General features: G+C 39.4%; 3 protein-coding genes across 4 annotated transcripts; 1 reads left to right on the forward strand and 2 right to left on the reverse strand.

Moving 5' to 3' along the window:
* The first annotated feature begins 1,190 nt into the window (after positions 1 to 1,190).
* On the forward strand, positions 1,191 to 54,609 carry Atet (ABC transporter expressed in trachea). Of its 2 annotated transcripts, none has more exons than XM_028180228.2 (8): positions 1,191 to 1,347; positions 22,673 to 22,851; positions 44,117 to 44,425; positions 47,366 to 47,940; positions 48,024 to 48,215; positions 48,662 to 49,057; positions 49,401 to 49,501; positions 49,919 to 54,609. In XM_028180228.2, the coding sequence occupies exons 2-8, from the start codon at positions 22,703 to 22,705 to the stop codon at positions 50,417 to 50,419; spliced, it is 2,223 nt and encodes a 740-aa protein (XP_028036029.1). In that variant the 5' UTR covers positions 1,191 to 1,347; positions 22,673 to 22,702; the 3' UTR covers positions 50,420 to 54,609. The 2 variants fall into 2 exon arrangements, with proteins under 2 accessions (XP_028036029.1, XP_089588267.1); XM_089732141.1 differs by lacking the exon at positions 1,191 to 1,347 and adding an exon at positions 1,400 to 1,613.
* On the reverse strand, positions 27,293 to 30,873 carry LOC149501855 (uncharacterized). The gene has a single exon (XM_089732144.1). It carries the CDS (start codon positions 30,521 to 30,523, stop codon positions 29,393 to 29,395), a length of 1,131 nt encoding a protein of 376 aa, XP_089588270.1. The 5' UTR covers positions 30,524 to 30,873; the 3' UTR covers positions 27,293 to 29,392.
* LOC149501856 (uncharacterized) lies at positions 36,774 to 38,438 on the reverse strand. Its single transcript, XM_089732142.1, has one exon. The coding sequence runs from the start codon at positions 38,436 to 38,438 to the stop codon at positions 36,774 to 36,776; it is 1,665 nt and encodes a 554-aa protein (XP_089588268.1).
* Positions 54,610 to 72,089: the final 17,480 nt, after the last annotated feature.

Genomic DNA, 72,089 nt, shown 5'->3' on the forward strand with positions numbered 1-72,089 from the left:
TTTAGCCCTTTTTGTTCTATTTCAATTGGTTTGATTGGTTATTTCTTTATTAAACATACAATTTTATTTTTTGAAAAAATACGGATCTATTTTTGTCATTTATGCCTTTTTATGTTTACTATTTGTTTAGCTATTTTGAAATTATAACCCAAAAATAATAGTTAGATAGGTTTTATTGTAAGTTTTTGTGTAACCTTATATTTGGGTATGTAATAAAATTATTACCGATACTTTTTCAAATTTACGGATCGAATTATTGAAGTACGGTATCGTTGCTAATGTTACGTCACTAGTTGGTTGTCAATCGATTGGGTGCGTCGGGTTCACAAACATTAAACAGCTGTAGCGCTTCGGGCGTCCCCGTCTTTGTTCGCCGCCAGTACATGTACACACAATGCGGAATCTATAGTGTTTCATTCACTCACATCGCTCTAAATGGTATAAATCGTACTCTAAGTTTTAAAGAGTCAAAGACAGTGTTAAAGTTTTAAGACGCCGTGGCCTATAATAAGAATAAATGCAAACTTGTGCGTCAGTTGAAGGGTTTGAAGAGTGGGAGAGCTGTCATACAAAATTGAGTCTTCGATCTCAGGTTTCAAGGTGGCCGGTGTCGTTTATGATATCTATGCACTGGTATTATCAACGGATAACCCATCTAGTGCAATATAAATAAAGGGTTCAAATTGACTTTTTCTGTTCAAAATTACGTTTATTAGTTTTATTTAATGAGTATCGTCGTTGTGAATCAATTTACAGTTTTTATTGTATAGATAATCTGATTGAATTCGGTCAGGGGTGCGGTAAACTAGCCCTTCTTTTAAAGTCAATGTATGCCATGCATTTTTTTGACTTTTAGAGCAAGGTCTAAGACCTACTTAGAATCTGATATATACATAATATAGTAAATTTACACAAATATACGCAATAAATCAGAAAGACGGACATATTATTATATGAAAAGAGCAGTCAAGCGAGCGAAACATACGGGCATAAATTAAAACTTTCCTTTATTCCGTTGGTATTAAAAATGTCTTTGCGATCATTAAAAAAAAGTAATAAATACATAATTAATTTCAAAGAAATATAGCACTATATAATAATTTTTTCGAGAGGTATACAAATGAAAAAGGTTATTAATAAAGCGAGATAAATGCATAATTGAAATACTAGCCTATAGATTATGGTCACAGTCTGAATCGAGTTCGTTGCCGCGTTTCGACTCAGTGCCTCGTGAGTGCTGCCAACAGGAGGTCTTGCCAATACCTCTACCGTAAATTATTGACAGAACAAGCGCGTGTGACATTCCCGTGACGGTGCGGTGACAGTAATGTGAGGACAGTTTGTTGGGTGAGTGAAGACAACGATTTTAGGGGAGATGTGAATTAAAAAAAAGAGTTTAATTCGTCGAATGTAGAGTTTACTTTTTTTTATATTTTATGTCTTGGAGTTTACAGATTGGAATCATAATATGAGTATTTTCGTTTTAATTTTTGTATTCGAACGAGTCGATAAGTGTTCGAAATTAGAATTTGACAATCGAATAGAGCCTTTTTTTTAGTAATACAATGTAAAGTGTTAACAAAGAGAGTTGACATTTTATGAAAATGAATTCAGTAAGTAGAACTTTAGTCACTGAGTTTTTTAATGTACTCTACATTTTTCTTGTTCATTTTGGCTAGATATTTGCTGTTTAGCTGTAAATAAAACATTACTAACGTAGACAACGCGGAAAGTCAAACAAAGAGAACTAAGCAAGTGCTCTATTTTTCTTATATCTAGAATTATTCTTGAAAATATAGCAGAAAAATATGTTTTAATGTAGAATTTGAAAAAAATAGAGTCAATATAGAGTCATTAATTAATGTAAATTATATTTAGTTACTACGAATTTAATAAATTGTTTTGTGGATGTATTTTTATTGATATGTGTGTGGTGTATACTCGTAGCTCTAGGATCTGAAGAATAATTGTACTTGTGAATAATCAATTAGATTCATTGTTCGTTGTCACTTGTAAAGTTGATGGGTTACTTTGTCATTACGTGAATAGTTTTTCTATTACCATTGTTACCACGACAGAGATGAAACAACAAGCAGTATGACTTATTTTTTTGACTTCAATTAATAAAAATGGAACTAAACCAGAATAATTGTGGGTTGTTCGAACATAAAATAGTTGTTGAGATATGAAATTTCATACATATTAATTTTAATAGAGTGATAGAGTACATTGTAGTTACATTGCGCTCAGAGTCAACACTTGAAAGTAAAGTCAATGTAGAAATATAGAGTTGATGAACTGCTTTTTTCAGTAAATCCGTACTGTTGCGCTCAATATAATAAAGAAACTAGAAATTTTTATTTAGCTTCATAATATGAAAACCTAAATCCAATAAGCTAAAATATATTTGTATCGTGACTAATGTACGTTCCGTTAATGAAAACAAACGCGACCTATTTAATTAACGTAATTTGGAAACGCTACGTAGTTTTTACAATTGTTTCTCGACTCTATATAGAGCTCAACTTATATTCATTAGTATTTTTAAAATTTCAAATAAAAATAACATTTAGATTATTCTAATACGGTTTATGATTTACATTTCATATATACAGCTCAGGAACGTGTTCAGAAAAATATTTTAGTACTTCATGTAGAGCAATTTGCTATAATAATATGAAGTTTAAAAAATTTAGTACTACATAGTTAGTATTTGTATGACTACTAGCCAGAACATGTGCGACTTCAGTTATCTGTTCTATGGCTATTTCCCCACCCTTTGACGTGTATATAATCAAAGTCCCCACCATCTGGACTTAGTATAATTCTTGTCGTTTTGCAACTTTATCCGTCTTGTAACTCCTGTACTGATGGGTCGATTCAAGACCTACCATTCTTAAGAGGAGCTAACATTGCCCCATCTTTACGTTGTTTTAAGAAACTTGAAGTCTAAAAGAAAACATGTAATTTATCTGAAATGTTGGGTATCGTAACCACCAATGGAACTACTCTCCATTAGATGAACTATACTCAAAGTTACTGTACCACGGAATTGCCGCTCAGTTTGTCAGATGCAAGACGTATTACGAGCTGGTATGGTAGGTATTCCCATCCCCGTCTATTTCTGCTCATTTAAGGGTCCGTTCACACAGACCGGATCGTATACGTTTGGAATTGGCCGGAGTGAAGCCGCCGTATCGTAAGGTTAATTTTTGATTGGCTGCCAACCGACAGTCGAACCATAAACCAACGAAGGCCTGGCGCTCTAACAGACATTACCGGGCTCCCTTACGACCCTTATTCCGTTCGCATAACGACGAGAGTTTTTAGTTCGGTTCGATTTTTAAATTTACTGTTAGTATCAACCCTGCATGCATGGCCCTCCATTCTGGTTATTTCTGTTAAAACATCCCAAGGTGAGTGGTAAACTAAATGTTATGTTGTTATAACGTGCAACGGTAAATTATGAAAACCGCGTGACCTTGGCCACTTTTGACCATAATATGTAAAAGATTTTCTCTTGAACATTTTCTTTTGTGTCTACTCTGGGTTATGGGATGCGGACGAGAAAATTTTATGACAACATTATGTTTTATCCGCATCAAGGATATGGCGGGATTATGAACGCTAATTTTCTCTCTTATAATATTATTACGTAATTCAGTAACGAGGAAGCTTCAATAGGAATGGAGCTTTTGAAACTATGAGACAGGGTGGAATATTACGGACAGAGCTTAAAGTTTTGCGTGTCATAATTTATCTTTATTTGTAAAGTTCAACGGCAAGCTTTATAATGAAAACCTATACGTTACACGATATCTTCGATAGGCAACAATATTACGCAGGGTTTTATTAGAAATAAGATAATATGGATTATGACGAAACTAATTAAGTGATTTAAAATAATCATGAGTATCTATCTACACGAAGAATGAAACACTGAAATGCTTTACTCTTTAAATTACTAAGCTCTACATATCGTATTGAAAGTATGCCATGTATACATATTTTGAAAATGTTTGTTTTTGGATGATTTCTGGCGAAAAGTGGCGAGAAAAGAATAACCGATTCAAAAGCACTACCTTTTGGTCAAATAGATGAGGCTGTTGTTATACCGTGCATGAAGCGAGCCATGCAAGTGCAGACAGACAACATGGACGGACAGCAAAAAATGGATTGATAGACCAGACCTAAACAGCAGACCGCAAAAAACCAGACGCTCCAACTAAATTGATCCACATTGCTCGAATATAAACCGATTAGATCCGGCAAACAACTTGTAATAGTTATACTCATTTATTACTTTGTTTTTTTTTAGCATAGATTAATGGACGAAATCGCTACTTAACCATCATTCAATGTGGTCACAGAAGCCCAATTAAACTCTTAACGCCCTTTCTGAAACATTAGTTGTAAATCTTATTATAATAATTTGTATATTCAAAATTTATTATAGGATATGTAATACAGTAATCCTTATCTTTAGTTTCAAGATTCAATCTAAAATAGAAACAGTAAAAATCACCATCTTTTGCTTAATTATCCAAACCGTCATAGTTCTATTTGAGCAAATTTAATGAATCAGTGGCATCTTGGTTTGATACATATGTGACTGCGTCCGAGACTGATTTATTTTGTTTTCTACAAATAAAATCCGGCCACGCTCCGCTTTGACTATCGGTATTTGTATGAGAAAAGAAAATTGTTAAATATGTTAAAATTAATCGCGCACCATCAGTCGAATATTGATGGTACTATAGCTGAAATATTTCCTAAAGGGCCAAGAAACAATCAACCTTCATCACAATCTGGTATATGGCTCAGAGAAGCAGGCATGAAATATTTCATTTTAATGACGGTTCGGATTGTTGTGCTCAATTGACAGTCCATAACTATAAGAACATGCGGTCAAATATTGATTTAAATTGCGATTGATTGGAAAGAAATTTTCATTCGTACTATGACGTCTTCGGGAACTACGCTGTTTGTTAGAGCTAGTTTATCTGCCAAGGTCTCCATAAGTCGTCAACACGATGAAAACAATTTTACGGTTTGATGTCTCCTATATTCAATCATTGTAAACGATTCGGAAATTTTAGAGTTTTCTATTAAGGTAATAAGTATTATAGTTATAATGTAATTTTGTTATATTTTTTAAATGCATTATTCAAATGTTCAAGTTTTTAATCTTTCATAAAGTTTTTCATCGTTTTTTAATAGCATGAAAGTTCGATGAGCTTATGGTCCGTGTGACGGTAGATAGTTATCGTAACGCATAGGGATCAGCAATACCACTGGCAAAGCCAAGCCACTGCTTAGGGCTGTGGTTTAGAGTATAGGTAATATTTTCTTATCTAACATATACCAAGCTGTAATAAATACAATAATTAAATCTCCGATTCGCGTGAGCGCGTACATTTTTGTATTTCATTAGAGAGTTTCTTTTTTCTATTCTACTAGTAATTATTGGGTACTTACTCTTTTATTCTCTAAATAGAATATAAAATAAATTCGCTGTGCGCCCCTTTCTATTTCTCTGCTCATTTCTTACAAATCACGCAACTAATTTCGATAAATGTGGTACGATAATGTTTGTAATTTGTAAATGTTTTTCACAAAATAGCTGTCATATAACGATATTATAACTTAAAAAAAACTATTTTCGTGCGCATACATGGCTATAGCTAATCAAATTTTGAAAGAACTTGCAAATAATAAGCAAAACCAATCAATAAAGCAAAACCAATAACCAATAAATTCGAGAGAATAAGCAAAACCAAACAATAACCGTCAATCCGGTACCACTGTAGGCTTTACACCGCCTCTTACAATATTGTGCTTTATTTACGGACGTGCCCTTCAATACCTTTATTGCTGCCCTAAGTAACGATCAATAGTAAGCAAACTTCAATACTACGTACAAATTGTTGAAAAAATATTATCTATACTAATATTATAAAGAGGAAAGATTTGTTTGTTTGTTTGTTTCGAATAGGCTTCGAAACTACTGGACCGATTTGAAAAATTCTTTTTCCATTAGAAGCCGACATTGTCCCTGATGAACATAGGCTATTTTTTTTTTTTTTTTTTTTTGTTTCTTGTTTCCGAAGCGAAGCGAGGACGGGTCGCTAGTACTTTAGAAAATCAAACACATAACATCGACAGTGGCAAACAGTTATCACCATATAAACCTTATTTAACGGATTTTTACAATTATTGTTATAATTTTATTTTTTTAATCTATAGATGGCTAAATGAGCTCACAGTCAATCTGGTGTTAAGTAGCTGTCGAAGTCCATAGACATCAACAGCGTAGATGCCATCACATACCTTGAGACACGAGTTAAGTCTAAGTTAGATAATACAATGGCTGCCTTACCCTTTAAACCAGAACACATTAGTGCTTCTTAGAGTGGTGATAGCTACTCGTATGGGGCCATAAGACGGCCTACCACTAGTAAAAAAGAGCTCTCCATATTTTCCTGCTCTTGCAAGCGCCATGAGTAGGAATAGATTGCCGACAGAATATTAGGATAAGATGACTCTGTGGTCGCAACATGTAATTATGATTAAATTTGGCCAACACTGACAAGATTACATTTATTAATTAAGAAAAATAATCGCAAAGCCATCTTATTAGTATGTTCACCAGTACTCACGTAGGCTTTTAGCTATTTCCTTTACTGAAGTGGCACCATAAATTTTGATGATGATTTAAAAATAAAACTTTAAGGGATGCCTTAAAAAAAAAATCATATGTTATAAGACCTCGTAAGGTCACTTCGTTCAACGAACTCGTGTTATCATTGAGAAGCTCAAAGCTTTAAGTTTTTCGATTCTTTTTCGTGAGATGCAGATTTTGAAAGTCGTATATATTTTAATGTGTTTGACCTACATATTGTTGACGAGAATTTAGTTTAGTCACGAGACCTAGTATGAGGTTTTTGCGATTACTTATTTTTGTGTTGTGAATAGGCGCCGCTTATGTTTGTTAACACGGTCACCGCGGTACGAGGTCATACTGAGCGAGCACTGCTGCCAAAGAATGGTAGTCATTTCAAATCTAGAGTATCTTGTGATACACTTGACATTGAATAAAAATGACCTAATGCAATAAAATAACCTATTGAAGTAAAACCTAATGCAATTACTGGTGGTAGGACGTCTTGTGAATACGCATGAGTAGGTACCACCACCCTGCCTATTTCTGCCGTGAAGCAGTAATGCGTTTCGGTTTGAAGGGCAGGGTAGCCATTGTACTGTTAAAAGTGAGAACTTACAACTGATGTCTCAAGGTGGGTGACGGCATTTACATTGTAGATGTCTCTTATAGACATCCACCATCCTCCGGTAACAACTTAACACCAGGTTTGGCTAAGTTTTCTACATGTCGAGGGTTGAAAGGCGAAAGGCTTAAGCGATATTTCGACTTAGTACTCTACATTTATCTTTGTAATTAAAGATGCGTTTTATTTCGTTTTAGCATGAGCATTCGATATTTTTAATTGAACTTCAATTATATTTATTCCATTCAAATAGCTAAATTTTTAACTTTGAATGGCTCTGCTGTAATGTTGCAAAAAATTCGCTGGAACCAAATGAATGCCTTTTACCGCTCCATATGTTTTACTATACATAGGTACTGCCCTGACTGAGTTTTTACAAAAATACGTGGCGTGTTCAAGAAAGCACTGTATCTTTTTGCCTTTTCACACACTGATCTCTGAGTATAGTAAATCGGATTGAAAAGACAAACGGTATTTTCGTAATGGCTTCCGACTGAATATCATTGTTTTTCTCACTGGGTCACAACAGCGTGGAAGCTTATTTGCAAATACTCACATTTTTTACTGGTGGTAGGACCTCTTGTGAGTCCGCACGGGTAGGTACCACCGCCCCGCCTATTTCTGCCGTGAAGCAGTAATGCGTTTCGGTTTGAAGGGTGGGGCAGCCGTTGTGACTATACTGAGACCTTAGAACTATATCTCAAGGTGTGTGGCGCATTTACGTTGTAGATGTCTATGGGCTCCAGTAACCACTTAACATCAGGTGGGCTGTGAGCTCGTCCAAACAACAAAGCAATAAAAAAAATTAAAAAAAAATACCCAACAATGTTTAAACAGTAAATTCCGAACGAGCGAGTAATGGAATACCAATGCGCTTGTTGGCAAGTCAATGACCTTTTTGTTTGCCTTTTTCGGAATAAACGAACAAATAAACTAAATGACCTGTAACGAAAACATCTTGAAGTCGTCGTGGCCTAAAGGATAAGACGTCGCGCATTCGTATCGAGCGTTCGAATCCCGCAGGCGGGTACCAATTTTTCTAATGAATTACGTACTTAATAAATGTTCCCGATTGACTTCTACGGTGAAGGAATAACATCGTGTAATAAAAATCAAACCCGCAAAATTATAGTTTGCGTAATTACTGGTGGTAGGACCTCTTGTAAGTCCGCACGGGTAGGTACCACCGCCTTGCCTATTTCTGCCGTGAAGCAGTAATGCGTTTCGGTTTGAAGGGTGGGGCCGTTGTGACTATACTGAGGCCTTAGAACTATATCTCAAGGTGTGTGGCGCATTTACGTCGTAGATGTCTATGGGCTCCAGTAACCACTTAACACCAGTCGGATATGAGCTCGTCCACACATCTAAGCAAAAAAATATATGTTTTTTTGCCACGTACCATCCGGCTTTGGAATGAGCTCCCTCCCCTCCACGGTGTTTCCCGAGCGCTATGACATGTTCTTCTTCAAACGAGGCTTGCGGAGAGTACTTAACGGTAGGCAGCGGCTTGGCTCTGACTCTGACATTGCTGAAGTTCATGGGCGACAGTAACCACTCACCATCAGGTGGGTCGTATGCTCGTCTGCCTTCAAGGGCAATAAAAAAAGATATTATAAAAGAAATAAGTGAACGGCGCTAACATATTAGTCCATATATAAAATTGTACAATTTCAATCATGATCACTCGTGAACACATATCGCGGTACCATTTTTGTTAGTGAATATCACTTAAGCTTTTGTTACTTTTGTTTTGCTAATATTATTCTTTGCTGAACACATTAAGTTAGTGAAATAACGCTAAATATCTCACTCTGTTCATAAAAATATGCGAAAAATTCACCTCCTAATAATGGAAGGCTAATCTTCATAGTCAGACCTAAGATTGGAACAAGACTTCGTCTAATGTTAGTTGGTTTCTTGACCGTTGAACACGCTTATTTATTACTATTTTGTTTTAATAAGTTCATGTTTTTTCTTACAACACAGTCATGCGTATGTGAAGTAATTTACGTCACATTATTTCACGTTGTAATCAATAATTAAATAATCTGCAAAATTATTAATACTGATACATACATTTTAGTCCGTGACCTCAGTGCAATCGCGGCTAAAATGTTATAGGTTATTTTACATTGTACATATGCGATGTGTGTGAGGTAAATGTAAATATGAGCTCTACTACGTATATTCTTTCTTGTTTTTTTTACTGTTTAGGTAGGGGGATGAGCTCACAGTCCACTTGGTGTTAAGTTGTTAGCGCAGCCCATAGACATCAACCACGTAAATCCTGCCACCCACCTCGAGACATGAGTTCTAGGTCTCAGTTTTATAGTACAAACGCTACCTCGTCCTTCAAATCGATACGCATTACTGCTTCACGGCAGAAATAGGCGGGGGTAGCAACTTCTCAGTGGGTCGCCTTTCCGATCCGGTGATGATAGATTCTGTGAAATACTGCTTTTGCTAGGGCTAATGTTAGCAACGTCCTCAGGTTAAAGCACCGTAGCTCACCTACTCGCTCAGTAAATCTAGTATGACCCCTCGAGGTCACTAGAGGTCACTATATTCTAATAGGTAGCGAAAAAAAGACAAGGTAGAGGTATTTAGCCGTGTGGGCTCACAAGATGCCTACCTCCAGTAAACAATATGTGTCAGAGGTCATGACGACTTTGGAATTGAACCAGGTCCACTTTTTTATGTTTCATTACTAAGTAGTGAGACATGGCCTTCATTAGTTGTGCTCTATCTAGTAATGTATTTATGAAAAGTATCCGTTAGTTAAACTATTCATGCGCCATCTGTAGTACGTTGATGGTACTATGACGAAAGTTAAGAAGCCTCGATAAAACTTATACAATTTTAATCCAGTGCAAGATGTGCAAACTGTATGTATGCGTACTGTATGTTCCCATACAGTCTAACACACAAACATTTATTTTCACATAATATTAGAATAGAGAAATATTAAAATGTTTTTCTTTTACTACACTTGTCACTGTCAACTTGCACATTCAGTTTTAAATTCGATTAACTTATTCACAACATTTTTTATGTTTCTATATTAATTAAAACTGTTTCACGATATAATCTCAGTGTTAATTAATTTTTCAATTATCGAGACTCGAGAATTTACTATATTTTGAATTTTTATTGTAATCATAAAAATGTGGGTCGAATTTTATTATTGACTGTACTAACGCAATTTGTTTCGCGATAAAAAGGACATTGACGTTTCAAGTATCAGTCATTCTTTTAGGATTTAAGTGTTTTATCACGGCCCAGATCATTGCTCGCTATCGTCGCGCGGTTTTTACGGAGATTTGTGACCGCGTGGTGTAAGACTGTCTGACGATCTTGAAAAATTTATGGTAACTGGTAAGGTTGCTGGCAAAAGATCTCGTGGTCGCAATCCAATGCGTTGTTCTGACCAAATCCACACTGGATACCCCCGTCTACGATGCCATACACACCGCCGAGAACAGAAGAAGATGGTAAAAGAGCAGAGAAGGATAGTGGGAGGAGATATGGCCGGAATAAGACCACGAGGTAGAGGCGCAACACGTTGGACTGACCATACCCGCACTACCTTCGACACCACAGTTCACAGTGCTCTACACTCGGCGGCAGATAGGAGCAAATGGCGTGGAATAAGCTCTTGTTGCGAGGAGGTCGGCATGACCCTCAGTATTGAGGGCACTGAAGTGAGAAGAAGAAGAAGAAGGTCATGACCCTTAGACATGAAGAATGGAGGAGGTGTAAGAATAAGTGAAGCTACGGGCTGGATAGGAACATCTCGCGGGAATAGAAGCTATCGATTACGAATATTTATTACGAAAGTATCACATTCTGTCAGTTACGTTTTCCCGCCGCAAACACTTATTTGATTCTGACGTAATTCAGCATGTAAATAGTTCGAACGCGAGAAAGTATGGTGTCGTTTTGGCGGAAAGATAGTTAAGAATAAATCCTTTTCATTTAAGCTAGTTTTTTTCGTAAATAAGCAAGGTAATCTCAGCGTGACGTTGACACTACGATTGATTGTGACACGGCTTAAACTCCGAAATATATTTAAAAGAGATAGTAGAAAATATCTTTTATTATTTGCAGTATTATTAATGTTGTCGTATAAGTAAAGGCTTTCTTAAATCAATTATATTATTAGGAAATGTATGGATGCCGCTATCTTGTGTACTTCAGACGCAAATAAGTTTTAGATCATCAACAATGTTAAGTTGGAGAGCTCGCGCGTTCTGTTCTTTCTAATTCATTTTTTGTATGTATAGAGAAATGTGACCACGGATGCTTACAGTTGACAGACAATACTTCATACTTAAGATAGTTCTTATATTAGAAACCCCCTAATTTAATAATAATATTACTAGAGAAAATCTTTCAGACATCTTTGATAAATATTTTAAAGAAACAATAGATAGCTTTTTTGTCTAGATGGGCAGCTGCCACGGCTCATTAGATGTTAAGCTATTGTAGAAACTTATTAACACCATCAGACAAATATCACCGCGCAAAATTTTTTTAACATGAAAGTACATTACAACCCAGAAATTAATTAGATAGATAGAAATCATAATTATTAGTATGTAGCAGATTAGGAGCAGATTTAGCTACTGTTGCCGTGTAGGGCAATGATAAGATATGATCCGGTATCGGTAAGCTAGGCGTTTGATTTCCACGACATACATTTGTATTAGTGCGACGTTTTTATTTCATACCGGACGTATTTTTGTATATAGGCTCTTTTATTAAGTGTAATGTTGGCGAGTGTGAGTGCAACATGGGTGCAGGTCGGTGTAATAACTATTTTCACACATAAACTTCATATTCGAATATTGCAATTAATATATTTCTTAACTTCGCGTAGCCTCAGACACCTCTGTTAACGAAAAGTAGATGATGACCGAGCTTTGCCCGTTTTTTTTTTGATAACGCCATCTTGTTGTGTCTTTAAAGCCGTTAGTTGCCCTCAATTAAGAAAAATAGTATTATTATTCGGCAATAGATGTCGGGAAGAGTTGATTATTGAAAACACGAATAAAAAAAGATTTTCTGAAAATAAATCGTAGCTAGATCGATTTATCGCCCCCGAAATCCCCTGTATACTAAATTTTATGAAAATCGTTGGAGCCGTTTCCGAGATTCAGATTATATATATAAATAGTCAGGCATAAGTATTGTCACACAGTAAAAACTTTTCTTTTAGAATGCTGGCCACAAAAAAGTTTATTGAATTCGAATTTCGAATTGTTCATGAAAATCAAAATGTATACTTTTAGAATTTTACTCATTTTTAAATATGGAGTGGACGCTTAAAGAAGACCGTGTTGCAGTTATTGCATTGCATCGTTGCGGTTACGCGCCAATTCAAATTTTTAACATACTGAAAAATTTGAATATAACCAAAAGATTCGTTTATCGTACCATCAAACGATACAATGAAGACTCTAGTGTAGATGACAGGTCAAGAAGTGGTCGCCCTCGGTCTGTTAGGACTCCAGCAGTGATAAAAGCTGTGAAGGCGCGAATTCAAAGAAATCCCAAACGTAAGCAGAAACTGTTGGCCCTTCAGATGGGGTTAAGCAGAACCACGGTGAAAAGGGTGTTAAATGAAGAAAAACATGGGCATATCGAAGAAAAACAGGACATCGTTTGAATGCTCGTCTAATGGACCTGAGACTGAAGAGATGCCGCGCTTTGTTGAAGCGGTACGTGGGAAAAAAATATCGGGAAATTCTTTTTTCGGATGAAAACATTTTTACCGTAGAAGAGAGCTACAACAAACAAAATGATAAGGTGTACGCACACAGTAGTGAAGAAGCGAGCAACCGTATTCCGCGTGTCCAACGAGGTCATTTTCCATCCTCGCTCATGGTATGGTTGGGAGTTTCTTATTGGGGCTTAACAGAGATACATTTTTGTGAGAAAGGTGTAAAAACGAATGCAGTTGTGTATCAAAATACAGTCCTGACGAACCTTGTGGAACCTGTTTCTCATACCATGTTCAATAACAGGCACTGGGTATTCCAACAAGATTCGGCGCCAGCTCATAGAGCGAAGAGCACACAAGACTGGCTGGCGGCGCGTGAAATCGACTTCATCCGGCACGAAGACTGGCCCTCCTCCAGTCCAGATTTGAATCCGTTAGATTACAAGATATGGCAACACTTGGAGGAAAAGGCGTGCTCAAAGCCTCATCCCAATTTGGAGTCACTCAAAACATCCTTGATTAAGGCAGCCGCCGATATTGACATGAACCTCGTTCGTGCTGCGATAGACGACTGGCCGCGCAGATTGAAGGCCTGTATTCAAAATCACGGAGGTCATTTTGAATAAACTTTAGTATCATAAAAATCTATGTTTTGTTAAGTTCATTTAGATATATGAATGGTTACATAATGAATAAACTTGTTTCAATTATTTTACATTAAACATGTGACAGAATTTATGACCTGACTAGGTATATACAAGAATTGCTCGTTTAAAGGTATAAGATAAAAGATTACGTCCATGATAATTAATTAGCATCTTTGTACCGGTTTCTATGTAGTCAGCTAAGTGCTAATTTTTTCTTATCAATTAAAACTGTATTGTAATTAAATTATCGATGTCTGAGCCGTAACGCCACACGTTCAAACGAAAACCATCTTTACAAATATATCTTTATTTGGCTAATGTTAAATTTTACGGGTTGAATTTTTACGAAGGTGTGGTTTAAAAATTAGTTTTGAGACATGATGAATATTGATTGATGTATGTTTTGCTTCGCGGTGGAAATGGGCTGGTTGAAGGGTTGCACCGTGCCAGCCCACAACACGCTACTCCGCCGTGATATCAAAACGCGTTCATCGACAGTGCGTTTCCAAAGATCTTTTCTGCCACGTACCATCCGGCTTTGGAATGAACTCCCCTCCACGGTGTTTTCCGAGCGCTATGACATGTCCTTCTTCAAACGAGGCTTGCGGGAGAGTACTTTATGGTAGGCAGCGGCTTGGCTCTGCCCCTGGCATTGCTGACGTCCATGAGCGACGGTGACCACTTACCATCAGGTGGGCCGTATGCTCGTCTGCCTACAATGGAAATAAAAAACAAAAAGTATTTTCTTCGGTCTTCGCGAGCAGTAGACAAAATTGAAGCCACTTTCACTGGTTAATCGTACGTTTTTTTTTAAATTATCATTGTATTATTTTCGAGGCGTCGAACAATTTCCAGTATCCTTGGTCACGGTTGACTGAGGCGCTATTTATCGACATTTGAATACTGTACCACACAATATTCCGTAACTGTAAAGGAAATTTACGAAATATAAAGTTTTAACAAGAAAGAAAACCGAATTCTTCAACAAAACGTAAATGTGAATGTCATCAATAGAATATTATATTCGAATTGAAGTAAATTTATTTATTTATTTATTAGGCTCACAGTACACGTCACGAGCTAAAAAGATACATAAAAACACAAGTAAAAAGAAACAAAATCTGGCTTGCAGCATAAGTTATGTGCGCACGACAAAACAACACATAGTGCTGAATTTGTACAACAACGCTCCTTACAATTAAATGACAAAACAACACGACAACGAAAACTAATCTAACTTATAATGTAAGGAAATAACTTTATTCACAATATACAATTAAACAACTACACTACTAACCTATTACTAACGTGGAGCATGCCCTTGAGCATTTTTATAAAATATGCATGACTAGAATAACTTAAAATTTACTGACCAGATCATAATAATATTTAAAGTGAATCACATGAGACTTACCAGCTTTCAAACAAAAAAAACCTACGATCGAATCACCTAGAAAAAAATGGTGCGTGTATACCTTGGTGTACGTAAAAGAAGTGAAACTTCTCTTGCAGTTGTAGTATTGTAGTTTTCTTCGTTTTTGATCTTTAAATCAAATTTCTCTTGTAATAGAGAATGCTGTGTATAAGAGAAACGACCTAGTTGGCTTTGTCTTTTTCCTCTCCACGGTCGAGTGGTTCGCGAGACCCTCTGTCTATTTTCTCATTCTCGCTCTTCCTAAATTGTATCTTTTCTCTCTAGCCGTAACGAAGCTGGCGCGAGTTAAATTTTATTCTTAAAGAGCCTAAAGAAGTTTCACTTCAAAAAGTCTAATTCAGAATTTCTTTTTTGGAGTCAGTTAAAACTGTAAATTGTTTGAGACATCTAAAATAATGTGTCAACACCAAAATCGTAAACTCGTAAAAGTAGTATTAATTACGTGTTGAAATAGTAAAGAAAGGCTCACCGAATTTTTCTTACTCTAATAGTCAAAGAACGTCAATTTTGCGGATGTTAAAAGTATTCGTCAGTTCCCTTTGTATTTAAAGTGTGTGCACGCACTGTGCTACCTCGCGTCAGGAAGTGATTGCATCACAATACATGTAGTATGTACGTGAATTGTAATCTTTGGTTCACTGTGAATCGAATTCGTGCACTGTTATCGATTAAAAGAGATAAAAAATAATCTACTTGAATTTTTATGCCGTAATCCTAATAATAATTGTAAGTCTAAATAAATCGTTGATTTGTAGATCGGTTACAAAATACAGGCGAGTGCGATAAGTTTATGTCGACTCTTATACCTTTTTGGAACCGGTGGTAGAGTTATCATGCTATGACTTGAAACAAATGTCTTAAAATGACATTTAAGTACTTATTTATTTTTAAATAATGTTTTATTTGAAAATCGAGGCTCCTGATTCATATTCAAGTTACAACTAATTTTTTTTCTTTCTACTTTGAATACAGCCAGAGGGATTAGGCATTTATTCACTTTCACCTACTTCGTAGATATTGGAATGATTGTTGCCATGGTTAGATATTTAAAAATTACGAATATTTCAATATGGGCAATAACCGTATTTTAGGTTTACCAGCGTAAAGGGTACCAAGGGAGACGCGATCTTCATTTTTCACAACGGTACTCCCAGATAAGTAATCGGCGGAACGTTTTCATTGACTATGAAATTGCCTGAACGCCATTTAAATTGATGTAACTAAACCATGAATAAAATATGAAGAATCGAAACGCGCAGACAACGTTTCCGTTGCAGACTCAAGATAAAATGTCAAAGTCAAATTTAACAGTGAAATAGTTTTTCCGGACTTATCGGACGGTCAATCACCTTGTGACGCAGTGCATTAGGAGTTATAACATGAGTACCGTCGCCAACCTTGAATGCTGGTATCTGAATAGCATTTAAGAACGGTTACTATTTGAATAAGAACAAATAAACTGCTTTGTGGCAGATCTAATAAAAAATAAACAAGTTTCAAAGTCTAATCTATACTAATATTGTAAAGCTGAAGAGTTTGTTTGTTTGTTTTGTTGAACGCGTTAATCTCAGGAACAACTGGTCCGATTTGAAAAAAAACTTTCATTGTTAGATAGCTCATTTATTGAGAAAGGCTATAGGCTATATAGCATCACGATGAGACATATACGAGTGGAACACTAATAAAGAATATCGAAATTGGGATTTTTTTCCTTATGATAGCTTCCGCTGCGTGCGCTGTAGAAACGGTTAAAGTTTCGCTAAAATAATGTATAACAGAATTGTTACCCTTTAAAAGTTCTACAAAAGAGTCCGCGATAGCATATGTCTATATTTTGAGGTTGGCTCACTATAACCTTTTTTATGCTAACCAAATTTGTTCTGAAATAAAGCATTATTTGTGAAGGTGTTTTTATAAAGATTATATTATGAATTCTTATCCAAATAAATGCATTATTTATTATAAGTGTTTAGTTTAAAAGAAACTTGCCCTTTTCATCATTTCATTTTAATCTATACTAATATTATAAAGCTGAAGAGTTTGTTTGTTTGGTTGAGCGCGCTAGTATAGAACAAGACGCTTAGCATGCTATTAATAATTTAAGCTTTGATAAAAAATGTCGTCCAGTACAAAAACCGCTGATCGAATTCCATGTAAAGTTAAATGAGAAATTGGTTTCAAGTAAATATTTGTGGAGCGGTGTTGTTGTGAGTCACCTTGTTCACCCGGAAGCTGACAAGGAGCAATAACTAGTTTTAGTTCGCCGCTCTTTGTGATGAAACGTGTTTTGCAGTTTTAGACGCATCAGCACCGCGGCTAGAAGCAAGTTGTAAATTTATTAAAATCCAACTATATCTATATCACTGGTGGTGGGACGTCTTGTGTGTCCGCACGGATAGGTACCATCCACCCTGCCTGTTGCCGTGAAGCAGTAATGCGTTTCCGTTTGAAGGGTGGGGCAGCCGTTGTAACTATACTGAGACCTTAGAACTTATATCTCAAGGTGGGTGGCGTATTTACGTTGTGGATGTCTATGGGCTCCAGTAACCACTTAACACCAGGTGGGCTGTGAGTTCGTCCACCCATCTAAGCAATAAAAAAAACAGTAAAAGTCAATACGTTATGTATTTTTTTTCCTACCTATGCTGATAGCCTTGAGAAGTTATTTCAGCTTCGCCCTAACATGTAGGTGAGCTCACGGGGCTCAAACTGGAATGTTGCTAACACTGGTTCTACCAAGAGCACTGCTTCGCAGAATCTGCCACCGGATCGGAAACGCGACCCACTGAGAAGATCCGGCGAGAAACTCAGTGGACATTACGTAGGTTTAGGACTAAGCTATATATGTATATATTACCGGTACTAAGATGCATTTTGCGTAGACGGGCATTCCGCCTATTTCTATCGCGAACCAGTCATGTCTCCTGGAAAGTTCATCCTCATATCTCAAGGTAGGTGGCATTGACGTCATAATCCTTAAAATGAAAGCAAATCAATTAAAAAAAATATTCAACATAAATGAAAGTACATACTTGTTGAACGTCAAAAAACTATCGCCAATTCACAAAAACTAGCCTCCGTCCTGAGAAGAACTGGCAAGAAACTCAGCGGGCAAAACCAGATGGACCTCAAACTAGTCTATTAACAGCAATTAAAAAAAACTAAAAGGTCAGCTGTCAGACAGTCGTCGTGGCCTAAAAGGATAAGACGTCCGGTGCATTCGTGTTGAAGCGATACCGGTGTTCAAATCCCGCAGGCGGGTACCAATTTTTCTAATGAAATACGTACTCAACAAATGTTCACTATTGACTTCCGCGGTGAAGGAATAACATCGTGTAATAAAAATGAAACCCGCAAAATTATAATTTGCGTAATTACTGGTGGTAGAACCTCTTGTGAGTCCGCGCGGGTGGGTACCACCACCCTGCCTATTTCTGCCGTGAAGCAGTAATGCGTTTCGGTTTGAAGGGTGGGGCACCCGTTGTAACTATACTGAGACCTTAGAACTTATATCTCAAGGTGGGTGGCGTATTTACGTTGTGGATGTCTATGGGCTCCAGTAACCACTTAACACCAGGTGGGCTGTGAGTTCGTCCACCCATCTAAGCAATAAAAAAAGAGCTGGTTAAATATAAAAAATATTTTTTTTATCAGATATATTACATACACCTTATATAATTATTAGTGGAAACTTATTTGACTATTGTTTACCTACCCTTAAAATACTACATGTATGGATGCATTGTACTGCTCGTTTCCTAAGTAAAGAATAAATAAATAGTAGAGAAGTTTAGGAATAAAAAGAAGTATAAGAGTAAATAAAAATAAGTTGAATGTTAGCAGCGGTTATGTTAATAGTTATCAAACTTGATATTGTTACACTGAATAAAAAAGTACAATTATGCTTAGAGGTCGAATTTTAAAATCATTCTTGTTCTATTATTTTTTATTTAGATATTAGATATCAGCGATGCAAGAGCGACTTTTGAAAGTGAATGGAAATTTTAAAAACCTAAATTAAAACTAGTTTTCAGTGTGATCGAAATCTTGCAAATTTGTTGCTAAAATATTATTTTAATTCAACGAGGCTATACTCACACTAAGTTTTTTGTGTGTTCCTAGCATATAGTACAAGTCAAAAGATGCATTAATAAAATTCAATTACCCTCAAAATCTTTTGCGTATGATATTAAGAAATCGTCATTCTGTTTAGCGTCGTAACGCACAAGACATTTTTCAGTTTACGCACAATTAAATGTAATGGATGATTAAATCGTAAATACATTTAGTATCGAATCGTAATGCGGTAGGATTATTTTGTTATCACTTTGACGCTTGAATCTCAAATCACATCCTGAACAAACAATAAGTCGTTTTTATTACGGACCGACATTAGGGGCTATGTTTATTAAAGCATTATTTTGATTTTAAAAAGTCGGACCTGCTTACGGGATTTGAATGTATAAATAACCTCTGCTATTACAAAAATGTATAATAAAAGTGTAACCTGCAAAAATTCTAATTTGCGTTAATATTCCTAATAGGGATAGAGTAATAAGAATAAGCATTCGTAATAAGGTAACCCCGTCCGGGTAAATTCCACCATTTTGCAGCGAAGCAGTCACGTGATCCGATTGGCACCCGATTTACTAAGCCTTGATTTGCTTGAAGATAGGTTGTGGCATTTACAATCTGTTTTCTATAGGGTCCGTAACCAATTACCAAAAGCCGTGAATTCGTTCATTAGTCTATGCAATAAAAAATATTTCGTAATTGTCCTAATGCCAATTTAGGTAAGATATTGACCTCTTATTTCAATTGGTACCCTGAATATTATTGTCTATGTGATCCGAGAACCACTTAATACTCGATGGACTGTTAACGAGTCCGCCCTCAAAATGCATTTTTTAAAATTCTTTTTATATTTCAACTAGCTGATCCGACAGACTTCGTACTGCCTCAATCGATAAATAAAAGACCCAAACTTTTGGGGGACACATCAAAGGAAAAACAAAATTGTTTGTTTTTATATAATTCCGAGCGTTTTCATATTTTTTCACCTTTTAAACCTTCTCTGGACTTCCACGAATAATTCAAGACCAAAATTAGCCAAATCGGTTCAGCCGTTCTCGAGTTTTAGCGAGACTAACGAAAAGCAATTCATGTTTATATATATAGATGAGTAATTTAATAAACTTTACATATTTCGAGTAAATGAAACGAACGCTGCAAAAAGATGTTAAGCCTTGATTGACTACAGAAACTGCAGAGATTCGAAACCTTGGATTTTTGGGTTTCGTTGACATTGGCAAGCGTATCTGGAAAGCACACAGCCAAAATGTATAGTTACCAGAGCTTATAGACATCTTGTCAACGCCACAGATTTCCTGAAGACGTGAGGTGAAATCGCCAACAGTTATACCGCCATTATAACCGGTATGATCTACGTCACCATCCTAACCCCACCGTCTACGAATTGTGATAAGACAACACTCGTCTTACAATCATATTACCAGTAAAACCACGACCGATAAGTGAAGTCCGCGAATCAGACAAGCACCTCATTTATATGCATGATACACAAAAACGTGGCATTATAAGGAATGTTTGTATAATTCATATCATATTCCTTGTTCTTAGTTAGAGGTCACACTGCATTATAGGTCATTGAGTTGTTGCTACATACACACACACTACACACACCTCACACAATCGCACACGAGTATGCTCTTCTACGGAACACATTTAATTGGCGTATCGTGAGATCAAAAGCCTTCTCCAGTTGTTCTTTTGATCCTCGCTTCCCCAAATATACGGGTCTTTCAGTATGACCACACAGAGAAAGACTCCGCATAATTTTCTTGATCATCTAATTATTTTCATACAGGCCTTGTGTGTGGATTTCACCATTTCTACCGCCAAAAATCCACGCAGCTTCCTCTGAAGTCTAGAATATTAATATTACCCATTAAGAAAATAAGATTTCCATCCTATATCTCAAATTGAACGTTAGCTATGTTGTGACCACTAATGACTAGTCAAACGTGAGCGCAGCTGACCATCTAAGCAAGATAAATCCATAAAATCTGCTTTAAATATAGACATGATTGTGGTAACAAGCGGTGCGAATTAAAAATTCCGCAAGTAACCTCTCCAGTCCAACCATCATCCAATTGCTGCATTTGAAATATGTATATCTGACATCGTAATTATACTTTATCATTATAAACAACAGACAATTAGGTCATTTACGATTGTGTTTATTTTCGTGTTCGACCGACATTTGGTTTATCGTTGACCAAAAAATTGCGGTTCCAAATTTTTATAGGAAACTATAAATGATTCTTTCGAGTGTATGGTATAACAGTATAATTGGATTATCTATCTATATATATATAATTGAATTGCTGTTCGTTAGTCTCGCTTAAACTCGAGAACGGCTGGACCGATTTGGCTAACTTTGGTCTTGAAAGGTAGATAAATACGAAAATGCTTGGAATTAAATAAAAATAACAATTTTGTTTTCACTTTGATTTGTCCTCCGTCGGAAGGATTCCTTTTGTTTGTTTTAAGTTTATTTTATGCAAAAGTTTAGGTCTTTTATTTATCGATTGAGGCACTACGAAGTCTGGCGGGTCGGTTAGTATTAAACAAACTTTTGGAGTTAGTGCAGCCGCTCAGATCTATACATGAGACTTGGAAGTCCGTCTCAAGGTCCAACGTTGATATCGTGATATGTATGGGCTTGATCACTTAACACCGGGTGGATCATTCGCAGCAGGAATAGACTGGTAGTAGGACCTCTTGTGAGTCCGCGCGAGTAGGTACCACCACCCTGCCTATTTCTGCCATGAAGCAGTAATGCGTTTCGGTTTGAAGGGTGGGGCAGCCGTTGTAACTATACTTGAGACCTTAGGACTTATATCTCAAGGTGGGTGGCGCATTTGCGTCGTAGATGTCTATGGGCTCCAGTAACCACTTAACATCAGGTTGGCTGTGAGCTCGTCCACCCATTTAAGCAATAAATAAAAATAAAAAGTATTATCAGCCCGTACTGTACTTTGCCATATATAGAGACCAGTATCAACTACTGCATTAATCATCATCATAATGGTTCCAAGCTGGCTTCGGGCACGGCGACCAAAATTTTATGTTCAATAACTTAAAAGCTAATGTCCGCGCCTCTCGTGTGCTTTAATATGGCTATGGTATCCTATCTTGTTCTTAAGCGTACGCAAATAGAAGCTACAAGTAAGAACTTCACTAATCATGAGTGATATTTTTTTTTTATTGCTTAGATGGGTGGACGAGCTCACAGCCCACGTGTTGTTAAGTGGTTACCGGAGCCCATAGACATCTACAACGTAATGCGCCACCCACCTTGAGATATAAGTTCTAAGATCTCAGTATAGTTACAACGGCTGCCCCGCCCTTCAAACCGTAACGCATTAGTGCTTCACGGCAGAAATAGGCAGGGCGGTGGTACCTACCCGCGCGGACTCACAAGAGGTCCTACCACCAAATCCGTTATGCAGTATAAATGCATTAAAAATGTATCTGACATCGAATTTCCTCTTTCCAGGGCATCAGGACACATGATGGTAATTGCGCGATGACGCCCGGCCTGAAAATGGAATCGAAAGGCACCCAGATACACTTACCGCTGATGGGGCGTGGGAGCAGAGGCGAGCTCAATGATAAAGTCACGTTCTCCCAGGGCAAAACCTTCACGGAGCAGCTCAATAATGGCCAAGTACTTGGGTGAGTATCAGCAACAATTACTTAATACTTTTTGATATTTTTTCTTTGGATATTATCCGTACTGGTTGGTGGGTTTATTCCTGCACTGGTGCTATGGTCAGAAGCATTCACAATAAAATCCGATGCTCATGTGCTCCTGTAGCCACTTAATATCGGATGAAAGGCGTGATGCAAATACAATATGAAAATTAGCATTTATTGAAGAAAACACAAATAAATATTGATACACTTATGTATAATTCAAACAGTATCTACATTTTTCAAAAGTCTATGCGTATATTTTACTGTAATGAATTTGAAGGGGCCAATGATGACTTCAGCGTGACCTTGAGGCATGAGGTTCCAGTTTCGACTAATGTGATACAATAGCCGAAATATACTAACCTAATGGTAGGCAGCGGCTTGGCTCTGCCCCTGGCATTGCTGAAGTCCATGGGCGACGGTAGCTACTTACCATCAGGTGGGCCGTATGCTCGTCCGCCCACAAGGGCAAAAAAAATATATATTATATTAAAGAAAAAAAATTCAGAGTATATAACTGAGCACTAGATATGCATGATTAGGTATGCATAGAACATGATTCAAACAAGCACGAAATTCCTCGCCAAAATTGATTTTGACCCACGTAAAAACAAATACATTACCTACCACAAAGGGCGAATCGCTGAATATCTATCTATCTATATATATATAAAAATGAATTGCTGTTCGTTAGTCTCGCTAAAACTCGAGAGCGGCTGGACTGATTTGGCTAATTTTGTCACGTCATTACGGATCCTCCTGATCCATTAACGGTGCTTTTAGGCACCACAAGCACCGGTCACCGTCCTCGTCGAACCCGCTGAGTTTCTCGCCGGATCTTCTCAGTGGGTCGCGTTTCCGATCCGGTGGTAGATTCTGCGAAGCACTGCTCTTGCTAGGGTCAGTGTTAGCAACTCTCCGGTTGAGCCCCGCGAGCTCACCTACAAATGTTAGGGCGAAGCTGAAATAGCCTCTCAAGGCTATCAGCATAGGTAGGGAAAAAAAAAAGGTAATTTTGGTCTTGAATGATTAGTGGAAGTCCAGGGAAGGTTTAAAAGGTAGATAGTTAAGAAAATACTTTGAAATAAATAAATGTAACAATTCCGTTTTTCCTTTGATGTGTCCCCCGTCGGACGGATTCCTTTTGTTTGTTTTAAGTTTATTTTATACAAAAGTTTAGAGGTCTATTATTTATCGATTGAGGCACTACGAAGTCTGCCGGGTCAGCTAAAACACCTCCAACTATTTAGTATTCTTAGAAGAAATTCAACCATAATATTTCATACTTAATAGGTTTGTGTTCTTAGAAAAAATCCGTTCACGCACCTAAGCTGGCCATTGTTATACATGAAGGAACAATCCCCAAAACAAACTAACATAATTCAATGGTGCTCGTTACATAAAAATGTCCTTCGGCACGCGATCGATGACACACAAACAAACTTGAGTTATACTTATATGTACTAGAGGTCCCGCAGTAGTCGAAATTCGACTATAATTAATTGGAGTTTGTACACTATTATGATTGTATTTTATACTTCTATAATCACAAATTTCGCCAAGGCTACACTATAAAAAATATTAATAAAGACAAACAATATTTAATCTATTCTCAATTTGACAACAGACTTCGAGAACAAAAGTTTGACAATAAATAGTAGGTATGCATGCGTGTGTGCGTCAAATACATGGTATGTAGTGTGTGTAACGTTTTCTTTATTGATTTAATGTATCTTTTATGCATTATTTTAAAAAAATATTAGCATTGTGCACTTCTTCTCTATATTCTCTATAACTGTGGAAAATTTTATACTCCTCCGTCCGCTCAATTTTCGTAAAAAGGGATACAAAGTTTTTGCTTCACGTATTAATATATAGATGTATTGGTGGTAGGACCTCTTGTGAGTCCGCACGGGTTGGTATCACCATGCCGCCTATTTCTACCGTGAAGCAGTAATGTGTTTCGGTTTGAAGGGTGGGGCAGCCGCTGTAACTATACTTGAGACCTTAGAACTTATATCTCAAGGTGGGTGGCGCATTTACGTCGTAAATGTCTATGGGCTCCAGTAACCACTTAACACCAGGTGGGCTGTGAGCTCGTGTACTCATCTAGCAAAATAAAAAAAATATGCGATTGGTGTATAAAATTGAATATTGTACTTATTTATTTATTTCTGGTTTATAGGGTGGGGAAACTGTCACTCCGACTCGTATCCACGTTATGTGGAAACTTGTTTGGTTCCATACTTTTCGACTCCAGATTCATAGAATCTTACGAATCTACCTATGAAATATTATTATGAATTATTTAATTATTATTATGAATCTATAAATAATTCTAATGAATCATGAAAGTTTTCCACTTGGGATAATTTGAGATGTTTTTCAGTAAAGCCATAGATCAAATTTAAGGCACGTCGGCGGTTAGGTATCTTAAAGAGATTGTTTATTTCGCATTGTTATGTTTATATTCGTCCGACACCGCTTTCTAAGAATAAATAAATAAATAAATATTTACTAACAATCACGCCACGTTAACTGGTCCCGTGATAAGTTCGTAAAGAACTTGTGTTACAGGTACCAGATAACGGAAATAAATGTAAGATTTTTATTATACACATACATTATATATTTAATATACATCCATAACCCTGGAAAAGACATTTTTTTAATATTTATCATATAAATATCTTCCCTTGGCGGGATTCGAACCCGCAACCCCCCTGTGTAGTGACCATGTCACTTACCACTACACCAGACGGCCGTTAAGTAAAGTTAAGAAAACTAGTGGTCCCGCAGTAGTCGAAATTCGACTTCAATTAATTGAAATTATAAGTTTGAACATTATTATGGTTTTGTTCTCAAAGACTATTATAATTCTATAATCACAGATTTCGCCAAGACTACACCATAGACAAATAATATTAAAGATAAACAATATTAACCTAGTCTCAATTTGACCACAGACTTTAAGCAATAACAAAAGCTTGACAATAAACAAAGAGTATATATTATATTATGTGGTGGGTGTCAAATACATGGTAGTGTGTGTAATGTTTTTTTTATTGATTTAATGTATATAATGGTATTTACGGTGTTTAAATAAGAAAAGACGAAATTGCGTTTCTTCTAAACAACAAGAAACAACATTTAATGCCCTTTCTTCAATAATTCTATAACACACATTTCACAACGTCCATTAACCGAAAAATTATTTAAACAACTATCAATTGTCATATGACAGATTGACATTCAATCATTCATTACATCTCCCCCGCTGAAAAGACAATTGTAAGAGGCAGTGAATGGTTTTACAATTGTTTATCATATCAGATAGACACTGGAGACAACTTTGTTATATGGTAGAGGTTTGATTCTGCTTTTTTGTGTCCGGTGTCAACTTCATAGATCGATTCTGAAATCTTCTTTAGTATTTTGTATGGCCCTATTCTCAATTCATCCATTTTTTTCCTGTTTAGTTTATTTCCATTCTCCACATAAACACTATCTCCTTCTTCCAATTTATACCCTTCTCTGTACTGGTCAAATATATTTTTATTATAATTGTGAGATTTTATTGTGTTTTCTAAGGCTAATTTTCTATCTCTTCTCAAATCTTCTGTTGTACAACTTGTTTTCAAATGTAGTGGTAGAATACTCACATTTTCACCCTCTAGAAGGTACCTGGGAGCAAACTTTGTAACTGTGTGTTCTGTTTCATTATATTTTTCTACGCATTCTTGTGCAATTGTTGTCCAAGATGTCTTCTTATCGCTTTCGTTTATTTTACATCTTATCTTATTTGTTAGTGTTTGATTTAATCTTTCGTTAAGCCCATTCGAAAAAGGCGCATCAACAGCTGTGAAAACTATTTTGATATTATTATTCTTTAGAAATTCTTTAAATTCTTTTGAATTTATGCCAGGGTATTGGTCTGATAATACCATATTAACGTCATAATTTTTTGTTACCTTTTGCATTAGCTTAATGAAATCATTGGAGCCTTGAGTTTTTGATGTACAAATATAGGCATACCGTGTGAAATGATCCACTAGAAGATGCAAATACCTTTTGGTTGATCGGGATCCTCCAAAGCCCCCAATAGTATCGATGGATACAATTTCAAACGGGTGTGTGGCTGGTCCCAAATGTGACATTAAACCATATTTCGACTTCCTCCTGGACTTGTTTTTAATGCAGGTTTCACACGCATCACACATTTTATTAATGTTTGCTGTAATATTTTTGGCTGAAAAGAATGGTGTTATTTTATTTGTCATTTGGGTTCTTCCAATGTGGCAGTACGTGTCATGGACTTTTTTTATTAGAGCTTTGCTAAGTTTTTCTGACAGTATAATCTTATTTCTTCTTTTATTTTCTTGTAATAAACTTTATTCTCTAATATGTGCTTATTCTTTTCTTTTTGTAGGTCTGGATTTGTTAGCTGGTCATTCTTTATTTCTTGTAGGTCGATTAAATTTACGACCTTTAAAAAATCGTCGTTATTATCATTTGCTTCTAAGACTGGATTTCGGCTTAAGCAGTCCGCTTCTTGATTTGATTTTCCTGGGTTGTATTTAATTTCAAAATTATATTGTGATAGATAATATGTTAAATCACCTAGTTCCTCATCAGTTCGAGCTTTAATGTTCATATTTTCCAGGGGTTTATGATCTGTGTATACCATAAATTCTTTTCCCATAAGCCAATGTTGCCAGTATTTGACTGCTTCTTTTATCGCCAGACATTCTAAGTATATTGCCTTCTTCTTTTTCTGTGCTTCTGTTAATTTCTTCGAAAAATAAGCAACCGGTTTACTCACGCCGTTTTCATCGTCTTGTTTCAACACTGCTCCAACTCCTTTGATACTAGCATCTGTGTAAATTCTTATCGGTGAATCTGGGTCAAATATTTTTAGGATTGGTTCTGAGCAAAGCAATGCTCTAATTTTATCAAATGCTTCCTGGCATTCTGCCGTCCATACAAATTTCACATCTTTCCTTAATAAGTTATGTAATGGATCGAGGATAATTGCACTATGTGGTACAAACTTATGATGAAAATTTACTTTTCCCAAAAACTGCCGTATATTTTTCCTTGTTTCTGGAATTGGGAAGCTTTTGACAGCAGTTAAATAATCTTTTAGAGGTCTAACTGAATTGTCTTCTATTATATGACCCAAGTATTTAGCATGGTGACTTGCAAATGTACATTTTGAAAACTTCAGTCTAAACCCTTCCTTTTGTATTGCTTCCAGTAGTCTCGATATGTGTTGTATATGTTCCTCAAAAGTTTTAGAAAAAATTAAGATGTCGTCAATAAAGTTTACTGCAAAGTTAGATAGTCTGTGTTTTCTTATAATATTGCTCAATATTCTTTGGAAAATCGCTGGTGCAGTCTTTAACCCAAATGGGAGACAAGTCCATTGAAATCCATCCTTCTTGTGTCACAAAAGCAGTCTTATGTCTATCTTGAATTTTCAATGGGATCGACCAAAATGCTGAGTTTATGTCTAATGTAGAATAATACTTACAGTTTACTGTTTTGGTCATTAAGTCCTCTATAAGTGGGAAAGGTTGTGATTGTGGAACTACTATTTTGTTTAAATCTCTGAAATCTATGCATAATCTTGTTTTTTTATCATCTTCTTTCTTATATGCTAGAGTTACAGGAGCAGCAAACGGGCTGTAAGATTCCTCTATCAAATTTTTCTGTAGTAGCTTCGATATTTGACTTTCAATTTCTGTTCTGTCTTCAATTGTGCATCTGTACGGACGCTTATAGCAGTATTTATCTACCATCAAGTCTATATGGGCTTCATAATCCTGCACAGAGCCAACATCATATTTGTCCTTAGCAAAAACAGATTTGTATTTATCTACTAACTTCTCAATTTTTGATTGCTGATATAAATCTAGATGATTTACAGACATTTGAAATTCATCAATGTTTACATGTTCATTGAAATTAATTTCACACAATTTGTTGGTATTTATAGTAGTACCCTTTTTTACTATCTCAGAGTATAGTTCCATCTCTATCTTCTCTTTCTCTTCTATTCTCTCTTTAAATGTTTGTTCTTTATTTTTGTCACCTAGTACATCAGGAATTCCGACATTTGTTACATTATTCTCATTAAAACAACGTTCATTTGAGATTATGCTTTTCTTTTCGGGATATTGTATGATGTTAAGTTCTTCATTTTGTATTAATTTGAATTTTTTTATACAATCCAAACCAATTAAGAAGTCATAGTTAAAATTTTCATTATCCACCACAAAAATATCCATATTTCTTTCAATATTGTAGATTTTTATTTTTAGCGTTACCATACCTTTCGTTTTTTTCTCACCATTAATAGTTTTTAAGTTTACAACTTGCATATCATTTGTCTTCTGTTTCTCTTGTATTTTCAATAATCTTGCATTAATTAAAGAAACATTAGATCCAGAGTCATAGATTCCAGAAACCTTCAAAGTGTCATTTATTTGTAAACTTATTTTTATTAATGGTGGTATTTCTAGTTTTTTGGATTTTTCTCATTCAGTTCTATTTCCAATTCTGAATTATTTACTGTTTTTACCACAGCTTTTTTATTTTTTTCTTTGAACCAACAGCTGTCTTCTGGGTGGGACCGTTTCCCTTTTTTTTCATTTAAACAGATTGAGCATGGTTTCTTTTCGTCAATCTTTTTCCCTTTATTATCTAAAATATATGAGCTGTTCCTTTTTTCATATTTATTTTTCATCACCAGATGTTCCAATTTTCTTATCTCATTGTAAAGGTCTTCCGTTCTTTGTAATGTTTCTTTGTCAATCTTGTCCGCCACATAATTGGGTAAACCAAATGCTATGAGATCAATAATTGTTCCGGTATCCACTGTCTTCCTGACTTCCAACAATAATTTCTCCTTCTTTAAAGCATACTCAAGTAAGGATCCCGATTGATATTTAAAGGCAAGAGCATATCTAGTGGAGGACCAACCTTTGTTCGCAAATGTCTCACAAAAATTTTTCTCCCATTTGCTCCATTCTGATTGTACTGTAAGCTTCATCAGCATACAACTGTACCAATCTACACTAGCATTTTCTAAGAAGTTCTTCAAAATTTCAATTTTTTGTTTATCCTCGTTTATTTGAAAACGTTCACATTCTTTATTAAAATCTTTGATCCACTGTAATGCATTTGAATTACGGCCGTTGAATTTTTCTATAATAAAATCCTTTGCAATTTTCCCTAAATTTTGTTTTTCTGGTTTCTGCTGTTTTTGTTCTTGTAGTTTTTCTAACAGTTTTTCAAGCATGTGATTAGAATCACTAGATGTCGATTCATAACTAACAGGTTGTTCTGAAATCTCTTCCAAATAACAATCATTGAATTGCAAATTTTGTTCTTCATCCAAATATGTTTTTGAAATTTCCTCCGTCACAGTTATCCATATTTTCCTCGTTTGATGCCTTTTTACTAAAGAGTTTTTTACTCTGGTGTAGTTAGGAGTAGTTGTGATCACCTTATGAAGATTTACGGGTTGATATTCGACTGGAATTCCAAAAACTTGTCCACTTGGTGTAGCAATGGAAGTTATGCATATGACGTTTGTTTTTCCATCCGCCATTGATTTCATTGTAAAATCAAATCTTAATTTCTCCATTTTCTCAATATATTAGCAAAAATGTTGTTTTATAATGGTATTTACGGTGTTTAAATAAGAAAAGACGAAATTGCGTTTCTTCTAAACAACAAGAAACAACATTTAATGCCCTTTCTTCAATAATTCTATAACACACATTTCACAACGTCCATTAACCGAAAAATTATTTAAACAACTATCAATTGTCATATGACAGATTGACATTCAATCATTCATTACATGTATATATTAATGCATAATTTAAATAAAATATTAGCATTCTGCACCCCTTCTCTATATTCTCTATAAGTGTGGGAAATTTCATACTCCTGCGTCTGCGCAATTTTCGTAAAAAGGGGTACAAAGTTTTTGCTTCACGTATTACCTAATATATAAGATAATGAAAAAAATAACAAATAATTTTACTTTTCAAATGAGCTAATATTTTCTTTTCTTTTTCATTACTTATGTGGATGGACGAGCTCACGGCCCACCTGGTATTAAGTGGTTACCGGAGCCCATAGACATCTATAACGTAAATGCCGCCACCTACCTTAACATATAAATTCTAGGGTTTCAGTATATGTAGTTACAAGTGAAAATACCGATTTTTTGTACCGAATGTTCCATGGGGAGTGCTCTGAGGAATTGTTCGAGATGATACCGGCATCTCGTTTTTACCATCGCACCGCCCGCCACCGGAGTAGAGTTCATCCATACTACCTGGAGCCACTGCGGTCATCGACAGTGCGTTTCCAGAGGTCTTTTCTGCCACGTACCATCCGGCTATGGAATGAGCTCCCCTCCACGGTGTTTCCCGAGCGCTATGACATGTCCTTCTTTAAAAGAGGCTTGTGGAGAGTATTAAGCGATAGGCAGCGGCTTGGCTCTGCCCCTGGCATTGCTGAAGTCCATGGGCGACGGTAACCACTCACCATCAGGTGGGCCGTATGCTCGTCTGCCTACAAGGGCAATAAAAAAAAAAAAAAAAAAAAATTAGTTCCGGAAAGAAATGCTGGGCTGTGTATCAAATTCAAGCACATTCGGCCTGTGGTCGTGGCATGGTCAAGCGATTGTGTATTAGAGAAAAAAAAATGGTAATGGTCCGCAAGTGTGTAATGCTTTGAATTACTATTATTAGAGGATTGAGTAAGAAGCAGCTTAGTTATGTCTCCGACATTGCTAACGTTCATGGTCATCATCGACTACTCCCCATGTAGTGGATCCTATGTAGTGACAGTATAAAGTTTTACATAACTAATTAAACATGTTATTATGCTATTGAGGTCCTAAAAAAACATTCACATAAACTTAATTTCTCAACGAGAATTTTTTCATTAAAGCTACCAACACAATACGTAGCAATTCATAAAGAAATGCGAACAAGAACTGTTATTTTTCCATGAAAACCTGTTTCAGAGTGCACACTAAAATGAGCCTTAAAACGAAGTTAGATAAAGGCTAGTCTCGCGTGCTGTCAGTCTTGGATCAATTTAGCAGTGCGCTGTAACTTCAGTTTGGCTCTGTGCCAACGCTCTGTCGTTCTGAATAGGTGATGCGACGTAGATTTTTGTTAGAATATGCAACGAATTTTGATGTAATTGGTGGTTTAAATTTTTTTTACGGCCTGATAGATTACATGGAGTGTCATAATAATGTAGATCGATCTCGTTACAAAGAGTTTATACATATACTAGTGACCTGCCCTCGCTTTGCTTCGGAAACTGTAATTTATTGTTGATTTCTCCACTATTTAATGGATGTTATTAAACATAACATAAACCTTCCTCTTCAATCAGTCTATCTATTAAAAAAACCGCATCAAAATCCGTTGCGTAGTTTTAAAGATTTAAGTATACATAGACAGACAGATATAGGGACAGAGAAAGCGACTTTGTTTTAAACTATGTAGTGATGCTAATGTAAACTAAATTCTGTTTGTCTGGCGTGGATTTTGAAAGAAATTCAATTACATTATATGTTCGATTCGAACCCAGCGACCTCGTGGCAGCCTAGGGCTACGGAAACCAGCACGAGGTGCGCGTCGAACATGTGCCGCGATTCGCGGCGCCGTATGTACTATTTTAACAAAATATCATGCAATCACTCACCGGAACCGATGCCTTCGTCTTCTCACGCCGTATCACTTAGGGAGAAGGGTATGGGGCAGGAATGGATAAGGATTAGCGATGATACACAACTTTAGCGTAGACCGTCAATATACAGGTACCGTCCCGTTCGAGAAGCAAGACAAAGTGACAGATGTCAAATCGCGACGGCACCGTCAAATCGCGACCCGTGTTGCCGTGGTAAGAATTCAAAAACTAACGGATTGGTTTCGAACAGTCACCCGCCCGGACAGGTCCCCTACCTGTCCCTAATCAACTGGCAGCCGGGACAACGTTGTGACCGCTCGTTTGAGAACCGAGTCCCCGACCAGAACCTCTGCAGACCGAGGGGTCCCATCCTTACCGGGAAACAGATTAACAATGCGCCCCCTACGCCAACGCAGTGGCGGCAGGTTAGCATCCTTAACCAACACAAGGTCACCGACGTGAGGGGGACTGGTTCTATCCGTCCACTTAAAGCGCTGCTGGAGCAGATGTAAATACTCAAGGGACCAACGTTTCCAGAAATCTTGGGACATCTGCTGCAACATCTGGTATCGCCTCAACCGTCCAGGCTTGATATCCGAGAGGGGATACTCCGGCAACGCATTGAGTGGCTGTCCTATCAAGAAATGGCCTGGAGTTAACGACTCCAAGTCATTCGGGTCTGAACTGAGCGGGCACAACGGCCGTGAATTAAGTACCGCTTCAATTTTACAAAATACCGTAGTTAACTCCTCAAAGGTGAGCGAGGTTTGCCCTATCACGCGCATCAAGTGAGTCTTAGCCGATTTTACTACTGCCTCGAAAATTCCACCCCAGTGGGGGCATCCTGGAGGACTGAAGGTCCACCGAATACCGCGACGAGAGAGGGCCGTTTCAATATCCACCTGGTTATTGTTCAAGAAATTTACTACATCCCGCAAGTAACGGTCCGCACCTACAAAATTCGTGCCGTTATCGGAGCGTATCAATTCGGGTAAGCCTCGACGGGACACAAATCTATCCAAGCTCGCAATAAAGGCTTCAGTTGTAAGGTCGGCAACAACTTCAAGATGTACAGCTTTGGTTGAAAGGCAGACAAAGACGCACAGATAAGCCTTAATTAACCTAACATTCCGCAAACGTGAAGCCTTGATCATGAAAGGCCCAGCGAAGTCCGTACCAACTCCAGAAAACGGCCTCATCTTCTTCACTCTGTCTGGAGGCAGATCTCCCATCTGAGGCTGCATCGTAGACGCCTTAAGCCGATAACAGGGTAAACACCGGAAAAGGACGCTCCGAACCGTACGACGCCCTGACAGAATCCAAAATTCCCTCTGGAGGGATGCCAACAACGCATTGCAACCGGAATGCGAATTTGCGATGTGGCGATCCATCACCAACAGGTCAACTAACTGGCTCTTCTTGGGAAGTAAAAGAGGATGGCGCGCCGAATAAGGTAAATTTGAGTTACTTAATCTACCTCCCACTCGAATCAACCCCTGGCCGTCTACAAAGGGGCTAAGACGAGCGATAGCTCCACGAAGCTTAGGGCGCTCAGTCCTTAGCGCCTTCAATTCTGAATGAAAGCTGGTGGCTTGCACAACTTCAATTAATTTCAGCAGCGCCTTCTTCCGCTCGATGGGACACACAACAGGTGTCATATTGCGTTGAGACACCGACAAACGACAATTCCGAATAAACCTCAAAATCCAGGCGGTAACCTTAACCAGCTTGTCCAAGGAGCTATAACGGTTGATGAGCAGATCCAAATCCAACCCCTGAATCACTCCTCGATCCTCGAACTGCGCCGGTGCAGCCACGAGACCTGGAGGAACTTCTATGCGAGAGGGAGGCCACTGAGAAGCCTTCATGGTGAGCCACTGGGGACCCCACCATAACTGATGATCAACTATTTCCGATGCTAAGCATCCCCGAGAAGCGCAGTCCGCCGGATTGAGCTCACCAGGCACGTGTCTCCAGGTTAGAGGGACCTCAGAACCTTGAATCTGGGAGACACGGTTGGCCACGAAAACTTCAAGTGTATGAACCGAAGCCTTCAACCAGCACAACACTATCTGGCTGTCTGTCCAAGCATACACAGTGTTTTCTAAATCAATAACCGACCGTAAACTAGTAGCTGTATGGTTTAACAACCTAGTCAACAGAGCGGCACCAGACAACTCGAGCTTCGGAATCGTCATGCGTGTCCGAAGCGGAGCGACCTTACTCTTCGCTAACACCAACCGTATATCAACCCTTCCAGTTGAAGAAACCGTTCGCAAGTATACCGCAGCTGCGAATCCACGTTCCGAGGCATCCGAAAACCCGTGCAGAGACGCCTTGTATTTGCCCGCAGGAACCAGCTTCCGAGGTATTGACACGTGGTTAATATCAGGAAGAGACGAGAAAAAGTTCAACCAATCCTTCAATAGGTCACCAGCAATCCCCTCGTCCCATGACAGGTTAGCAGACCACAGTCGCTGCATGAAGCACTTCAAGAGAAAAGTGACAGGAGCGATCCAACCGTTTGGATCGAAGGTTCGAGCAATTGTGGAAAGCACCGTTCGCTTAGACCATACCTTTGGATTTTCCAACTCCACCCGATAGGTAAATTCGTCTTGAATCGGACGATATTGTATCCCTAGGACCGACAGCATGTTAGGGTTATCGACATTCTCGAAAAGATGGGGATCCTGTTGAAACTCCGTTGGCAAACCAGTCAACAACTCAGGACAGTTAGACAGCCATTTTCTCAACTCGTACCCGCCCCTGCTCAAAAGGCGGATCAGTTCATCCTTGCGTGATAAGGCCTCTTCGACACTGTCGGCGCCCGTACATACGTCATCGACATATAGGTCCCGTTCCAAAATGTCCGCAGCACGAGGGTAGTGCAACCGTTCCCTCACTGCCAGCTCCCGCAAAGAACGAACCGCCAAATATGGACTCGACCGCAACCCGTAAGTGTTCGTGTTCAGTTCATAAATTTTTATGGGCTCATCTGAGCTTTCACGCCAGAGAATGAGTTGATACCGCCTATCCTCCGGATGAATCACCGTTTGCCTGAACATCATACGGATGTCTGCCACGAAAACGATCTGGTGCCGGCGGAAGCTCGTCAGTATGTCTGAAATGTCCCGGTTCAGCTTTGGACCCGAATGGAGACACTGATTTAACGAGACGCCGGAGGAGGTCGTGACCGAACCGTCAAACACGACCCTAATTTTCCCGTTAGGAGTTTTCAAAACCGCATGATGAGGCAGGAAACAGTGCTCTGTAGCACTCCAATCTACCTTGGAAACCGACATGTGACCTAAGGATTCATACTCCCGCATAAACTCTACATATTTCTGCCGGAACACCGCGTCGCGCCTCATGCGTCTCTCCATTGACAAAAGTCTAGTCTCTGCTGCCTTCCTCGAACTGCCTAGCAGTGGGCGATTCGCCCGAAAAGGAAGTCTTAACAAGAACCGGCCCGAATAGAGACGACCCGTATTATTCTGGTAAAACAGCTCACATTCCTCCTCATCCGGGTTAACTCGATAAGCTGTAGGAGGTTCTTCTAGTTCCCAAAACCGTTGGACTACTTCCGAAAGCGTAGACCCGACCAGAAAATTGTCCGACCTCCTCGCAGCGACCGGCCGGAACGCAGGACCCAACAATACATGCCCCAATTTTGCGTCCATTGCAACCAAACCCTCCGCATGAAGAACGCGCTTCCCAGTCAGGAGCAGCTTCCCTAGTACATCCGCCCCAAGTAGTACGTCTACTGGCCCCGGGGTGTCAAACTTGGGGTCCGCTAGCCGTAAGTCTGAAGTCAATGACCGTATGTAACTGTTTACCTTCACCGGAGGGTGACGACCTATCACCTCAGGCATCACCAAAGCTGAGACTCTAAACTGTAAGCGAGGGTTGGGATTCGATGAGAAAATAAATGAAGTGTGACCGATCACGTCCGAAATTCTAACATTGCCCACTCCACGAATAGAATAAGAAGACTTGTAAATAGGATTGCCCAACCGTACTGCAAGGTTGCTCGACATAATACTGCCCTGTGCGCCGGAATCCAACAGAGCTCGAGCAAACACAGTGTTGCCATCCGAATCCAACACCCGAACAGAAGCGGTAGGAAGTAAAACAGCTTCTGGGGCTGGGGCAACACTGCAGTGAGCGGCAATTTCCTAGCGGGGGCCCGGGTCCCCGCTATCCCGGTCGGCGCGCGACGGAAGGTCGTAGCGTGCCAGCGGATCCCACGCTCCCACATAAGGCCCTCGTTTCCCGTCTCGCCTCATATACCTCCGTGTACGATGGCCAAACGGGCCAAACACTGGAGGGAGTCGCTCCAGCGTCGGCCGCTCCCTCAGCGGAGGGGAAAACCGTACTTCTGAGGGAAGGGGAGACAAGTGAGCAGGGCTACTCGATCCAGCAGGCGAACACGGCCCCGCACGGGGGGACAACGTGGCCACCCCGGCGTAGCTAGTGGGCATCCGCTGGCACCCGCCCGCAGTACCTAACCCGGCTCCTCCCTGCGAAGCTTCTTCCCGAGGGTCCACGCCGCCGAATTGGCGAGGGCTACGACCGGTGCGCTCACCGGTCGGCGAGGCTGGATGACTGCGTCCGGATGACCTCGGAGTGGCGGCAGACTCCAGACACAGGAGGGCATGGTGCCGACCGTCGCAATTAGGGCACAATTGTGGCTGTGGACAGACGCTCGCCGTGTGCGGCCCAAAACAAAAAAAGCACCATCGCCGCTGGGCAACGATGTTGCGTCTACCCCTGATGCGCGTCGACCGGAACCTCGGACAGGCGGCTACGTCGTGCCCGCTCTCATGACAGAAGGCACACCGTGGGCCTCCCACCGCTGCCATGAGCGCAGTCAGTCGTTGAGACGGCCCCCTCTTATCCCCTCCCCCTCCCCTCTGAGCAACCGAAACGGCGTGGCCGGAAGCCGGCACACGCGACCCAGAGGAGGAGGGTGGTGGCATAATCTCGTGTCTGCGACTTTCGGCTTCTAAAAATGCCAGCAGATTGGCCAGGGTAGGCAGTTCGTCCCTACCTGCGTTGTCCTGCTGCTCGAAGCGAGTGAGCACCTCAACCGGCAGCCTACCTGCAACAATATAAAAGAGCAGATATGACCATTGGTCTACTGGTAGACCCAGATTGCCCAAGGCCTTAGTGGCCACCGTAACTGGATTCAGTACCTCGGTTCTGATATCGGACGCCCGAGAAAGTTTGGGTATCGCAAACAGCCTGGCCAGCTGAGCGTCTACCAACCGTCGTTGATTTTGATATCGGTCGAATAGGATCTGGCGTGCGACCGCATAATTGTCGTTGGTGATAGGCAAGTGTGCCACCAATTCACCAGGTTCACCTCGCAGAGCACCCCGAAGCTGAGCCATCTTATAAGAGGCAGTCAAGTCCGACCGACCATGGACCAGGCTGTCAAACAAATTTATAAAGCCGACCCACTCGTTCAGATCACCGTGGAAGATCGGCAGGTCGATGGAGGGGAGGCGTGATATGACGCCTGACGAAGTTCCCGAACCTCCATTACCACCGGAAGGCGACTGCTTCTTAATATCGGCCACCCGTTGCAGAATGGCATCAGCGTACTCCTGACACTGGTCCACGTCAAGACCGATGGCATGGATCACCTCCTTCTCCACTTCGGACCCCAAAGCAACGAGGTCAGACAACCGATCGTACACTACCTCCAACCGTTCGTGCACCTGAGACGCCCTATCGAGCAATGCCGCATCCCTATCCGTTCTGTCAACCAAAGCATGAGCTGATGCGAACCATCGGAGCTCACTAGTCACCTTCCCGCGAATGTAGGACACCGACATGTTACTTGCAGTTTACAACCAGAACAAAAAAAAATCAAAAAAAAATTCAAAAAAAAATCAAAAAAAAAAATCAAAAAAAAATCAAAATAAAAATTCAAAACAAAAACAAAGGAATTATTTAAAGGAGTGTACGAGTGAGCCCACCAAAATATTCCTACTCCTAAGTATTTAGGTAACCTAGACCTCACCACTGTACCAAGGACACCCCAACAATAAGAACAAACTTAAAATTAAAAGTTATAAGATAGAAAATTGCTGATACCAGGTTTTGAGTTGTAACTAAACTCAAGCGCACCTGGCCTCTAGACTATAACTAGAAGCTAGTCACCAAACAGGACCCAATCAACAATTTACTATCACAAAGTATTCACACCGTTCAACGGGTAAGTCAAATAACAAAATTAAAATTAAAAATTAATTATATGATAGCAAATTGCTGATAAAAATTTGTGAATTAATTTTCAAACACTGATGGCCTCAGGACTATACCAAAGCCAGTCACCAAGCAGGGCCCACAGTCAGCAATCCACTACCACAAATTCAAACAAGTAATTTAAATTTAGAACAAATTAAAACAAATAACAAAAAATATATATAATAGCAAATTGCTGGTATAAGTTTTGAAATGACACTCATACACCGTTGGCCTCTGGACTATAACTAAGCTAGTCTCCAAACAGGGCCCAACCAGCAATCTACTACTACAAGTTCAACAAGTACTCCAGTTATATTCAATTACAAATGTGTTGCAGCTCAATTATACTAAAATATAAGTAGGAAGTGAGCTACAATCATACACAAATTAATAATAAATTATAAACCCAAACTGTAATAACATTCAGATTGTTACACACAATTATGCTTAAATAGATGTGGTAATCTACTGCTATGATGAGCAGAATTAACATAAATCTGTAGTAATAGTATGAAAATAGCTGACCACTGTAGCAGCTGTGTGCTAGGTCATAAACTCAGCCAGCACAGCTGTCCAACTCACGTACAATTAGTCAGCTATGCGCAGTGGAAGCTAATAAATCAGTCTTACTATTACTAACTATTACTACTCACTAATTTTCTTAACCAGGTGGATAGAAACACACTAAACGACCTGACCTAGGTCAGCAGAATGATAGTTTAAACAGAACCGAACCCTATGCCTACACTACTTCTGCTGACTAGTAACAAAATTAAGTGAGGTTAGACGTAAAAATTTTTACAATTCGTGGTAATTACTATAGATTTCACAAATCTAACCACGCTCTGCTACCAGAAATTGTTCGATTCGAACCCAGCGACCTCGTGGCAGCCTAGGGCTACGGAAACCAGCACGAGGTGCGCGTCGAACATGTGCCGCGATTCGCGGCGCCGTATGTACTATTTTAACAAAATATCATGCAATCACTCACCGGAACCGATGCCTTCGTCTTCTCACGCCGTATCACTTAGGGAGAAGGGTATGGGGCAGGAATGGATAAGGATTAGCGATGATACACAACTTTAGCGTAGACCGTCAATATACAGGTACCGTCCCGTTCGAGAAGCAAGACAAAGTGACAGATGTCAAATCGCGACGGCACCGTCAAATCGCGACCCGTGTTGCCGTGGTAAGAATTCAAAAACTAACGGATTGGTTTCGAACATTATAAACAAAATTATTATATAACAGGCTTCTACCACAATATTTACCTTTTACTATTGCAAGCGCCATGATCACTTGTGGACTGAAAACTACCTTTTTTTTTTTTTCCTACCTAAGCTGAGAGCCTTGAGAGGCTATGTCAGCGTAACCCTAACTTTTGTAGGTGAGCTCACGGGGCTCAAACCTGATGACGTTGCTAACACGAACCCTAGCAAGAGTCGTGCTTCGCAGAATCTACCACCGGATCGGAAACGCGACCCACTGAGAAGATCCGGCGAGAAACTCAGTGGGCTGTGTCTGAGAGTTAATTTACTCGTCGAGCCCTTCGTCGCAAGCGACGGGTTCGACGAGAACGGTGACCGGTGCTTGAATTACCTAAAAGCACCGTTAGTGGATCGGGCGGATCCGAGATGACGTGTTTTGGGCGACGTCGACTGCTTTCCATTCTGTCCGCAGGATCGGGAATGTAGTTACCGGCGGCCACGATGAGAGGGTTCTCGTGTCGTGCCGCTTTATCGAAGTGGCGCATGGACGCCGACTGCAGATACTTACTGATGGACTCTAAGTCCAGGTCGTCATGGAGGTCGACGTTCCTGACGAACCACGGGGCTCCGACGGCTATCCTGCAAAAACGGGATTGAATAATTTGGAATGACTTTAAGTGAGTGCGGGCCGCGTGAGCGAACACTACACTTGCATAGGTCATGACGGGGCGTATGCAAGTTTTGTAGAGTGTCACCTTATTTCTAAGGGACATTTTACTTCGCCTACATATCATCGGGTAGAGACGTCCTAGAATGAAGGCGGCACGATCGCGTACCGTCTTGGTGTGGGGGCGGAATGTCATCCTACTGTCGAGGGTGACGCCTAAATATTTGACCTTCGGGGCCCACGGTATGGGCTGGTCGAACATCGTGATCGGGCGAACGGCGGGGGCGGGGGTATTGACGCGCCTAGTCGGGAGGGGGATGCTCAGCGTGGTGTTCGGAGGGCGACCCCTTTTGAAGAGCACCGCTGTGCTTTTCGTGGGGTTAATGTCGATGCGCCACTTCCGGAACCACTGTCCCATGGTGGTAGCTGCGGTCTGAAGTCGTCGATGAAGCAACGCCTTCTTCCTACACGAGTAGTAGATGGCGGTGTCATCGGCGAAGAGCGCCAGATGGGTCTCCGGAGACCGGGGTATATCGTTGATATACAAACTGAATAGTAACGGGGAGAGGGCGGAGCCTTGCGGGACTCCGGCTGCGACGTGACGGGGCCGGGAACGCGTTCCCTCGACTCGATATCGGAACGAACGGTTCGACAAGTAGTCTCGTATGATGAGCACGAGTCTGTCTGGCACTCCCATGTTATACAGTTTGAATATCAAACCGTTGTGCCAGACTTTGTCGAACGCCTTCGCTATATCGAAGAAGAGGGCTCCTGTCGGAATGGGTTTCCGCCTGTTCAGCCCTAGTAAGATGTGCTCCGTGAGGCGGTGCACTTGATGGACGCACGAGTGTCTGGCGCGGAATCCAAACTGCTCGTCTATAAGAATTTTATTCGCGGATACGAAATCCCAGAGGCGTTTACGAAGGAGCCGTTCGTATAATTTGCCTATCGCCGGGAGGAGACTGATGGGGCGGTAACTCGCGGTTTCGTTATTCGGTTTGCCCGGCTTGTGTATGCCGATAACGTCCGCTTCTTTCCACGCCGCGGGAAAGATGCAGTTCGTCATAGCAGCATTTAATATCGTGGCCAACATCGTTATCAGTTGGGCTGGTAACAGTTTTAGCGCGCGGTTGCGGATGCCGTCGGAGCCGGGAGCTTTCCGTGGTTGTAGGCTATCGATCGCCTCCTTAACCTCGGAAGTGGTAATGGGGGGTAACGCGTCCGAGGGCGGCAGGGAAGCTCTGCGCTCGACCTCCCTGTCGACGAACTCGGTGTGTTCGGGGTCCGCGTGTTGAGTGCTGGTGGTGCACTGTTCTTGCAGTGCATCGGCCAGCAACTCTGCCTTGTCATCGTCATCGTAAGTCGGTGGTTGGCCTGAGGGGCGTACGAGAGGCGGCATAGTGACGATAGTTTCGGACTTGAGGGTCCTAGCTAGTCGCCAGTATGCTTGGTGAGTGGGCGCGAGTTCTTTTAAATAACTATCCCAGTTTTCGTTTCGGGCGTCGCTCAAGCGGGATTTGACCTCCCGCTGTAAGCGACGCATCCGAGTCCGGTTTGAATCCGTGGGATATCGATCGTAGGCCCGGATTGCCGCGTTCCTAACTCTAACGAGGTCCCTAAGATCGGGGGAAAGTCTGATGCGGTGGAAGCTATCCTCCACATCGACTTGCTTGGAAGATCTTGTGATCGCCGTCGAGACGTGATCAGTGAAGATGTTTATGGATTCGACGGTATCCTCGGGGGATGGAGTTGAATCCGGGCCGCAAGGGAGGATTGGTGGAGCGGTGTCAGCTAAGCACGTGCCCAGCTTCTTCCAATCCACCATGGTCCTCGTATCTGGTTCGCGGTTGAGTGGGCGACCGAGCTGCATGACGACAGGTCGGTGGTCTGAGTCGAGTTCTGACATTGCCTCGATGGAGCGTAAGCGCAGAGTTACGTTCCTCAGCAGTGCCAGATCTATTGTGCTCGGACGACGCGCGGCGTTGTACGGATAGCACGTGGGGGTCGGGGGGTTGAATATTTCGAATGTGAGGTCGTCTATGAACGCGTCGAGACGCCTACCGTTCACATTCGTGCGATGGCAGTTCCACCTAGTGTGGTGGCAATTTAAATCGCCTGCCAGGATGACCGCGTCCCCCATACCGAGCAGTGTCTCGAGGTCACTGCTCAGGAGGGGTTTGTCAGGAGGGAGATATACGGATGCGATGACGATCGGCTGGTGTCCCGTCAGCGCGATGCGGCACGAAAACTACCCGTAGAGTGTTAGGATGTTGTCTATCATTTTTAAATGGTGGAGGCTATCGTCGAATCGATTTCTCATCAATAATTCTAACCATGATTATCCAGACCATAAGATTATCTAGGCCGTTATCCCCGAATATTGTCAAATGAACCCATCCAAACAGATGAACATGCAGAGAAAAATGACTAAAAACATCCTTAAATATTTAAATTTTGCGCAAATAATTATCCAATTCCTGAAACTTTAAAATAAGTAATTTAGAACCCTTGCTAGGTTAGCAGGATATTTAGTATAAATCCTTGAAGACTTCAATAGGTTACTGTGGGTTTTGGACTTTACATAATTTCTCGATTTTTTATCCTTCTTAGTCGTGATAACTTTCTCTTGTGACGTCATCCATTGGTGACGTAAGAAGCCTGAAGCCAACAACCAGGTGTAGCGTGGGCGAGGATAAATTGTTAATGCTCTATCCGAAAATAGCCTTAGTCGGCACTGTCTTCACGAATACTCCAGTTATTTTCGAGTCGTTAAGCTAATGTCGACATTTAGTTAGGGATACGAAATAATTGTTGGTCGTATAATCTAATACTGCTGCATTACGTATTATTAGAGGTTTTTTTGAATTTATTTTTTTAAATTTGGAATTTAGACTTATCTACTTAATCAGATAAAGCGTTTTTGAGTTTTCAAACATTAGTGCCCTCACTACAACAATCTTAAGACAACTAATATTTATTTGGTAAAAAAAATCTATATGTACCTATAATACATATTTAAAATTTTTATATTCTAAAGATAAAACAATTGGGAACACGAAGGAATAATTAAAAATAATGTGTTAAAGCCTTAATAGAAATATGTATATGTAGTGTATTTTAAGTGTATTTTCTACATCGACATATTATGTACTACGTACGTCGTAATCTCGATGATTTTCTATGATTATACCGATCACAGCTACAAAGACAAGGTTAACTTTTTTTATGATTCTACCAGCTTTTGTATTTTAGGATAAGATTTGATAAATGGATATAGGACAACATTTAGCAATGTTTTGCCACACTTTTACCAAGGCCAAAATGTATGGCAACCAGTTTAAGCTCTACATATAATATATTTAATTATTCCGTATCTGAATTGTTTTAGTGGCTCCCAAATGAACCTATGCAATGGCGCTGCGGGTGCAGCAGGAATCACAACTCTCGTTCCCAAGATCCCAAATGGCTATGGAGATCAGAAAAAACCAATGGCGACTCTCACACACCTGCCAAAAAGACCTCCAGTGGACATAGAGTTCTCTGATTTATCCTATTCAGTCAGCGAGGGCAGGAAGAGAGGTTACAAGTCCTTGCTTAAATGCATCAATGGTACCTTTCGATCTGGGGAGCTGACAGCCATTATGGGGCCTTCGGGGGCAGGGAAGAGCACACTCATGAACATTCTAGCCGGATATAAGTAAGTGGGTTTTATGTTATCAAAATAGATTAAAGTGTATAGTGATTAGCAGTGTTATGTTATTTGCCACTAAATTTTAATTATTAGCACTATAAATTGGATAGTACAACACCTTTTTTTTTTTTTTTTTAACGCTGGGGAATCCATTTACGGATACCCGGTCCGGGGGGGTAACGAACCGGGTTATGTCGGACTCCGGCGCCTCCTGAGAGGAAGGTCCTCCACCTCCCCGAATTCCTCGCAAGAGACTACGCCTTGAAAAAGGCGCGCGAAGCACTTGCCCCGCAGAACGACTACCGACTAAACCCCATCGAGCTCCACCACACCGGCTACACCAGACATACGGTACCGCAGTGCGCGCCGAAAGTCTGCCTTCGCCGGTACCCGTCCTCATGATAAGACGGGATTTCATCTCCGGGAAAATCCCGAAGGACGTCATTTCGGGAGATACACCGTGGGCGGCGCACAGGAGCCACCTTGCACCGCCCCACCACTGGACCGACAGTCGAGTACCGGGCGCCCCCGCACCCGCCACCTGATAGTCCCTACGGGGACTGAGCGGGAGCTTCACGCCCGCGCCGGCCATCCCGCCTTCTGCGCTGAGGTGCTGAAGAGGGATCCCACTCCCTTTCACGCTCCTCAGCCTCACGGGACGCCATTACCAGGTCACAAAACCTGGCCATGGCCTCCCACGAGCCCTGATCCTCTAACATGCGGGCGACGACAGCCCGCAGGGAGAGGTTTCTCCCCAGCACCGCGACGAGATCTCGCCGCGAGTGCTCCCAACGCGGGCACGTTTCGAGCGCGTGCTGCGCGTCATCGTCCGGGTGCCCGCACTGGTGGCAGCCCGGGTGTGGCTCTCTCCTGCAGACCTTCCACAGGTACCTCCCGAAACAGCCATGTCCCGAGAGGACCTGCGCAAGGTGAAAGGAGAGTACGCCGTGACGCCGATCCGACCATGCCTCCAGCACGGGCACCAGGGCCCCGAGGGTGCGCCGGCGGGTGGCCGAAGTTTGGCCAAGTTCTTTCAGCAATCGCTCTCTCCACTTAGCGTATGCTACATGACGCGCAGCACGCTTCCACCGACCGACAGCCGACGGGCCGGGCGACCGCCCCCGACTCAAGGCCTGCGCCTTACGCCGATATACCGCAGCCAAGATTTCGGCCTCGAGGTCCCAGGGTAGGGATCCGGCGAGAGCGCAGGCTACATCTTGAGAGATGGTGCGGTACCCCCTGATGACCCTCACCGCAAGCGCCCGCTGAGCTCTATGCAGCAGAGCCGCGTTTCTCGCGGAGAGTGCGGGCGACCACACGGGAGCACCGTACAGGGCCATACTGCGCACCACCCCAAGGTACAGTCGCCGAGTACCGGCGCTGCATCCTCCGACGTTGGGAAGAAGACGGGTCAGCGCACCTGCCGCCCCCATGAGCCTCGGAACCAGCGCCTTAAAATGGTGGTCGAATCTCCATTTGCCGTCCAGCACGAGGCCCAAATACTTGAGCTTCGGCTGGACAGCAATGGTGACACCCCCGACTACGAGATTCGCGCCTTGAGGTGGCCCTTTCCGAGCTGAATGGAAGCACACTGCTTCGGATTTTTGGAGGGCCACCTCGAGGCCGAGTCTCTTTATTCGTCTTACCACAGTTGCCACTGCAGCCACAACCAGGACGGCTGCTGACCGGTAGTCGTCTCCGCGAGCCGTCACCAGCGTGTCGTCAGCGTAGCAAACCACTTCGACGCCAGGCAGGTTAGCCCCGCGGAGGACCCAGTCAAAGCCTATATTCCAAAGGAGTGGACCCAGTACCGACCCTTGTGGAACCCCACGCGACACTGTTTTTCGTCCCCACCCACTCCGCTCGGGGAAGATCACCGCCCGCCCTGAGAGATAATCCTCAATCAAATTACGGAGACCGGTGGGGACGCGGTGAAACCGTAATGACTCCACGATCGTGCTCCAGGGGATCGTGTTGAAAGCGTTGGCAATATCAATCGATACAGCCAACAGTACACCTCCCCCAGAGCACGCCTGGTCGGAAAGATCGCGGACCCGTAAGACCGCGTCCACGGTCGACCGACCTCTCCGGAAGCCATATTGGTTGGACGCGAGATCCGGCCCAATGTTCTCCAGGTGCTGAACAAGACGCCCGGCAACCACACGCTCAAGGAGCTTACCGGCCTCGTCCAACACTACTATCGGGCGATACCCGGAGGGCTCGTCTCTAGGGCGACCGTCCTTCGGGATAAGCACCAGCCGGCCCGTGCGCCACGGCTCCGGGAAAGGATAGTACAACACCTGGAGTTTACTAAGTAGTTAATTAATTTTTTTATGGGCTTAAACATTCTTTTATAATAATTTTTTTTCGAATATTATCGATATTGTTGTTCGTTCACTTTGTTTATTTTCATCTCATCCACATCCATTATTATTTCAAATAATAATAATATAATTTATGTTGATGTTAAATCACATAATCTCAAAATATTCTAAAATATGTCTAGCGTACGAAAATAAGTTTTCATTTTGGTCTCGACACAAACTACATTTGAGTCTGCAGCCATGACCCGAAGACAGAAATAGAATTATAGTTTGTGGATGTTCAGTTAGAGGTCCGAAATAATCTGCTTTAGGTATACAGTTCTTTCAGTCGCCGATCCAAATCACTTCATTAGTCACTGAAATGCTTACAAATATTAATTATTTATTTTTGTGGTCTTAAAATCTACATTCTAGACATCTAGATTGTTGAAGTTTAATTAGGTCATAAAAATGGGTATGTGGGGCTAGCTGACAGTGATTAGGTATTGTTTCTGCAATTTTTCGTGTAAAAATATCACACACTATATCGTTTAAAATATAAACGGAAATAAAACTATAATTGGCTGAACGCCAGGTTAACTTGAATATATTAAAGGCTATTTCAATTTTTGAATCCTTTCAGAACATCAAACGTCAGCGGATCAATCCTGATAAACGGAAAAGAAAGAAATTTGAGAAGATTCAGAAAACTATCCTGTTATATAATGCAGGATGACTGCCTTCTACCTCATTTGACGGTCCGGGAGGCGATGTATGTATCAGCTAACCTGAAACTAGGGAAGGACATGACAGCTACAACAAAGAAGATAGTCATCGATGAAATATTAGAAATGCTCGGTCTTATCGAGGCCGGTGATACTAGGACCATAAATCTATCAGGAGGACAGAAAAAAAGACTATCAATAGCCTTGGAGCTAGTTAACAATCCACCGGTGATGTTCTTTGATGAACCAACTTCTGGATTGGATAGTTCCTCGTGTTTCCAATGCATATCATTATTAAAATCTTTGGCTAGAGGCGGCAGGACGATAATCTGTACTATCCATCAACCGTCTGCCCGATTATTTGAGATGTTTGACTTTTTATACACTTTGACTGATGGGCAGTGTATCTACCAAGGCAAGGTCACGGGTCTCGTGCCATTTTTGTCGTCAATGGGGCTCCACTGTCCAAGCTACCATAACCCTGCTGATTATTGTAAGTTATGTTGTTTTTTTTATGTATACTTATTTCAGGGTTGTATGTTAGTCGATGCTAAACGTATTAATTTCTTATTCCAGTAATGGAGGTAGCAAGTGGTGAACACGGTGAGTGGGTTCACAAGCTAGTAAGAGCCGTGAATAAAGGAAACTGCGGACGGGGACAGTCTTCTTCCACATCATCATCATCGTCGTCCGTGCCTCAGAATGTAAATTACAATAATCAACCGAATAAGAATAATACTCAGAAAGAAGCTCTTTCTATAGTTGTTGGTGAGTATTTACATAAATATGCTTCTACTAGGTGAAGGCCAGACGATGTTTGTTATTTTGGGGTTTTGTGGAATTTACGCCTCGATTACTGAAGAATGAGTGGTCTATCCCTAGTACTATTTTTACTGCTAATAAGTCAATTACTCGTGTCAGTTTAAGAGGGATATTCCTAGGATAGGTCAATATTGACAACTTATTATCGAAGATATCTCAACTTAACGACGTTTATCAGTGTTTGTTTACCTACTTGAAATTCCAGTTTTAATGCTCCTAAGATTCTATCTATCATCAACTTTTTATCATCGCTATCTTTATCACTTTAACCAAGTCTACAGCGCAATGTAAAAAAGTTTAAAAAGAGTTTTTAGATGTGTGTGTCCATTATTATTTAGTTTAATTAATAATTTAATTCTTAATTAATTTATCTTACAAACAATCATTTACAGACAAACCAACGTGTACTGTGATAGACATGTCAGAACCGGTTCTCAATACCGAAAAGCAGAACATTCCAAACTCTACGAACCTCGCTCCTGTAACCTGCACCACTTCGCTATTAGACTCCAGCGAGAGTTTCACAAAGAAGCCAGTTAAAACCGGTTTCCCGACGTCAGGGTGGAAGCAATTTTGGATTTTATTGAAGCGAACCTTCCGAAGTATTCTTAGAGACCAGACATTGACGCATTTAAGACTATGTTCACATACGATCGTGGGATTGTTGATTGGTTTCCTCTATTACGATATAGGGAACGATGCCGCCAAAGTGATGAGCAATGCTGGATGCATTTTTTTTACCGTTATGTTCACCATGTTTACTGCCATGATGCCTACCATACTCACATGTGAGTTCCTTATTTTAATTACAATAGATTCTAATATGAATAATTGGTGACCACATACTCTGACATGCTGTAGAAAAGACGGTCTATACACAGCGCAGCGAGAATCCCAGCTCATTACCAACATCAGATATTAAGTCGAAGTCTCAAACGCAAAGCAACGATGAATACAACATCTTCATGATGATAATGGTAACTGGTGAATTTGGACAAGATTGTGGTAAAGTTTTTTTGGGAAACCTTTAATGGGTTTTGAAAATTACGACACTAAGGCTCTGTATACCCAACCGCCCTTTTGGATGGCTTTGTTTAACAATAACAGCTTAATATGTTTTTATTTTTTCAGTCCCGACAGAGATGAGCGTATTCGTGAGAGAGCATTTAAATTACTGGTATTCGTTGAAGGCTTTCTATTTCGCAAAAACAATGGCAGATCTACCATTTCAGGTAATTTTATTTGTAGATTAACTAGGGTATTCCACAATATTTTCTACTATTCTTTCAATCCGGTAGTAAAAACAAAATTCTTTAAAAGTATAAATTTGTATTAAAGTGTAATTTGTAACCAGTGAACTTACAAGAGCTGATGTTACCATCATGTCTTTATCATCATTTACTTTAAATTCTCCTGTGAAACCCTTGGTCGCTTCTTACAACCCGCACGGTAATAAATGGGAATGCTGCTATAATAAGGTACCTCCCAATTTAAAAATAAAATCAAATTGCGATAATATGTCCTCCACTAACCATTTCAAACTGAGTAAGACAAGAGCTTGAGCGTCGATGTGGAACAAAGTTAATGGTTAGCCTTCTCCATGTGTCACGTTGACTTCTTTAAAATATTTTTTCCATGTCCATTTCCAGATAATATTCAGTGGCGTCTACGTGATCATAGTGTACTTCATGACGGGCCAGCCGATGCAGACCGATCGAGTGCTGATGTTCACGACCATCAACATACTCACGGCGCTAGTCTCCCAGTCTCTAGGACTTCTCATCGGTGCCGCCATGAAGATCGAGACTGGGGTGTACCTGGGACCGGTCACGACAATACCGGTCGTCTTATTCTCCGGTTTCTTCGTAAACTTCAACGCAATACCAAACTACCTTCGATGGCTGACGTACTTAAGCTATGTTAGATATGGCTTCGAAGGAGCCATGCTGTCGGTTTACGGGTTCGGAAGGGAGAAGCTGTATTGTTCGGAAGCATACTGCCATTTCCGGAACCCAGATCTCTTCTTGAAGGAAATGACGATGGATAAATCGAACTTTTGGATCGACGTTGGAGCTTTAAGCGCTCTGTTCGTCTTCATAAGAGTAATCTCATATTTAGTTCTAAGGTTTAAATTGAAGATGATGCAATAGTGAATCGGTTGAAGTTTTTCGTTTCAATCGAGTTTACCAGATCTCGTTTGGAATCGGGATATCCGGTCTCGTTGAAAGGTCATTTACGCTCAAACGCTAGCTTTCCGATAGTGTTTTCGTTAGGAAAGGTCACGATAAATCGCGAGATAAACTAGATAGCTAGGCAGCACGTGTGCGGCAGTCGTACGCCCATTACATGTCACGGGTGATACCTTCAGAGTATATTTTAGTTAGTATCGACACATTTATGAATGACAACCAATTATTATCGAATAATTTTGTTTATGTTTTATCATAAAAGGAATCAACATAACAGTAATTAATTATGTTTACAATGTGATGACATCAGCAATGGTGGCTATAAGCCCATTTTCGTCCGAAAACGTAAGGCAATAATGATAATAATCGTGGCATTTACATTTTGGTGTGTAATTAATTAAATTAACAATTAATTCGCACTACGAGTAATATAGTCAGGTGAATTAATTTGCCTATTTAATTATGATAATAATGGCACGATCTATCATTTAATAAGCTTGATCTTTAGACGGCGCAGTAGTGTTATTCTGCTAATTCTGTACAGACGAATGTTCATGCAATCACCGCGAGTGATAAATTCACTAAAAAATTTTAAAAAAATGACAAGTTTCCCTGTTAATTCTAGTTTTTAGTTGTGTAACATCACCGCGCGTGATTAATTCACTTAAAATTTGTTAAAAAAAATAACAGGTTCTCCTGGTAATTCTAGAATGTTAGTTGTGTAAGAAATAATGAATTGAAAAAGCTGTTGTTTACTTTCGAGTGCTAAGATCAAACTATTTCGATGCGACGCTGCCATGATAAGTACAGGTAACTGGCAATTTTTTATGAAATCACCAAAAAGAATTTCATGAAAATTGAGATCTTAAATATTAATTAATCACTGTTGAACGTATTAAAAGCGTGCAATAATGACATAGCTCGTGTGTCAAGACTACAGTGCGTGATCCTCATTCGTCAGCGTGAGTTTTTTTAACAGAATAACACGCCGTCGATACATTAACCAACCAAATTAAAGTTCTACATTCAGGCATTAAGTCGTAAACCAATGATTTCAATATTTGTAAAAATTCTCTTGTAGTCCGTTGATCAATCAAAATGTTCTAATCGGTTAAGAAAACGATTGATTCATATAAACCATGTGTGAAATACAATTAGATCTATTAATTTGCCTCTAATGTCTACAAAGATAACTTCGTTTATTCCAGTTTATTATATGTATTATCTAATGACCATGCTTCATTAATTAAATTAATAAGTTTAATTAGAATACCCAATTTGCATTATTATACAAGTTATTTCTTTGCACTTGTATTACAGTACAGAATGTCAATGTACTTATCACACATTTTATAACTAACATAAGTAAATCTACTCAAATGTTTTTCTGTGATTTTGAAACATTCAATCGTTCCGTCTTTGTTATGGCATCCAAATAATAGTAAGAGAAAAAAAGACAATTGTTTGTTGAGTTATCAGAATATTGAATGTTTCGAGTTTCTTAAGAAAATCAAGTTGGTATTATAAATGTTTTGAAATTAATATCAGATGCGGTCGTGGACTTAAATTTGTGTGGTCGTGGTTCAAATCCGTATATACGTTTGCATATTGAGTGTGGCGTGAGATTACTGATAGTTACATTATAATGTAAGCCTTGGGAGTTGGAACGGGTTGAAAATCACACTTTTACTATTGAAGAAGGAACATTAAGTTATTAATTTTTAAAAAAGGTGATATTGATACTGGCGGAGACCAGAGATAGGTTATCAGTTGGATCATTTTAGTAAACTAGTATTATATCGAAGGATTAAAGGATATATGGCTTAAGCGACATTTTTGCAACTTTACAGGACACGTAATTAAAGTTTAAAATTTGGAAAAAGATATCATAACAAAAAAACTTCTTCAGCTGTTTTAATGGGGTAAACTTAATTGAAGTACAATTAAAAATATCGAATTGTTGATGCTAATGCCAAATAAAACGGGCATTTTATTACAAAGATAAATGTCAAGCAAAATGTCACTTAAACCAAACAAACAGTCTTGCAACCCTCGATATTCATTCTTCGGTTGCTACTTCGCGGTCGTACGTAGACTTAGTAAATAAAACTAGTATTGCGGATTAATATCGCGTTCTTTAAATGTAATTATTATTTGAGTCGCCGCAGCCGCAAAAACTGTAAAGCATTTCGACGCTTGTAAGGCAAACGAGACTAAGCGACAATGCGTGAACTTTACAGTAGACTAATTTCAAGTTGATATACCTGAAAAAAAATCTATTTTAACGAATCTAGCTGTAGGATTGTAATGATTTTAATAGACCTAGAGATATATATTTTTTTGCGCATCGAATATGGTTATTGCCTATCATTTATGTACAAAGCAGTTATTGTCGCGTAGTCACGTTTGCTTTTCAAGCGTCGATTTGAAGCGTCTACATACTAAATGTGGTTTGAGACAATCGTTAACACGTTTACTGCGTTATCCGGCTTAAAAAGCCCCATGAGCGACCATCATCTCCTATGCCATGCTATGCTATGTGTGTATTCATAAACGGACTTTTGTGAGGCCTATAATGTCTCAAGCGCACTATAAAGAAGTCCAATCTTGCCTCAAAAATACCTCATATACGCTGCCTGAAAGTCCCTCAAAAATTATCCCGCAGGCAGGGTGTTAAAGTTTGCACTCTCGCTTTGAAGACGCTGGCCTCCTGGCTATCACCAATCCCTTCATTCTACAAAACGTATTGCGTTCACACTACAAGCCTTTGTTCGCTTAAAAGTTAAGACAAACCTTTCTGAAGTCGAAAACAAAAACTCCAAACTGTTAAAATGTTAAACTGAAAAATAAGTTCATATTTCAAACGAAAGCCTCACTCGGCTCGTTCAAACTCCTCTGGCTCTGATGGATATAAGCCTTATTGTTAACACCCTAAGCTCTAAATAGACACGTAGAATATTGATACGGTTTTTAAACAATTAGCTTCATAGGTGGCAGATTTGTAATAAATAGTTTTATAATTGCCAGTTAAGATTAACAAGACCTAAGTTATGGGTTAGCAGTCCTTTGCAACTTCTTAGCTGTCCACCAGGAGACGAGCCCACGGCAAGTGTTTAATGAGTCAATAGAAATCAAATCGTAATTGTCACCACTAACCTTTGAACGTGTGATAAAAAAAAAAAAAGGTGGTAGGTCCTTTTGTGAGTCCGCACAGGTAGGTACCACCACTCTGCCCATTTCAGCCGTGAAGCAGTAATGCGTTTCGGTTTGAAGGGTGGGACAGCCGTTGTAACTATACTTGAGACCTTAAAGCTTAACTCGAGGTGGGTGGCGCATTTACGTTGTAGATGTCTATGGGATCCAGTAACCACATAACACCAGGTGGGCTGTGAGCTCGTCCACCCATATAAGCAATAAAAAAATATCTCAATTGTATTGTAGTACCTAATCATATTCAACCTTATGTCTCGAGGTTAGTGGTAGCATTTACTTTGGAATGTGAATTTGGACTACACTAAAGTGTGCAGTATTCATTGCTGGCTAATTTTAATGTGTAATAAATGACATTGGTGTTAATTCGTTAGCTTATCGCCAAAATCCAAGTATCGTTTTTGTAATACAATTATTTCCTGATTGTGTAATATGAAGCGTATAATTCACCAGGACTGAAATATACCTTACATTTAATACCATTACATTACAGAATTTAGTTACTAAAATATATCAAATTTCTTAACAAAAGCCGACTTTGGACTTATGTAATACAGTTATCGTCACTTCTCAATCAGTCACTGTATAAAATTAATTGGCAATTATCAAACGATTTTCTAGTTATCGATACTTTAAGATTTTTTGTTAAGGAAAAAAAAATCGGGCCCATGACTTATTGATAAGTTCCTTTCACGTTTAAAACATTAGTATTTTTCATCGATCGTATTTATAAAAATGTACACGACAATCTTAGAGTTATTTTAGACGTCTTTAGCTTATGAAAATCAATTATTTAAAATATAGTGTAAAATAATTTTAGAATAATGTTTTATGGATAATTTTAATTGCGCTACGTATGGTTTCTATTCGGTTAAATCCCTATGGCTATTCTGATTACCAGTATTTATCGATAAATACACGACTGTGATTTTTATAAATAATTTTTGTTTTAATTGTTAACCTCTAACGAACGCCAAACACATAATTATAACAACCTCTACAGTTTAATCTCGTGTTTATATGTTTCCTGTTATATCCTTTCAGACTTTTTTATTGCTTAGATGGTTGGACGAGCTCATAGCCCACCTGGTGGTAAGTGGTTACTGGAGCCCATAGATATCTACAATGTAAATGCGCCACCCACCTTGAGATATAAGTTCTAAAGTCTCAGTATAGTTACAACGGCTGCCCCACCCTTCAAACCGAAACGCATTACTGCTTCACGGCAGAAATAGGCAGTGCGGTGGTACCTAACCGTGTGGACTCACAAGAGGTTCTACCACTAGTAGAGGTATGATATTAATAGATACATTTTAGTCGGAGTTGTCGTTAGGCTTGTTGAGGGTCGCGGGAACCAACTGGATGCAGGCGGCGCAGGTCCGGTCGTTGTGGCGAATCTTGGGCGAGGTCTATGTCCAGCAGTGGGCGTGTGTGGGCTAGGGTGGAAAGATAGAAGAAAGATAAAGTTTAACTCTGAAATGGAGTACGTTTTTTTAATCCTAACTATGCTGATAGCCTTGAGAGCTATTTTAGCTTCACCCTAACGTATGTAGGTGAGTTCACGGGGCTCAAACCGGAGTGTTGCTAACACCGACCCTAGTAAGAGCAGTGCTTCGCAGAATCTACCACCGGATCGGAAACGCGACCCACTGAGAAGATCCGGCGAGAAACTCAGTGGGCTGTGTCTATGGGTTAATTCATTCGTCGAGTCCTTCGTCGCAAGCGACGGGTTCGACGAGGACGGTGACCGGTGCTTGTGGTACCTAAAAGCACCGTTCATGGATCGGGTGGAGTACGTGCTATGGTTAATACAATAGGGCGCTCTTCGATAAAGCAAACAGCCGATTTGACTAAAATCAAAGATCATATTGGTAGGTATGACGAGCCTCTAATAAGTCTATGCGATGTTAAGTGGCTCTTGTATTAGCTGCATCGCTTGGTGTTAAATGACTTCTAAAGCCACCATTACAGATATTGGAACGTGTATTCACTTCGTTGTTTAAATAGACAGATTAGCACATAAACTGGTGCGTTTACAATATGCTGTACCATCTGTAATATTTAATTACAGTACAATTAGTAGTAGTAGTAATTTTATTACAACTGAGAGCACAATCGCAATGCCACCTGCCGGATTTAATTTTAAGCTTGAAACTGTTCAAAATCTGCAAAAATAAAAATCGCATGTTCGCGGTCCAGTGGAAATTCTAAAATCTTCATTGCTAGTCAATTTGAGTGTCAAATATGAGAAAGCGCCATCTAGTGCAATTGTACTAAGCTACGGGTACAAGATTAGAGAAAGCGCCATCTAGTATGCTTATACTAAACTACGAGCACAAGACTATTAGATGCAATTGTAGTACTAGCAAATTAAAGAGGGTGGTGCTAAATTGCATAATTTATGATGGCCGAAAATTTTCAGTTCTCAATATTTTTCTTTTAATTGATTGAATAATTAAATTTTAGTAATAGGTTTTAAAGCTGTCATATGATGTCATAATTCACAATCTAACGAAATATTTAGGTCTATGTCTAAAACTAACTATGCTGATGATCTCATAAAATCTATATGATATCCACGTTGTTCCCGTTAGCATCAGCTATTTGGAGGCTGTTATCGAGTTTTTTTTATTTTTATTGCTTAGATGTGTGGACGAGCTCACAGCCCACGTGATGTTAAGTGGTTACTGGAACCCATAGACGTCTACAACGTAAATGCGCCACACACCTTGAGATATAGTTCTAAGGTCTCAGTATAGTCACAACGGCTGCCCCACCCTTCAAACCGAAACGCATTACTGCTTCACGGCAGAAATAGGCGGGGCGGTGGTACCTACCCGTGCGGACTCACAAGAGGTCCTACCACCAGTAATCGAGTTGACGGGCTATATATCCGAAGATATATTGAAATTTGTTAATATAAATAAAATTCTATAAAAGTTTAAGTTTAGTTAATTTTATCCTGAGTGTGGATAAATGTTAGCGTTGCACAATATTTTTATCAAATAAAATGTTAAATACCTAATAAAAATATTTCCAGGTTAAGATGGCCCGTATTCACTGATTCTAATGCAACATGGTTTCACTGCAATTAAAATCTTAACAATATGCGTGTCTTAGTGTCATTACGATAGATATTTATAAATGGACTTTAATAAAAAATAAATCGACAGAAAACTGTTACAATTTTTTTTTGTGTGTTCGTCACCCTATTTTTTTTGTTCAATAGATTTTCTTCGTCAAAAATCAATGAACAGAACTAAAATGTTGTCGATAGAAATTTTGCAAATATTAGGTTTTTCTTTCAAAACTTCAAGAAAACAGGCTATAAAATTGGATGAAAAAATACAAAAAAAAATATAGTGATTCTTATCAGTCGATCATTAGGTGATCACTAGTACTTAAGTAACATATTCATCCTTATATGGGATCGGGGCACTAAATTAGAACAGACCACTCTATTTTCTTTTAACACTCACACCTTTAACTTCCGATCTCAAGCATAAAATATATACATAGTCTATTTACTTAATTCTTCATTTGATAACCCTCTTTTTCTGAGTTCGCTGTCATACCTCGATTGTTATTGCGGTGTTGTCCTCATTGATATTATGTTAATCATCCGACACTTATATTATTATCTACTAGGTAAATTAAACATTGTCGTATTACGTACACGCTCAATTTTTTTTCATATAAAGCTATTGCATAGCTTTTATCGCGGATTTTGAACGTAGCGACTGAATCAAGAAATTCCGTAACAAAAATAAAACCTAACACCCCCCACTCCGCCTACCATGTAGCTCGCGTTCAACACATTCACACATTACGCTTGTGTAGTGTTTGTGAATAAGAGCGCGGCGTGACATCGCACTGCATGTGCTCTATGAAAAGTCTGCCCATCTCTCTCTCGCGCGGTCTAGCTTATGAGTGTGAAGAGGACAGTTAATGTTTTGTTAATTTTTATAAATATAGCGTGGTCTTATTTTATTGTTGTTTTAATATTAAATTATTATTGTCTAATTATAATTGCATAAGTTGATAAAAAGTACTATGCAATAGCTTTACCGCGGCAGTCCCCGAGTGCCACACGTGTTTTTCGTTTTGTTATGTTGTTGGTATTTTTGTTCATTCTTTCTAGTCCGTTCTATTCGCTGGGCCGCCTCCTCGCATTGTCAGCGTCAGCCCCGACTGAAGTCCATCCCGCGTTGCGCAGCTTGACTCAGCTGGCACTATGCGAGTAGCCGTCAGCTTAATCTAAATTCGAAATGAGGATCCGAACCATATAAACGTATGAAAACACACATTCAGCTACAGTACGTGTAAATTTCACGAGCGCTGTAACAGCAAATATTCGTTTACTAATTGCATTCTAGATCCGTGTCGATACTGGTGCAGACATGGTGTTGAGATTCTTTTTAGACTCATCGATATATCGATAAAATTTTTTGAGAAGATCCGGTGAGAAACTCAGTGATCGTTCGAATAGGGCACCTTTTGCTTTAAATTGTCCAGATTGCTAATAGTTTTGTGAGGAGTTGTTTAAGATGTTGACGTCGTCTCGTTTTTACTATCACACCATCTGCCACTTATCCGTCGGGGCATAGCTGGAATATCCCCTGATGCCGCCAGCGAATAGGTAGCCAAAAAAAACCGTCTGCCATTGGTTTTTCGATGCTATTTAGAACTACTGCGTGCATCCACAGTTCACTTCCAGATAACATGTTCCCACATGCAATCCAGCCATGGAATGAATTTTCCTACATGGTGTATTCTGAATTTTGTGGTTATGTCCTTTTTAAAACTTTCACTTTTGCAGGATAGTCAACGGTAGGCAGCGGCCTGATTGTGTCCCTGGCGTTGCTGACGACCAAGAACGATGGTAACCACCTATCATCAGATGTGGCGTCCGCCCGTCTGGCAATAAAACCACCAAATTACCACATGCACTAAATTATTGTGCTCAATAAGCTCGCCTGGACTTCCTCAATACATATTTTGAGAATTAACATCAAACACGGGTCTAGGGAATAGGATAAAGTTCTGTCGGCTAGCAAGAGAGCTAACACCACCAGTAAATAACTCGTGTCGTTGTAACGTATGAAGTCGTCGTGGCCTAAAGGATAAGGCACCCGGTGCATTCGTATGTAGCGATGCATCGGTGTTCGGATCTCGCCGGCAAGTACCAATTTTTCCAATGAAATAAGTACTTACAAATGTTCACGATTGACTTCCACGGTGAAGGAATAGCATTGTGTTATAAAAATAAAATCCGCTAAATTATAATTTGTGTAGTTACTGATGGTAGGACGTCTTGTGAGTCCGCACGAGTAGGTACCACCACCCTCCCTATTTCTCCGTGAAGCAGTAATGCGTTTCGGTTTGAAGGTTGGGGCAGACGTTGTACTGTTAAAAGTTAGACCTTAGAACTCATGTCTCAAGGTGGGTGGCGGCATTTACGTTGTAGATGTCTATGGGCTCCGGTAACCACTCAACACCAAGTGGGCCGTGAGCTCGTTCACCTATACAAGCAATAAAATAAAAAAAATAACGTATACCATCCACAACGACATACTACTTATATAAAATATATTATAATTGGAGCTCTGGTCGCATGCCTCTATGCAATCCTAAATTATAGGAACTATCGAAATTGGTATTACAAAAATCATTTTATTCCCTTCACTATCAAAGGCCGGGTTATGCGATGCGAAATTAATTGAATCACCACTCATCAAGCCGAGGTGTGAATGTGTGCACATTATTATATAAAATTTCACAGGCACATTCTCGCCTATAATTAATCTGATAGGCCCACCTCAAACATGATTTTTGCCTTTCAGATAAATAAAATAGATTTCCAGACAAGGTAATTTTTTATTTCAGTTTTGATTACTGTGGATGTATAGAACTCATGTGCTTACGGACCATCTTACGATAAGATGTCAATTGTAATCGTTTGGCGTAGATTGAAATTGAAGAATAATTGGGTATAGACCCAATTTCCCAAAAACCGGATAAATGTTACCAAAATTTCCTCTATATACGTTGAAAAACCTAATTAGAAATGGCAAAACCGATTTTTTACGTATATTTATTTATGGAAAACTTAATCTAAACTCATATCAAAGTGGGTGTACTTTATTTTTGCACTTTCACGGTAGTGTTGCCAAGGTTAGACCATTCTCATAAATTTTCTGAATGAAAACACAGGTTACATCTAACATTATTAGTGGTATTTCGTTAAGACGCGTATCAATATGACTTTTGTCAGTGAATATGTATGCATGTACCTTATAGTCTTCGCAAAAGTTTAACTTACCTTTGTACTTCGTAAAGGTTCGCAAATTTATTGCTAACATTTGACTGTCGTAATATAATAAGCTTCAATTAAGCTGCATTGACTATTTTAAATACTATTAGTTAATACTTAAATAAATTAGTGATATGGTGTCGAAACCGATGATACTGATTAAGTTACCAGTGATAAGGCATCTTGTGAACCCGCACGGATAGGTATCACCACCCTGTCTATTTTCTACCGCGGAGTTGTGATTCATTCAAGTTTGAAGGGTGAGAAGCCGTTGTATAATAGAACTAAGATTTAGAGCTCATGTCTCAAGGTCTCGTTGGTAGTCTACGCTACGGTGTTAATGGACTCCGGTAACCACTTGGATCAGGTGGGCTGTGAACTCGCTCACCTGTCGATGCAATAAAAAAAGTCCTCTTTTAGAAAATCCAGACGGAGAGGGCTGGCAACACATTGCAGTGCGAAACGCAATTTGTCGGAAACGACGCCGACTGCGCGTCCTGATTGGGAGCCAAATTGAAAATCGAATGTACCACGCCAATCGGTTTGTTGGAAACCTTACTACTATATAGGGTGTTCGAGAATCTCAACCGTTTCAATTTGAAAGCATAAAAGGGCTTACGGCATCCAGTGTCTAGTCATCAGCCTGTATCTCTTCAACGCTGGATGTTCACTCATCTGCAATCCTTGAAAATGTTGTCTCTGTATTTTGTTATTGGTATTATCATATTGGTATTATTGTATAAATTTTCGTCACCAATAGAATCGAGCTGTGTGTGACGCAAGAAACATGTGCGGTTGCTATTGGTTAAGAATATTATTCCCTAACCCCACTATCCTATAAAACTGTATGATTCCTGATTCAGAATACACACGCTAACTTCTTTTTCAAAAATAAATATCTTTTAATTTCACCGAAATCTCAAGTCCAGAAACATTAATAACGGTTTCAAGTGCGGTATATCTATTGCCACTACACTGGATGTATGCCTCTCGTATAGTCTACCTTAGTGAGCAGTCCTCCGTCTTCCGCAATCCAACCTCTTTCTGCTTCGGTCATCAGTTCTGCGACACACATGTCCGGCTCATTGCCACTACAGCTGCTAATCTTAGGGGTGTGTCGGTTACTTTGGGTCTTCGACGGATTTCTTCGTTCTGACTCGATTCATCAAAAAAACTCCGTGCATAGTTCTTTCCATACGCGCTGAGCGACTTTGAACTTACAGATCAGGCTTACGATCGATGTCTATTTTACAGCGCCATGTGTCATAATCGGTAGTACGCAAGCATTGAAGACCTTTGTCTTTAAGAATTTTGGGATTGCTGAGGTAAAGATATACTGAAGTTTTGAATAGGCAACTTGAATTCTATATGCTTCTAGAGACATGAAGATGAAATGTCAATAACAGCTTAAAAGCTAATTAGATGTCGAGTTAGAAATATCCAAGATTGTACAGCTCTTAATAGCTATTAGCAATATAAACTTTGGTCAACTGAATTTCTTATGCACAATTTAGAACGACCTGTATAATACACGTCAGATGTTCAGAAACGTTGGACGATTAAAATAAAAAAAAATACTTAATAGGTTTGCACATTACAGACGATAAATTTAAGATCAAAAAGGTTAATTTATTTGCTTACTGTAACCAAAACAAAAATTCACGGATATAAGGAAATTGGATTCTATTCCTTCATAAGTAGGAGTGTTTGTTTGTTTCATGGGCAACAAGTTCTCGTGTTCAAATAAAATGTCGGTCGATGTCTTTAACACCCACTGTAATAAGTTTTACGTTTTACCAATAGAGGACATCATACAATATCTACCTGGTTTAAAACCGAAATTAGTTTATAGGGAAGGACATACAGTAAATCTCTTACTTCTGCTCGGTAGATCCAAAACCTACATGGGGTCATTCCAAACTAGCCATTACACGATTTATTTAGAACTAGCTAACCCGGCAGACTTCGTAGTGCCTCAATCGATAAATAAAATATCTAAACTTTTGTATAAAATAAACTTAAAACGAACAAAAGGAATCCGTCCGACGGGGGATTTTTATTTAATTCCGAGCATTTTCATATTTAAATGTACCTTTTAAACCTTCCCTGGACTTCCAAACATAATTCAAGACCAAAGTTAGACAAATCGGTCCAGCCGTTCTCGAGTTTTAGCGAGACTAACGAAATAATTATCGTTAGTAAGATTCAAGATTTTGGTAGATTTCTTTTAAGCCGTTAACTACCGCTGCTAATTAAAAGTAATGTTGTTTTCAATAAAAGTTAAGAGATATTCGAGACTGAAGTTTCAAATGTGAAATTTACCTACTTTTTCAAGTTAAATAGATCTAGACAGTATCATAATAATATATGACGGAGTAGGGACGTCCGTAATGTTTGTAAAAAGTGTGACGTCAGCACCGCCGACGTCGCGGTCATTACTTTCTTGACGAATGACTCATGTTTGGGTTTCCGAAACAAAACTTCACGAGAACTTCGTATATTGCACGAGAAGCATAACAACGTTACAGAGATATCCGTACAGTACAACGGCTCGAACACGAATCTATCAGTGCTAGACAGCACGGCCGTATTTATGGGGCTTCGTACCCGTGAGCGTGTTTACACGTTTTTCAAACACGTGAGCGGGTTTACACGTTTTTCAAACACGTTTTAAAGTATTGAAATTACAATAAAAGGAACTGTTTAACATCAATTTCTTATCACAGAGTAATTAGTTGATGATCAGTAGGTAAATAGTCATATTTGCGCCGACACGGCCATACTGACAGGCGGTGCGCGCTCTGCACCAGCCGCCCATGTATGGTGTATCACCAGAGAGTTCTTGGAGTCCATCTGAAACAATGGAATGTCTGTTTCTGAGATTGGTATCTGTGTACCTTTTTATGTTACTTTGAAAGTAACTTATTTTGTGTAGTTTTATATTGTGACGTACACTGTGGTACTTATGTAGTGGACGTACACTGTGGTACTTATGTAGTGGACGTACACTGTGGTACTTATATAGTGGACGTACACTGTGGTACTTATATAGTGGACGTACACTGTGGTACTTATGTAGTGGACGTACACTGTATGTAGTGGACGTACACTGTGGTACTTATGTAGTGGACGTACACTGTGGTACTTATGTAGTGGACGTACACTGTGGTACTTATGTAGTGGACGTACACTGTGGTACTTATGTAGTGGACGTACACTGTGGTACTTATGTAGTGGACGTACACTGTGGTACTTATGTAGTGGGCGTACACTGTGGTACTTATGTAGTGGGCGTACACTGTGGTACTCATGTGGTGGGCGTACACTGTGGTACTCATGTGGTGGCGTACACTGTGGTACTCACGTGGTGGCGTACTCTGTGGTACTCATGTGGTGGCGTACACTGTGGTACTCATGTGGTGGCGTACACTGTGGTACTCACGTGGTGGCGTACTCTGTGGTACTCATGTGGTGGCGTACACTGTGGTACTCATGTGGTGGCGTACACTGTGGTACTCATGTGGTGGCGTACACTGTGGTACTCATGTGGTGGCGTACACTGTGGTACTCATGTGGTGGCGTACACTGTGGTATTCATGTGGTGGCGTACACTGTGGTACTCATGTGGTGGCGTACACTGTGGTACTCATGTGGTGGCGTACACTGTGGTACTCATGTGGTGGCGTACACTGTGGTACTCATGTGGTGGCGTAATTTTATTAATCAAAAATAAAAACTTATCCTTATGCTGATTGTTGATTTTGTTGTTCGACCATCCTGGTTTGTGAAGTAGATGGTAGAGGTTCATCGGCTGATGCTGGTGGGTAGTCTTCTTCCGCCGATACGGTTATCTGGTCTCCAGGTTGTTGCTCAGCGGAGGCGGCATGTGATCCCACTTGGGCGGTGCGCGCTCTGCACCAGCCTCGTTGATTCTCGTAGGTTTTCTTTGATTCCCATTGATCTGCAGGAATAAAAAGTTTCTCTGAGTAGCGCATCTGTTATACTTGCGTTACTTGTAACTATGTGAGTTTGAGACTATTAATGCGATTTTATTGTAGGGTTCTCGGAGGTTTTCGTAGATTTCTCGGAGGTTCTCGTAGATTTCTCGGAGGTTCTCGTAGATTTATTGAAGGTGGGATAAGAATGTGTAAGGTGTTGTTCGTTGTGTAAGGATATCATGGTCTTCAGATGAATTTTGTGGTGAAATTTTAGTAGTCAAAAATAAAAACTTATCTTTTGTATTCATTGATCAGTTGATTGTTGATTCCGTCGCTCGACCATGCTGGTTTGTGAAGCAGACTGTACAGGCTTATCGGCTGATGCTGGAGGGTAGTCATTATCCGCCGATACGGTTATCTGGTCACCAGGTTGTTGCTGAGTGGAGGCGGCGTGTGATCCCGCTTCTGATGACGGAATAGGGACCGCCGTGATGTTTTTAAAAAGTGTGACGTCAGCACCTCTGACGTCACGGTTCTTACTTTATTGATGAATGACTCATGTTTGGGTTTCCGAAACAAAACTTCACGAGAACTTCGTATATTGCACGAGAAGCATAACAACGTTACAGAGATATCCGTACAGTACAACGGCTCGGACACGAATCTATCAGTGCTAGACAGCACGGCCGTATTTATGGGGCTTCGTACCCGTGAGCGTGTTGACACGTTTTAAACACGTGAGCGTGTTTACACGTTTTTCAAACACGTGAGCGGGTTTACACGTTTTTCAAACACGTTTTAAAGTATTGAAATTACAATAAAAGGAACTGTTTAACATCAATTTCTTATCACAGAGTAATTAGTTGATGATCAGTAGGTAAATAGTCATATTTGCGCCGACATATACTTATCGTTCATTTTCTTTATCGCGTGTTTTAAAGTTCCTTAAACAATGATTTTTAATATTTTCTTCCATCTTCGCGAGTCGTAGACATAATTAAAATTAATTTTATGATTCGAAATAAATTTCGAAACGTCTGGAATACTAAAATGAAAATATTAAATGCGAAATTAAACCATAAAAGCTGTTTTAATAATAAATTTCAAGTTATATTACCCAATTTGTTCATTAAAGCGTAGCACGCGATTACTCGCTCTTAAAAATGTCAAAAAATGTTTTTTTTGGAGGCCTTGAAGAAACAATGATATCCAAGCGCCAAAAAAAAGGCGATTAAAATATAAAGGAAACAGACAAAATGTATTAGTGAAAACCATGTACTTCTACACGACTTACACCCGTATCTTTAGTCGTTCACACGAGCTTAACTCGACTCGACTCTACCTCCAACGCGCGTTTTGGTATGTTTAATCGTAAAAATAAACTCCACTCAAACGTCCTTGGAAAATTGTCCTAACCGGAGTGAAGTAAGCGAACTGTCAAGTCAAGGTACGTCGCGATGTACCTTGAACGTTCCTCAAGGCTGGTTTTCTATCAATGTCCAAATAGTATGTGGACCGCAAATGGAAATATATGATATTGTTGTGCAATGGCCTGGATCTGTGCATGATTCCCGCACATTTTGATAATTTAATTTTGATAATATTTATTAATAAAGTAAATAGTTCGAGGTTAGACATTTGAAACTCTTTATTTTATTTATCTATATAAGAGTCATATTTTGCTTACTACCTGATAAATAAAGTCAATGCGATTATAAGTTTTATTTATATAATAATAAACTGGTGGTTGTGGAAAAGCACTTCAACAACACGATGCAATCAAAATCACACAAAAGCGGCGAATAAAAATACAAAGCCGGATCCGAAATCTAAAATAATAATAGGTTAGAAAATAAATAATACTCTTTCAGATTTACCGCACGCACACATATTTACGAATAACTCAGCAACCAAAACATCAAACAAGTTCGTCTAGTGTCAAACAGACAGCGGCAGCTTGACTTTGACATTAAACAATGACCATAGACTATAGAACTCTATGGGTTTGATGCTAGCTTGATCAAATTATCCTCAAACTGATGTTGTTGTGGTGACGCAATAACACCTCTCTACCTCACTCGAGGACAGCTGAGGAATATTGTAATGGTCGACTAAAAATACCAAACTCGAGTAAGTTTGGGAGGAATGCTCGAGCATCATCGGATGAGTTATGAGTGGAGGACTATTTTACAAAACGTCTAAAGATACGGGCATTACACTTGATGTGTCGAACTTTATATTCTTTACTGGTGGTAGGACCTCTTGTGAGTCCGCGCGGGTAGGTACCACCACCCTGCCTATTTTTGTCGTGAAGCAGCAATGCGTTTCGGTTTGAAGGGTGAGGCAGCCGTTGTAACTATACTTGAGATCTTAGAACTTATATCTCAAGGTGGGTGGCGCATTTACGTTGTGGATGTCTATGGACTCCAGTGACCACTTAACACCAGGTGTGCTGTGAGCTCGTCCATCCATCTAAGCAATAAAAATATATAGTATATATATTTAATTATTCAAGTACATAAAATCAAGTAACTTCAATACTAAACAATTTTGTCCACTAGTTTATACCGGAGGATTTTTGGAAAACACGTTTAGTAATTTGGTTTAGATTAATTAATCTTACCTACAGTTAAGTTTGTTGAAATTTTGTAATATTACTTCGTTTTTCTTTCCTGTAAATTTAATCAAAATACAGAGTACAGAAGCCTATGAAATATTATAATCAAATGTTGTAATTCATCGAAAAATTCAAAATTCATTCAATCGCATCGGAGTCATTCTATTCGAACGATCCAAATTTATTTGCTTCAAAACAAAAATGATTCGTGAAAAAATAGCTTTTGACAAATTTAATTAAATAAAAAGGTCTCTAGGAATTGATTTCACACAGCATTAAATTTAAGCAAGACTCAACCTTATTTAAATACGAAAACAGTCGAGATTTAACTGGCTATAACCCGCATCAACTGTTGCCGAATCCATACTTGTTTTACTGGCAGCGATCATTAATTATTTTCCTATCCGCTGTCAAACGTAAAAGTATACCAAATATTTTCATAGCAGATATAAATTAATTCCTTATGAACTCGTTCTTCTGTGGAGTAAATACGAAATAATTTACGAAGAAAACTTTTTTCAACGTCGAAAACATTTGTTATTGACAGCTGACATTGAGCGGGAAAACGACGACCATTTAAAAAAAAATTCTGGAGAAAACAAGTTATGAGTTTGTCAAAAACGTTTGATTTTTAATATCGATCCTTTGGTACATAGTGGAAAATTATCGTCGTGGCAGATCCAATCACTAATAGGCTATTCTTGATTGTCCTTGATATAAATAGATCCTAACTGCTACGATTTTTGCAACAAAACAGACAAAAATGAAAAATACTTTCCCAGTTACTTCTCGGAATAAAATGAAAAGAAAATACGCCCATTTCAAATAATTTAAACAACTGATTATTAGATCATTTTTCAATTATATATCATTTATCATACCTAACTGATAAATTCATTTTTTAATTTCATCTAATAGCTTGTTATCAGAAATATCACAGACAACATAACTGTAATAACGAATCAAGCTCACTGAGTTAGTTTCAGAGATTCTTCACAGGACCGATGTCTTTTTACAATCGGAGATAGAATTAATACAATTACTTTATTAGTTACTAGCGACCCGCCCTCGTTTCGCTTCGGAAACATTAAAACACACATGAAAGCAAAAAAAAAATAAAAAAAAGTAGCCTATGTTCATCAGGGACAATGTCGGCTTCTAATGGAAAAAGAATTTTTCAAATCGGTCCAGTAGTTTCGGAGCCTATTCGAAACAAACAAACAAACAAATCTTTCCTCTTTATAATATTAGTATAGATTAGGTCATTTAAAATTAACATTATTATTAAGGAGTCCAAAACTCATATACCTAGTCAGGTCATAAATTCTGTCACATGTTTAATGTAAAATAATTGAAACAAGTTTATTCATTATGTAACCATTCATATACCAAAATGAACTTAACAAAACATAGATTCTTATGACACTAAAGTTTATTCAAAATGACCTCCGTGATTTTGAATACAGGCCTTCAATCTGCGCGGCCAGTCGTCTATCGCAGCACGAACGAGGTCCATGTCAATATCGGCGGCTGCCTTAATCAAGGATGTCTTGAGTGACTCCAAATTGGGATGAGGCTTTGAGCACGCCTTTTCCTCCAAGTGTTGCCATATCTTGTAATCTAACGGATTCAAATCTGGACTGGAGGAGGGCCAGTCTTCGTGCCGGATGAAGTCGATTTCACGCGCCGCCAGCCAGTCTTGTGTGCTCTTCACTCCATGAGCTGGCGCCGAATCTTGTTGGAATACCCAGTGCTTGTTATTGAACATGGTATGAGAAACAGGTTCCACAAGGTTCGTCAGGACTGTATTTTGATACACAACTGCATTCGTTTTTACACCTTTCTCACAAAAATGTACCTCTGTTAAACCCCAATAAGAAACTCCCAACCATACCATGAGCGAGGATGGAAAATGACCTCGTTGGACACGCGGAATACGGTTGCTCGCTTCTTCACTACTGTGTGCGTACACCTTATCATTGTGTTTGTTGTAGCTCTCTTCTACGGTAAAAATTCTTTCATCCGAAAAAAGAATTTCCCGATATTTTTTCCCGCGTACCGCTTCAACAAAGCGCGGCATCTCTTCCGTCTCAGGTCCATTAGACGAGCATTCAAACGATGTCCTTTTTTTTTTATTTTTTTTATTGCTTAGGTGGGTGGACGAGCTCACAGCCCACCTGGTGTTAAGTGGTTACTGGAGCTCATAGACATCTACAATGTAAATGCGCCACCCACCTTGAGGTATAAGTTCTAAGGTCTCAGTATAGTTACAACGGCTACCCCACCCTTCAGACCGAAACGCATTACTGCTTCACGGCAGAAATAGGCGGGGTGGTGGTACCTACCCGTGCGGACTCACAAGAGGTCCTACCACCAGTCCTGTTTTTCTTCGATATGTCCGAAGCCCTAAGTCTTCATTTAACACCCTTTTCACCGTGGTTCTGCTTAACCCCATCTGAAGGGCCAACAGTTTCTGCTTACGTTTGGGATTTCTTTGAATTCGCGCCTTCACAGCTTTTGTCACTGCTGGAGTCCTAACAGACCGAGGGCGACCACTTCTTGACCTGTCATCTTCACTAGAGTATTCATTGTATCGTTTGATGGTACGATAAACGAATCTTTTGGTTATATTAAATTTTTTCAGTATGTTAAAAATTTGAATTGTCGCGTAACCGCAACGATGCAACGGAATAACTGCAACACGGTCTTCTTTAAGCGTCCACTCCATATTTAAAAATGAGTAAAATTCTAAAAGTATACATTTTTATTTTCATGAACACTTCGAAATTCGAATCCAATAAACTTTTTTGTGGCCAGCATTCTAAAAGAAAAGTTTTTACTGTGTGACAATACTTATGACCTGACTAGTTAAATATTAGCCTATCCATTAAGTACATGTATTTTCTACATGAATACCAAGTTTCAAGTAAATCGGATGCATGATTCAGTAGTTATAACGGAACATCCGTAAAAACCACTGTAGATTTATATATCAGTATAGATCAGTTATAATAGTTAGTTATTAATTAATTAATTTATAATATATTTATAATTCAACGAATTTTATACGTATGTATATACATTTAATTGGTATTTAATATTTCAATTCAAGTACCAAATACTAAATATACTGAAAATTAGTGATAATCAACCGAGATAGGTAGTTTCAAATAATATTTCTATTTTCTTTCACAAATTCTAGTTGTTTCGACCATCCATTAATTTTTTCAACGACCAAACAATAGATACCGTTCTTCTAACCTAGACAGAAACAAAGCTTGCATTAGTCATGTCCAAAAAGACTTTTAGTTTTGCCACGACTGACCGATTTTCTATTGATAAAGAAAATACAGCAGAGAGGTAAGTATACGTTGCCAGACACAGTGGAAGAAAAATATTCGTTATTTCCAATTGTATGTAGAATTTCTGATCTTCAAATGCTAGCTGTGAGCGATCGTGAACATACTTTATCTCGTAAATTGCTTTCAGGAAAATATATAGAATACCGAAATGTTCTTAAAAGCTATGATACCTTGATTGAGTCACCAGATGATATTAGTGCCCATTAACATAAATCGTAATGCCTTAAATTCGTTACAAACAGACAAAATTGCGTTTTAACATATTTATTTGTCGTCATAATCTTTGGGCTACGAAAACCGGGTGACCTTTAGAGACTAAATGTCTTAGGCAAAATATCTACCTATACATATATCTATGATATTTCGGATAAGCTTGTAAGCTCTTGAAGTATATTCTGCCTGTCATCAACATTTTCAATGTTAGTTCTCGCAATATTTAATATAGGAATGTAGAATGATTTCGAGACAGCGACTGGATACAAAGAAAACACTTCACGGCTATGAGCACTGGGTGACTGAGATATAAAAAAATATTTCTTACCAGCACTTAAGACTTTTCCTTTAAAAATTTTGCTCTTTAAAGGTCCTACTATGCAAAAAGGATGGTCCATATACAGAGCATATTAAATGTTATCAATAAACAGAGCCATCTAAAATAAATTTGCTTATAGCGTACAATTCCTATCAATTTATGATTCGCGATCGAAAATTTGAAATTCAAATAGAAGAGGAATTCATAAGCGGAAATTGTCATTTACATCATCATCGCATTCAAATTCCGTTAATTACTATAATAAAGCGATTACTTAAATTGACATTCGTTCGTGAATAAAAATACCGCATAAATTATGTAAATATCCCGATATAAAAATAAAAATACAATAAATTTACCTTTCTAGCTGTGCTTAAGTGCCTTGAGAGGCTATTCCAGCTTCGCCCTAACGTGTAGGTGAGCTCACGGGGCTCAAACCGGAGTGTTGCTAACACTGGATTTACCACCGGATCTGAAACGCGACCCACTGAGAAGGTCCGGCGAGAAACTCAGTGGGCTGTGTCTATGGGTTAAGAATAATAATACTAATAACTGGGAATAAATCCCGCACGGTCATCCGGCCCCAATTTAGGATTCGCTGTATTATGGATACTAGAGACTGACAAACATACTTATATACGTTTAAATTTATTTTTACTATTTTTATTGTTATTGTGTATTGTATAAATAAGTAAATTGATTAGATTGTACTCATCTATCCACTCATGTAAAGCTTTCCTTCCTTAAGAACGGTTAGCTGGTAGATAACTCAATTGTTGAGTTAAGCTCGCCATTTTTTTATATCTTGTCGCAATTACTGTATTATATTAACTGTGTGTACAAATAAAGAATAAATAAATATATGAAGGAGCTGGTGGTTCCACGGTGTTTTAAAATGATGACGTCAGCGTCGCTGACGCCATTCTCTTTCTCATTATCGTTGCTTTCCATAGTGACAATAATTAAAACTTACTTTTCCAATCCATTTATTACATATCAAGTGTACAAAGATAACAACAGAGAGCTCCGCTCCATTCGGTTGCTCGAGTCTGAATGTTTTGAGCTTCTTTATTTTATCTACCTATGCTGATAGCCTTGAGAGGCTATATCAGCTTCTCCTTGACGTGTAGGTGAGCTCACGGGGCTCAAATCGGGTATGTGTTTTGACCGACAACAGTCACTCGTTTTTATAGTAGAAATTGGGGGCAGATTAGTTATGAATTTTCTTGAATATCGCCTTAAGCAGTTGTTGACATGGGTAACATTAAGGAAGCAATTAACTATTTTTAGTTAACTAAATAGTGACGTTGCGTCAAAATCTATATATTAATACGTGACGGAAAAACTTTGTACCCCTTTTTACGAAAATTGCGCGGACGGAGGAGTATGAAATTTCCCACACTTATAGAGAATATAGAGAAGGAGTGCACAATGCTAATATTTTTTTAAAATAATGCATAAAAGATACTTTAAATCAATAAAAAAAACATTACACACACTACCATGTATTTGACACAACACATCATAAAAACATACTCTTTGTTTACTGTCAATTGGGAAACTTTTGTTATTGTTTAAAGTCTGTGGTCGAATTGAAAATAGATTAATATTGTTGATCTATAGTGCAGTTTTGGCGAATACTGTGATTATATTATCGAA

This window comes from Bombyx mandarina, chromosome 12 (genome assembly GCF_030267445.1).
Source record: "Bombyx mandarina strain Sakado chromosome 12, ASM3026744v2".
In the NCBI taxonomy this organism is placed as follows: Eukaryota; Metazoa; Arthropoda; class Insecta; order Lepidoptera; family Bombycidae; genus Bombyx; species Bombyx mandarina.

Excerpts from the sequence above, each read along its gene's own strand:
- Atet (XM_089732141.1), top strand. Across the intron at positions 22,852-44,116 it reads AATAATGGCCAAGTACTTGG|TGGCTCCCAAATGAACCTAT; the intron begins GTGAGTATCAGC and ends GAATTGTTTTAG. Across the intron at positions 49,058-49,400 it reads GATGCCTACCATACTCACAT|TCCCGACAGAGATGAGCGTA; the intron begins GTGAGTTCCTTA and ends TTATTTTTTCAG.
- LOC149501855 (XM_089732144.1), bottom strand. The coding sequence starts at position 30,523 with ATGGAGAAATTAAGATTTGATTTTACAATGAAATCAATGGCGGATGGA.
- LOC149501856 (XM_089732142.1), bottom strand. The coding sequence starts at position 38,438 with ATGTCGGTGTCCTACATTCGCGGGAAGGTGACTAGTGAGCTCCGATGG.